Source organism: Hyla sarda, chromosome 7, assembly GCF_029499605.1.
Source record: "Hyla sarda isolate aHylSar1 chromosome 7, aHylSar1.hap1, whole genome shotgun sequence".
Taxonomy (NCBI): Eukaryota; Metazoa; Chordata; class Amphibia; order Anura; family Hylidae; genus Hyla; species Hyla sarda.
Genome location: NC_079195.1, coordinates 207,720,362 through 207,792,450, shown reverse-complemented (window position 1 = coordinate 207,792,450; position 72,089 = coordinate 207,720,362). Strand labels below are relative to the sequence as shown.

The 72,089-nt window shown below is 41.6% G+C and overlaps 1 long non-coding RNA gene across 1 annotated transcript; it reads right to left on the bottom strand.

Moving 5' to 3' along the window:
- Positions 1-21,417: 21,417 nt before the first annotated feature.
- LOC130282170 (uncharacterized) lies at positions 21,418-53,764 on the bottom strand. The gene is made up of 3 exons (XR_008846264.1): positions 53,680-53,764; positions 24,046-24,146; positions 21,418-21,452 (listed from the first exon to the last, which is right to left on the bottom strand). It is a non-coding gene; the product is annotated as an uncharacterized LOC130282170 (long non-coding RNA).
- Between the last annotated feature and the right edge of the window lie 18,325 nt (positions 53,765-72,089).

Genomic DNA, 72,089 nt, shown 5'->3' with positions numbered 1-72,089 from the left:
TTCTTTTTTCCAATTTTACAACCAAAGAAATCTACACACCGTAATTAGTAATTATTAGTGTTGAGCGGCATAGGCCATATTCGAATTTGCGAATATAAGAACGAATATTCGTCAAATATTCACGAATATTCGCATATTCGTAATATCATCGTTTTATTTCCGTATATGCGAACATTCAAGTGTGTGAAAATTCGCATATACGAAAAAATATATATATAAAAAATTCGCGTATGCGAACATTCGCATATGCTAATTTTCGTATATGTACATTTTCGCATTCCAATCTCACACAGTAGTATTAGAGCCTTCTTTATACCACACAAGCTGGAAGCAGAGAGGGGTGATCACTGTGATGTTTACTGTGGAAAAAAAAAAATGAATATTCGTAATTGCGAATATATAGCGCTATATTCGCGAAATTCGCAAATTCGCGAATATGTGATATTCGCGAATGATATTCGAATTGCGAATATTCGCGAGTAACACTAGTAATTATCACAAAGATACAAGCAATCATTAACATTATACATTGTATATTCCCAGTCCACCCTCCCACCCACTCCCCTGAGCCAAGAGGAGAGAGAAAAAAAAAACGATCTGTTTCCATGTCTTATTAAAAGATTTCAGCTTATGTCTAGAATTTCCTATCCTAGCTTTTTCATATTTTTTATTCTTTCCAACAACACTATCCGTTGTTTTATATTGGGGGCCCTCACTGCAAACCAATTACTCAAGATAAAATGTTTGCCCAGAATACATAACTTTACCAGTATTTCATTTAGAGGGCCATACTCAACAAAGTCTCCCAATATTGCTGCTCTATTTGATTTTTCCCCAGATACTCTGAGATATCCTTCCAAAATATCCTTATCTTAGGGTAATCCCATAATAAATGTTCCAAGTTAGCATCCTTTAGCATACATTTTGGACAGGAGGAATTACAATTCATCCAAGTGTTCTCCCATTTTAATACATAACCCCAGCCCGGATTTTTCCTCCCCATGTGCATTACCTTACATTTATCAGTGTTGAACCTCATCTGCCACTTCCCAGCCCAAACCTCCAACCTATCCAGCTCCATTTGTAACAGTGCACTGTCCTCTATTGTGTTTACCGCTTTACAGAGTTTAGTATCATCTGCAAAGATTGCTACTTAACTCTTCAACCCCTCTACAAGGTCATTAATGAATATAAATAAATAGGACAGGACCCAAGACTGACCCCTGTGGTACCCCACTAGTAACAGTCACCCAATCAGAATAAGTACCATTAATAACCACCCTCTGTTTCCTATCACTGAGCCACTTACTCACCCACTTACACACATTCTCACCCAGCCCCAATCCCCCTCATTTTATGCACCAATCTTTTATGTGGCACTGTATCTAATGCTTTGGAAAAATCTAGATATACGACATCCAGCGATTGCCCCTGGTCCAGTCTGGAGCTCACCTCCTCATAAATGCTGATCAGGTTAGTTTGACAGGACCGATCCCTCATAAATCCATGCTGATATGGAGTCATACATTTATTTTTATCAAGATACTCCAAAATAGCATCTCTTAGGAAACCCTCAAACAATTTACATGCAACGGAGGTTAAACTAACAGGCCTATAATTCCCGTGGTCACCTTTTGTCCCCTTCTTAAATATTGGCACCACATTTGCCATGCGCCAGTCCTGGGGAACAGTCCCTGTTACTATAGAGTCCCTGAAATTTAAAAATAGGGGTCTTTCTATTACATTACTTAATTCCTTTAGAACATGGGGGTGAATACCATCTTGACCTGGTGATTTGTCTATTTAGATTTTTTGTAGGCGGCACTGTACTTCTTCCTGGGTTAGACAGTTGACCTGCACTGGGGAGTTTACCTTATGTCACTGTATTTCACCTGGCATTTCATTTTCCTCGGTGAATACAGTGGAGAAGAATTTGTTTAATATATTTGCTTTTTCCTAATCCCCGTTGATAATTTCTTCCTCATCATTACTTTCATTTTTAACCTTTTTGCTATTTATATAGTTAAAGAACATTTCATTTTGGGGTTTGTTGTACTCTCTTTGGCAATGAGTCTTTCTGTCTCTATTTTTGCGGCTTTTATCTGTTTTTTTTTTACATATTTTACATTTTTCTCTATAGCTTTTTAATGCTTCTTCACTGCCGTCCTGTTTTAGTAGTTTAAATGCTTTATTTTTGTCATTTATTGCCCCCTTAACATTTTTATTCATCCATATTGGTTTTCTTGTATTCCTGATCCTTTTATTTCCATAAGGTATATACATCTTACAGTGAGAATTTAAGATATTTTTAAAAGTCTCCCAGTTAGTATCAGTATTCTTGTTTTTGAGGACATTATCCCATTTTATATTGTTAAAGGGGTTCTCTGGTGCTTAAACATCTTATCCCCTATCCCCCGGGATCATGCACAGGGCACCCCGTTTGTAATCAGTCCCCGGACCGTGTTCGCTTCGGGACTGATTACCGGCGACTACAGGGCGGGGGGCGTGTGACGTCACACCTGCGCCGGCGTGTGACATCATGCTCCGCCCCTCAATGCAAGCCTACGGGAGTGGGTGTGATAGTTATCGGGACTCCCGCGATCAGGCATCTTATCCCCTTTCCTTTGGATAGGGGATAAGATGTTTAAGCACCGGAGAATCCCTTTTAGGGCTTCTCTGAGTTGATCAAACTTTGCCTTCCTAAAGTTCATTGTTTTTGTGGCCCCTTGAGAGATTCCCTTATTGAAGAACAAGTTATAATGTATTATATTATGATCACTATTTCCAAGGTGTTCTTCTACTTGCACATTAGTTACTCTGTCAGGTCTGTTGGTTAATATTAAGTCTAGTAGGGTTCCCCCTCTGGTCAGGCCCTGCACCATTCAGGGGCGGATCCTGAGTCTAGTCTCGGGAGGGGCACTATTAGAGTATCATGCACTGGTCGACATGTCCCCTCCCATAGACTTGCATTGAGGAGGTGCCGTGTGATGTCACAAGGGGCGTGGCTATGACATCACAACCCCCGCAGCCTGCACCCAGGTTTGGAACAAAATGTTCAGAACGCTGGGGCACTGGAGTACCCCTTTAAGTATGCATGCAGAATAGTGCCCCCACACTAGGTAGGCAGCATAGTTCCCAGTTCCCCCACACTAGGAAGGCAGCATAGTTCCCCCACATTAGGTTGTAGTTCCCCCACATTAGGTTGGCAGTATAGTTCCCCCACATTGGGTTGTAGTTCCCCCACATTAGGTTGGCAGTATGTTCCCCCACATTAGGTTGTAGTCCCCCCACATTAGGGTGGCAGTATAGTTCCCCCAACTTAGGTTGTAGTTCCCCCACATTAGGTTGTAGTTTCCCCATATTAGGTTGGCAGTGTAGTTCCCCCACATTAAGTTGTAGTTCCCCCACATTAGGTTGGCAGTATGTTCCCCACATTAGGTTGTAGCTCCCCTCCCCCCCCATTAGGTTGACAGCATAGTTCCCCCACATTATGTTGTAGTCCTCCCCCCTCCCATTAGGTTGGCAGTATAGTTCCCCCACATTAGGTTGTAGTTCCCCCACATTAGGTTGGCAGTATAGTTGTGAGTATAGTTGTGATGCCCGCTGCAGAAAATAATTTCCAGTATAATAATCAAATATACCAATTGTCACAGAATGGGAAAGTGCTAAAGAAATTTTTACCATTTAAAACTACAGTTCCCAGTATGACCTAAGTAGTGGTAAGGTTATGCTGGGAGTTGTCGTTTCACCCATGAAAACTGCAAAACTCACAAGTGACTACAGCTCTGATGGGACATAGTGAGGAGAATGTACAATGATATCAGTGACTACAGGTAACAGCTTTGATGGTACATACCACTGTGACTTTGTCAGCTAAATCTTCTCTCTGCAGAAAGTGACACCCAGATGGCTCCTTCATTTGTCAGCGGATTCTGATCCTCTATATGGAAACAATAATTATTATAATACTGCTAAACACCGTATCCTCTGAATACCCCACATTGCACCCCCTGAATACAATACTACCACACACTGCGCTCTCTGAATATAATACTACCACACACTGTACCCTCTGAATATACTACCACACACTGCGCTCTCTGAATATAATACTACCACACACTGTACCCTCTAAATATAATACTACCACACACTGTACCCTATGCATATAATACTACCACAAACTGCACCCTCTGAATATAATACTACCACACACTGCGCTCTCTGAATATAATACTACCACACACTGCGCTCTCTGAATATAAAACTACCACACACTGTACCATTTGAATATAACCTTGCCGTGCAGTTCAGCCTCTGAATACAATACTGTAATTTATTGTGGCCCATAAAAATCGTACCAACCCTGAAATTCCTTTATAATATACACCATACCTCTAAAATGCAAAACACTCTGTGCCTTCACATTTAGTAATAATGCCCCATCCTATGCCCCCACATATACTAATTATGGCCCCTCCTGCGCCTCCCAAATGTTAATAATGTCTGAACTGTTCCCCCCACATAATAAAAATGCCCTCTGTCCTGTGCACCTAACATATAATGCCACCTATGCTGTGCCATTCACATATAATGCCCTCTGTCCTGTGCCCCTCACATATAATGCCCCCTGTGCTGTGCCCCTTACATATAATGCCCCCTGTGCTGTGCCCCTTGCATATGATGCCCCCTGTGCTGTGTCCCTTACATATAATGTCCCCCTGTCCTGTGCCCCTTACATATAATGCCCCCGTGCTGTGCCCCTTACATATAATGCCCCCTGTGCTGTGCCCCTTACATATAATGCCCCTTACATATAATGCCCCTGTGCTGTGCACCTTACATATAATGCCCCCTGTGCTGTGCCCCTTACATATAATGCCCCTTACATATAATGCCCCTGTGCTGTGCACCTTACATATAATGACCCTGTGCTGTGCCCCTTACATATAATGACCCTGTGCTGTGCCCCATACATATAATGCCCCTGTGCTATGCCCCTTACATATAATGCCCCCTGTGCTGTGTCCCTCATATAATGCCCCTTACATATAATGCCCCTGTGCTGTGCCCCTTACATATAATGACCCTGTGCTGTGCCCCTTACATATAATGACCCTGTGCTGTGCCCCATACATATAATGCCCCTGTGCTATGCCCCTTACATATAATGCCCTCTGTGCTGTGTCCCTCATATAATGCTCTCATCATGTGCCCCTCACATATACTGTCCCCTGTCCTGTGCCCCTAACATATAATGCCCCCAGTGACGTGCCCCTCACATATAATGCCCCCTGTCCTGCCCCACAGGGGGCATCATATGTGATGGACACATGACAGGAGCATTATACCTGAAGGGCACATAATGATGATGGGGGCATTATATGTGAGGGGCACAGCACGGGGGGCATTATATGTGAAGAGTACATGACAGGGGACCCCCTGTCATGTGCTCTTCACATATAATGCCCCCCTGTCAGGGCACCTCACATTAAATGTATCCTTTTTTGCGCCCCCTAAGTTTTTAAATTGCCCCCTTACCCCAGTGCCATAAAATTGTGCCAAACAGTTTACAAAAAATACATACACTTCTGTTTTGTTCCCCCGCTGAGCAGCTCTCTTCTTCCGTGCACAGACTGTGCCGACAGGTGAGTGCCGAGGCGCGGTGACGGGATCTTCAGGCGCTGGCACGATAATGTGAAGTCATCGCACCGGCCTGCCGTTGATCGCCGATTACGAGTGAATGGTGGAGCGGGAGCTGACAGCTCCCGCTCCACCATGTTAGAAATCGGGGGGCAGAAATCTTGGGGGGGGGGGGGGCAATTGCCCCGTTGCCCCCCCCCCTGGATCCGCCACTGGCACCATTTGGGACAGATAATTGTCTTTAGCTATAGTCAGAAACCCGTTTCCTTTTTTAGATTCACAAGTCTCAGTCTCCCAGTTTATATCAGGATAGTTAAAGTCCCCATTATTATCACCTCATTCTAGGTTTTTTTGCCTCAGTAATTGATCTTCTGCCTCTTCCATTATGTTTGGTGGCTTATAACAAACCCCTATCAGAATTTTTTTTTATTTGTATCTCCATATATTTCTACCCATAATGACTCCACATTATCAGTTCCCTCCAATATATCCTCCCGCAGTGCGGCCTTCAGATTCAATTTCACATAAAGACAAACTCCTCCCCCTTTCCGTTTTGTCCAATCCTTCCTGAATCGGAATATGGTTGTTTACATTTTTTTTTTAATATTCAATAGAGAAAACGGCTCCTGAAAATCCCACCACTAGGGGTCCCCATACCTACTGGGACACTAACCAGTCCTGCAGCAGCATCAGCATTGTCCATGAGTCATGGACATAAGATGACTCATGGACAAGGTTGCATGAGCAGACACATCAATCACCTGCCACCACCACAAGAAAGGGGCACGCTCCGTTCCCCTGAAAGAATTTCTAACACTGTAAGCTGAATAAAACAGGTATTATTATAATAAAAATAGGTGATGGCCAGGATTAGGTTCCGAGTTACTTATTAATTTACATTTTTTTTGTGTGGGATATGAAAGGTACATTTTAATAAATAAATAAAAAAAATGAAAAAAATAATAATTAAAAATATTTAATAAAAAATTTAAATTAAATTTAAAAAATTATATAAACAAATAAAATGTAAATAAAAAAATACAAAAATAATTATATAAATAAAAAAAATAAAACTTCAATAAATTAAATATATTATATAAATAAATATAGAAAAGAAATAAATAAATGAAATAAAATTAATGGAAATAAAATAAATGCATAAATAAAATAAATAAACTAGATATATAAATAAATATGCTTACATTCGCCCTATTCTGACCCCTATAAATTTTTTTTTTTTTTTTATGTTTTGTAATATCCTTTGAAGTTTTATCTGTACCTATATCAATAGGATGAAGTAAGTCATTCCACTTCATTGCACTTTAAAATCCAATGCCATATGTCTATGCATAAGGCAGTATTTTCCAATCAAGGTAACTCCAGCTGTTGGAAAACTACAACTCCCAGCATGCCCGGACAGCCTTCGGCTGTCCGGGCATGCTGGATGTTGTAGTTTTGCAACAGCTGAAGGCTCCCTGGTTGGGAAACACTGGTCTGAGTAGTTAATCACCCAGTAGACATAAGGTTCTGTACTGTGGGGCAGCTGTATTTGTGTGTGTGTGGGCCGATTCCTGAATACAAGCTGAAAAACGTCTCCAGTTTCGCACACGTGCTATGCATTATCATATTTACATTTTCCTGTTTTTAGAGATGGGAGGCAGCAAAAGGTGAGGCACAACCTGAAACCCTAAATCCACCCGGACTCATTGATTTTATGGTTCTACTGGGGAACGATGTTTACAACCAATGTGCAACATCTGGATTAGATAATTTGTTAAAGAGTTAGCCTGTCTCCATGTTATCGGCCCTCTGCGATTACTTGTGGAACCAGAGATTGTTGATCTATTAGGAAATCAAAGCTGAGGAATAAGGTTGTATCACCGGGGCTGGTTCGGGGCGTGGTGGCCACATCCGTTCCTTTCATAGAAGCCTATGGAAGAGAGGATTTTATTGGTGCACAACCCATCCTTCTTGATAAGGGAAGAAGAAGTTACGCCACATTAAAGATCATTCAGGTGGAACCTTCCAACTTTTTGGATTTCCATTGACCTTTCCAAAACAGCGTCACAAAGGAAATGATACATGGATGTTGATAATGGGAGGAGATGGAACATCTCGTACAATTTGTAGCGAGTTTGTAGAACGTTCATAGAAAAGGTGATAGACATGTTGATTATACAGTAAGGCAAAGATCTGATCGCTTATGAATTAGGAGTTGACATAATACATGAAGAGGGATACACACACTGGCCAATTTATTAGGTACACCTTGCTTGCTCCTGGATGAACCTCCTTTTGCCTTCATTCTTCGTAGTACAAGATGTTGGAAGAGATTTTGCTCCATACGAACATGATGACATCACACAGTTCCTCTATATGGACATGATGACATCACACAGTTCCTCCATATGGACATGATGACATCACACAGTTCCTCCATATAGACATGACATCACACAGTTCCTCCATATGGACATGATGACATCACACAGTTCCTCCATATGGACATGATGACCTCACACAGTTCATCCATATGGACATGATGACATCACACAGTTCCTCCATATGGACATGATGACATCACACAGTTCCTCCATATGGACATGATGACATCACACAGGTCCTCCATATGGACATGATGACATCACACAGTTCCTCCATATGGACATGATGACATCACACAGTTCCTCCATATGGACATGATGACATCACACAGTTCCTCCATATAGACATGATGACATCGCACAGTTCCTCCATATGGACATGATGACATCACACAGTCCCTCCATACGGACATGATCACATCACACAGTTCCTTCATATGGACATGATGACCTCACACAGTTCCTCCATATGGACATGATGACATCACACAGTTCCTCCATATGGACATGATGACATTGCGCAGTTCATCCATATGGACATGATGACATCACACAGTTCCTCCATGTGGACATGATGACATCACGCAGTTCCTTCATATGGACATGATGACATCACACAGATCCTCCATACGGACATGATGACATCACACAGTTCCTCCCTATGGACATTATGACATCACACAGTTCCTCCATACGGACATGATGACATCACACAGTTCCTCCATATAGACATGATGACATCACACATTTTCTCCATATGGACATTATGACATCACACAGTTACTGTAGATTTGTCGGCTGCACATCCATGACGAGAATCTCCGGTCCCACCATATCCCAGCAGTTATCTATATGTGGTGGCCCAGTACAGGAGTTGCACCCCTGTACCATTGCTGCCCTGTCAGGCGGACACTATTCTGGGTACCTCTTTTGTCTGTATTCCCTAAGTAATTAACTACCACCTATGTTATCTATTGTAATGTATATAACTTGTCATATACTTTTAAATACTGTTGTCATGTGTTGTAACCAAGGAAGGTACCAGTGACCATGTGACCAATAGGGTGACCTATGGGACCTCTCCTTAGTCTCCCCCATATAAACCCTGGGAGGAGCTAGTTCAGTCTCTTTGAGTCTTTGCTGAGATTTATTACAGTCAATTCCCGAGAGAGTGTCTGGTGTCCTGAGGAGGCCTAAAGCCTGCCACGCAGCCACGCTTCCACTAATCAGCTACCCCACAGATGAGCGTCAAAACCTGGTAAGCTACATATGGGGTAAAGTCAGTCTAGTCAAGTCAGTCATGATCAATCTATGTCAAGTCCGCATGGCCCTGAATCCAATTATCCAAATCCACTACAAGTCCTAGCGAGCCCAAAGGTCTCTGAAATCATTGGTCACCTCCTTGGCCTCAAGACTATTACACCTGTCTACCTCAGTAAAGATGCCATTTTCCAGTAACTTGGCGTCGTAGTCATTATTTGTTCAGGATCCAGCAATATACCTTCGGGTGGTGTAGAGGTTAAACCACACCCAGGCATCATGAATACAAGGGGTTAATGCCATCTGCCCCTAGGGTAATAACATTTGCCCTCATCACACCCTCACCACATATAGGATGAGATCTGGTGACTGTGGAGGCCATTGGAGTCCAGTGACCTCTTTGTCATGTATGAGATGATGTCATGTGACATGGGGCATTATCCTGCTGAAAGTATCATCAGAAGATGGGTCCACTGTGGTCATAAAGTGATGGACATGGTCAGTAACAATACCCAGGTAGGCTGTTGTGTTTATACCAGGCTCAATTGATACTAAGGGACCTAAAGTTTCCTAAGAAAATGTCCCTCACACCATTACACCACCAACAGCCTGAACAACTGATACAAGGCAGGATGGATCCATGCTTTCAGGTTGTTTACTCCAAATTCTGACCCTGTCATCTGAATGTTACAGCTGGAATCCAGACTCCTCAGACCGGCAACGTTGCTCCAGTCTTTCATTGTCCAATTTTGGTGCCTGCGTGCATTGTAGCCTCAGTTTCCTGTTCGGTATCTCTTTTCCCTGTGCATGCTGGGCAATGTGCCCAGGGAAAAGTCAGACAAACCAGGTCAAACCTGAACATGTAAGTAATAGACAAAATCAGAGAGCAAATGGGCATACCAGAAAACAAGCCAAGGACAACCAGTGGGACACCGCAGTTCAAGATCAGAACCAGAAACAAGAATGATAACAGGCAGGAGTCAAACCAGGAGAGAAAAGTCAGGTCTAAATCAGAAGACAGAGTCGAAGTAAAGAAACAGGCAAATTATCAGGATCCAGGGAAAACTCAGAACCCAGCATACAGGTGAAGGTTTGCAAGAAGGCCAATCATGGGAAATTCAGCTGCCTATTGAAATGTCACATCTTAGGGGGTGTGACCACCAATGCAGCTGGTTGGCTTGGTGCTTCCATCCCCTGAGGGGTCGGACCAGTAACCAGTAACATTGTGATGTACGACCTGGTGCTGCCCACCCAGGGGTGGTCGTCAAGGTGACACAGGAGACTCCCGATGGCACTCTGCCAGGAGATATAGAAACACATTTTAATATTTTTTTAAATTAAAAAATATTCACTGATCTATTTCTCAAAAGTGAATCAGTTATTATTAATACAGTCCTTCACCTGTCATCTATATGAGGACAAATAGGTGAAGGGACTCCAGAGGACCCCACTCTTCACGTTGGGAGCACTTTGTTATGGATTAATTTAAGACTTTTCACTGCATCTACATGAATTGCACAATTAAAATTTTGCTCTTAAGCCGATATTGTTCTTTTTCATTCAAGTAGATAAAAGTAAATACACTCGTCTCAGAACAATAGGGATTGTTTTGTTCCCAGCCACTGTTTGGTCTACAGCCCAAAGCTCCTACTACAATTTTTTACAATGCAGAATTTTTTTCAGCATCTGTTCAGCATGGTAGCAAAAGTTGTAGTCTCACCAAGGCTCGAGAACTGATTAACGGAACCCTAATGACTGGTTAAATGGGCACTGTCAGAATAAAAAAGATATTATATCTTGTACATCTTGGCAAAAAATGTACCATTCTTATATAAATTACCTGCTTTTTATAGAAATAATGGCTTATAAAAAAGGCCACTAGGAGTCCCCATACCATCCAGAATATAATCCTGTTCGGCTGCAGCATCATCTTTGTCCTAGTTGAAGCACAGACAGGGACAAAGTCCAAGAAGTGAGGGCGGGACTAGAAATCCTCTGTGCTCACTCCTGTCCTGTTTACCATCCAAGCTATGTAGAAACTGTATTGTGGAAAAACAAGACAGATTGCAAGGGACTTGGGACTTGGGTCTGAGTCTGTCCTTTTTTTTTCTTGTGGGGAAAGATAGTATACTGTGAAGCCCATTGTTACCTAACCAGTGCGCCTCCAGCTATTGCAAAGCTAAATTTTCTATCATGCCCGGACAGCCTTTGGCTGCATCGCGCGGTTGCCTATGAAAGTGCTGGAAGTACATAAGTACAGTGCTACCCCCATAGACAATGCATGGAGCATGTGCTGACCCTACTGTTCTATGCAGCGGGGAGAGTTGGAGCCTTGATTTGGAGATCAAAGGAGAGGAGAGGGGTCCCAGACAATGTGAACCCCCTCCCCTCCCAAATAAGACACTTATCCTCTATCTTCAGGATAGCTGATACTTTTTAAGTGCTGGATAACCTGACAACACAAAGTGTAGACAAATCCACAAATCCATACATGGTGAGCGGGAAACCCAGGAATAGTAAATGAAGTAAAAAAAAACAATTATGTAAATTTACAGAAGCGGAGTGGCCTACTGGAAATCTGCCCAGCATGGCACATCGCCAGTCTGGGCCTGATACAGAAGATCTCCCTTAGACTGGAGGAACCAACTTGTTAGTGCATCACTAGTACAGGCCAGTGGTTTTAATTTAAAGGGGTATTCTGGGCAAAAACATCTTATCCCCTATCGAAAGGATAGGGGATAAGATGTCTGATGACGGGGTGCCCGCCACTGGGACCCACGCGCAATCTCCCTGCAGCAGCCCGCATTCTATGCGTAGCTGCGTCTGCAGTTTCGGAAACCACCGGGCTTCCGAGAAGAGGACGTGACGTCACGCCACGCCCCCTCCATTCATGTCTATGGGAGGGAGCGTTGCGGCCATTACGCCCCCTCCCACAAAAATGAATGGAGAGGGTGTGGCATGACATAACATCCCCATCTCTTAGCCCCTATCCTTTCGATAGGGGATAAGATGTTTTTGCTCGGAATACCCCTTTAATGTGCACTGTCTAATGCTGTACATCTCCTGTGGTGGTGCTATAGAGAAAGTAACCACATACGCTGGACACTGGACACTCTGTAATCAGCTCATCAATGGTTTATCCTTCTTACCAAAACAAATTGCCCAAAGTGGACCATTCCTTTAAATTATATTGGACCGTGGACAATCTAATTTAAAAATAGATAAATAAATATAGTTTGAACAGTACAACAGGCTGACCATAGATTTAGAGCATCAAGCTAAAGCACGGCCCAATCCTATTTTGTTCACACAGGCTCATGTATAGAAATAAGAAATGTACAGTAAAAAAGACCCTTCAGAAAGCCAAACAATTGACCCTTTAGATTCTTCTTAGATACAAGTGCAAACCTCCATAAAAGGAAAAAATAAAGATTGTAATGCATTGTAACTGAAGAAACAGTGTACTCAAGGAGGAGCGTCAAACTCATAGTAACAAGACCCCGCTGTGTGCCACTACTTCAGAAAATACTGGGGGAATAAAGGGTTAACGGATGAGAGGTCAACAAGACCCGACTTGAGAGAAGAACAATGTGCGCAATGACACAACTCAATCACAGGCAGAGACGAAAGAGAGATTTTTTTTTTCATTTACTGCTCAGAGATACTTATTGTGAAGAGAGCGACGCTGGAATCTCTGCTGCTTCTTCATGTGCGCGGCCTTAAATGAAATATCAAATGCCCATTGATCTGTTAAAGCAGCAATCCATACACCGCGCCACTGTCTCCATGGATGAGATGATCGCTCTCTGCCTACACACCATACGGGTGATACAGTGTTTACATTGAGTCATGGAAGAAATATCATTAGATTTCAGGAAATCGGAGAAAATTTGCTGGCAACATTTCCAAATATGGATCTGCATATCCCTCCAATGGTTGAATTTGGGATTTTCATTAAAGGGGTAGGGATAGGGGGTAAGATCTCTGATAGGGCTGGGGGGGGGGGGGGGGTCCCGCAGCCGCCATGCCCACTATCATATACTTGCATTGGAGGGTGTGGTGTTATGTCACGAGGGGCGTGGCCGTGACATCACGACCCCCACCGCCCACTCCAATCGTTCAGAAAAAATGTCTTCTTTATTTCTTCTTCATTTCATTATTGAATAATAAAAAAAACATATTATATGTTTGTATGAACATTATAATGAACTAAGCAAAATAAATAAAAAGGCCTTTAGTTTTTAATTGTCTCAATGTTTAAAAAGATTTTTATATTATCATTTTTTTAACTTATATAAATTGACAAAATCAGACAAAAAAACAAGCCCCCCCCCCCCCAAAATAATGCACAAATTGTGTTTACAAATAAACAAATTTCCTCCCCCTGCCTAAGAGTCCTGGGTTTAGGTCCCCCAGGTGTCGGTCCATGGTGGGGCTGAAAGATTTAACCAATCAGAATGAAGATTTCACTAGTAAAACTCCTGTATTACTGAAGTGCATGCACTGACTGGCTGTCTGGTAGCGCCCCCTACAGTACAGGGAGGTATTACATGTTCTGTACTACTCTTTACCGCTATTGCTGAAGTGCATGCACTGACTGGTGTCTGGTAGCGCCCCCTACAGTACAGAGAGGTATTACATGTTCTGTACTACTCATTACCTGTACCAGGGTTAGCTGTTCCTTTGGTCACCAGGTAAGGGCGGCTCCATTTTACTTTTTTAGGACATTGTGTGTACTGTACAGGACCCTGAAGAAGCTCCTGTCCTCTACATACATAGTGATTACAGCTTCCGGCAGATCTTTCTTACTTTTATATGTAAGGACTTGCTTTATCTCTATTTGTTATCTACTTATATTTTTTTGATCCTCACTTTTTCCTATTTTTGGATGACATTTTGGGGGCTTCAGAACCAATTACCAGGTCCCTATAAAGTTATGGTCTCAACATACAATGGTCGTCCTGGAACCGAATAATATTGTAACTTGAGGGACCATTGTACTTTCCTATAAAAGACATATAGAACTAAAATAAATTATTGAAATAAATGCTATTAGAATATCTATATACAGGTTATCTAGAGGAACAGTTCCAACCTGGTTTGCTCTATAGTAAGTTTATATATTGTGTAGGACACAGTAACACCATCGTCCTACAATGATCTGCAGCGCACGCTAAAACCTCTACCTTACAAGAAATAGTTTTTGCAAAAAAAGGCACCAGGGACGCAGCGCCCCCTTGTGTTAGATCGTAGCATTAACTTATTATTAATCCCTCTCAAGCCTCACAGGTTCTGTCAGATCTGTAACACTGAGAAAACAAACTCTGACCGGAGTGAGAATGTGCGTGTTTATGTACACTGGCACATATTAAACCGAAAAGAAGGGTTTTTAAGTTACGTGTCAGCCGAAGCCTGGTTGGGAGTTTTCATTTTGCATTTACTGCTATGTCAAGTTTAAGTGGAGATGCAGAAATATTTTCTGAAATAAAATCCCTGATGCACAACCGCATTACAGCGCCGTACCGGTTGCAAGTAGTACTGAGCAGAAACATGGCAGGAATTGTAGATTGTAAGCCCTTGTGGGCAGGGCCCTTTCTATATCAGTCATTTACTCTGTGTCAAGTTCATGCTCTGTGTTATTATTATATTTATATATTAACCTTTATCATATGCACAGCACCCTGAAACCAATGGCACAATTGAAATAAATAAAAAAATAATAATAAAAATAAATAATAACAACAACAATAATAATTATTATTATTATTATTATTAATATTATATTATTATTGTTATTGGTATATTATTATTATGAATAATAATAATATATACATATATATATATATATATATATATATATATATTTTTTTTTTTACAATAATATCTTATTTTTACCTACCATCAAGTGACCCCACGTGTTCTATCTGATGCCTAACAGGTGCTGGTTCCCCCAGTTCATGTCAATATATAAGGATTCAAGCGAAAATCTATGTAAAACCTAATCTACAAACCACCAGCACAACTGCAGTGTTTCCCAACCAGTGTGCCTCCAGCTGTTGCAAAAGGACAACGAGTTGTCATTTTGCAACAGTTGGATGCACACTGGTTGGGAAACACTGGTCACTAGCTGTAAATCACTAGTCTTCTAGCTTTTGCTGCCTTAGACACTCGGACTGAATACATCCCATTAGAGTGATTCTACAAGCTCTATATGCACATTTTGTTCAACAACCAAATAATGGGCAAGCAATATATCAGATTGCTCATGTGTAATGCCGCTCCCTGATGAAGCGTGAGTGAGATATCCGTTGGGACTAGTTTGGTTGATATTTTTTTTGCTGTCCCATAACTGTGGTATAACCTATATTTCCTTGCATTTGAGCATTATACGACCACTACTCCAAGACTGTAAGCTCCGGCGAGCAGGGTCCTCACTTCTCTTTCTTAATTTTTTTTATTTTTTATTATGTGAGTAATATTGAAAAGCGCTGTGTAATTTGTTGGCACTATATAAATTATTTTTTCTTTACTTCTTACAGTAGGTATTACTCGTGAACAGGATCCTTACTTCTCTCTAATTTTTTGTTATATATATTTAGTGTGTAATATTGTAAAGTGATGTGTAATTTGTTGGCACTATATAAATGAATATGATTTTTTTTTTGTTTTTTAGTATTATTTTCATGTTTACTCACCATTTAGGTGTTACTTGTTAACATGGTCCTTACTTCTCATTTATTTGTTTATTTTTAATATTTAGTGTGCAATATTGTAAAGTGATGTGCAATTTGTTGGCACTACATACATTATTAATATTATTATCAACATTTTATTTTCTTACTATCTAGGTGTTTCTTGCGAGCAGGGTCCCTACTTCTCTCTTTTTTAAAAATATTTAGTGTGTAAAATTGTAAAGTCATATGTAATTTGTTGATACTATATACAAGTACTTTCTTTTTTAAATATGGTTTTATTATGATATATGTAATACATTTTCTGATATCAATTAGGTAATGTGTCTCCAGTGCTATTTTTGCAGGGTTGCAGATTTTGTAGAAGATTTACCCCCATACACAGAATTAAATTTTTTCTTTCTCCAGGCCACAGCATGGAAGCAGCAGCTACATCAAAAGTATTTATCAATTTTTCTTTGAATTACTGTAGTGCTGCCCCTCTCAACACAGACCCATGGGTGCTTAAAGGGGTACTCTGGTGGAAATGTTTATTTTTTTTAAATCAACTGGTGCCAGAAAGTTAAACAGATTTGTAAATTACTTCTATTCTAAAATCTTAATCCTTCCAGTAGTTATCAGCTGCTGTATTCTCCAGAGGAAGTTCTTTTCTTTTTGTATTTCTTTTCTGTCTGACCACAGTGCTCTCTGCTGACACCTCTGTCCATGTCAGGAACTGTCCAGAGAAGGAGCAAATCCCCATAGCAAACATCTCCTGCTCTGGACAGTTCTTGACATGGACAGAGGTGTCAGCAGAGAGCACTGTGGTCAGACTGAAAAGAAATTAAAAAAGAAAAGAACTCTGGAGCATACAGCAGCTGGTAATTACTGGAAGGATTAGGATTTTTAAATAGAAGTAATTTACAAATCTGTTTTACTTTCCAGCACCTGTTGATTTAGAAATAGAAAGAAAAAATGTTTTCCACCGGAGTACCCCTTATAGCACTAGTATGGATGGGCAAAGAAATGATTGGAAAAGTTATAAAACATTGTATTGTGTCTTCAATTATGAGGTACCATATGGAAATTCACCAGGGTATTCACCCTATAAGTGCACCTATATGCAGATTTATGCAGGGCTGCCATCAGAAATTTTAGGGTCCCTTACCCAGCTTGTAGTCTGAGCCCCCCCCCCCCCCCCTCACCACCACTCCCCTCCCCTCACTGTGGCACACTCTAGATTTTATCTTAGTATCGTTCTTAGAAACATAAAATGATATCACCACTCCATATTAATTCTGCAGTGACTAAATAATACCACCATACTGTAAGGAAATAAAAGCCATTATACATAGACCAGTATCACTAATAACACCACAATACAAGGGACATATAATTCCGCCACACCATGACCACTACCATTACCACTGACTAACACTGCTATAATGTTATTGAATAAAAAACACTATACAAAAGATCAATAACCCCTATATAGGAGTAGATTTGAGCTGTACACAGGTGCTGCAGACCATATAAGTCATTATAGTTACATACTCACGGGGGCGTCTTTTCTTATCACAGTTGGTCACTTTTCTCTTTCTTCTCTATCTGTCCTGGGTTTCTCCCGATCACAACTGGTCTCCATCGATTCTGCCAGACAAACATTTTAGGCTTCTCGCTACAGCAAAGTCCTCACCTCTATTCAAACCCCCTATATGTATTACACTGCCCCATATAGTAGTCCCTTCAGTGCCCCTGCATAGTATTAAGCCCCAACATTGTCCTCATACATTATAATGCCCCATACATTGCCCCCATATATAGTAATGTCCCTCACATGGCCCCCATATATAGTAATGTCCCTCACATGGCCCCCATAAATAATAATGCCCCTCACATTTCCCACATATAGTATATAGTAATGTCCCCTCACATTGCCCCATATATAGTTATGTCCCCTCACATTGCCCCCATATATAGTTATGTCCCCTCACATTGTCCCATCTATAGTTATGTCCCCTCACATTGCCCCCATATATAGTAATGCCCCTAACACATCTCCATGGGGCAAAAAAAAACAACAACAAAAAAACACCACTCATCTCTGCCTCGTTTCCCCGCAGCTCCTGTCACTCCTCTTCCCTCTCTGCTTCCTGTGCTGACATTCTCCGCAGAGCCGCTGCCGCACAGGAAGCCCGGGCTGGAATGACAGGACGGAGCCGCAGGCTCCTTCCTGTCATGTCAGCCGCCGCAGCCGAGCGTACGCTCAACACTGTGTGCGTCTTAAAGGCGCACTCACTGTTCAAAGCTGCGGTCACTCGGGGATTCGGGACAGGTGTCCCGGATCCGCGAGTGCCCCCTCCGCCCTTCACCTGCAGGCCAAGTTTCAGGGGGTACGATGGGGCCCGCAAATGAAGCGTCCGGTTATGCACATGCAGGGACCGTGCCAGCACCAGTCCCAGCATGTTGCAGCCCCAGGCCCCTCTGGGTGCCCAGGCCCCTGACTGGGATACCGGCTGTACCCCCCTGATGGCGGCCCTACATATATGGGCCAGGGTGATGACTACTGGGAAGGCCTTATTTGCACCAGATGGTAAAATGTATTATATTATGTTTATATTGTGTTTTTGCTTCTTTGTTTCCATATGTAAAGTTATCCAGCATGCAGCATCATATGCATTCACCATATGCAGTATGTATGGATGAAAACTGTTATACATGAAGGTAAATGGAGGCTGAAAATGGTATTGGTGTATATGGATACAATATAAACCTGCAGACAGGTACTATTTTTTAGCTGCTATTTTCTCTGGTTTTATGCAGTACCTATTAAAGAACTTCAAAGAAACAAATAAGGAAACATTGTGCATAAACATATATAATCATGTGGGCATAAGAACTTTGCTTGTTTAATCCGGTGGCAGACAAACAAGTGATCAGGATGAGCGTGGACTATTCACAAAAGATATGACAATACACTAAGTAACTGTTTCCCCAACCAGTGTGCCTCCAGCTGTTGCAAAACTACAACTCCCAGCATGCCCGGACAGCCGTTGGCTGTCCGGGCATGCTGGGAGTTGTAGTTTTGCAACAGCTGGAGGAACACTAGTTGGGAAACACTGCACCAAATAAATAAAAAGAAATTAAAGCGGGTGTTCTTCTTTTTCTTCCAGAAACAGTGCCATTCTTGCCCACAGGCTACAGCTGGTATTGCAGCTAATCCCCATTCAAGCGGACGCTGTAATGCCAAACACAACCCGCCCAACCTGCTGCGGGTTAATGACCATGGATTTTTACCACCCTAGTTCAAGTGACAGAAAATAAAACCAATGTTTGCACTTAGGATATGAACTTATCGAACAAGATCTTGACCCTCATAACTATTCAAGTCAATGAAGGTAATAGCTTGGGGGGGTGGGGAAGGAATCCCTCTAATTGTCTCTTGTGTCACACGAGTGATGAGGGTTCTAAGCTATCAAATTCTATTTAGAATTTCATAGTAAATCAGAATAGAAAAAAAAATCTGAAATGAAAATACAGATGTAGCAGATCTGAGTTTGTCCAATCACGATAGACAAAAAAATAAATAAATAAATTAAAAAATTAAAAAAATTATATATATATATGTATATATATAGCTCAAAAAATAAAGGGAACACTAAGATAACACACCCTAGATCTGAATGAATGAAGTAATCGTATGAAATACTTTCGTCTTTACATAGTTGAATGCGCTGACAACAAAATCACACAAAAATTATCAATGGAAATCAAATTTATCAACCCACGAAGGACTGGATATGGAGTCACACTCAAAATCAAAGTGGAAAACCTCACTACAGGCTGATCCAACTTTGATGTAATGTCCTGAAAACAAGTCAAAATGAGGTTCAGTAGTGTGTGTGGCCTCCACGTGCCCGTATGACCTCCTTACAACACCTGGGCATGCTCCTGAGGAGGTGGCGGATGGTCTCCTGAGAGATGTCCTCCCAGACCTGGACTAAAGTATCCGCCAACTCCTCGACAGTCTGTGGTGCAACGTGATGTCAGTGGATGGAGCGAGACATGATGTCCCAGATGTGCTCAATCGGATTCAGGTCATGTTGGAGGATGTTGCAGGCAGCAGAACGTTCTCCACAGCGTCTCCAGAATCTGTCACACCTGTCACATGTGCTCAGTGTGAACCTGCTTTCATCTGTGAAGAGCACAGGGCACCAGTGGCGTATTTGCCAGTCTTGGTGTTCTCTGGCAAATGCCAAATGTCCAATGTTGGGCTGTAAGCACAACCACATCCTGTGGATGTCGGGCCCTCATACCACCCTCATGGAGTCTGTTTCTGACCGTTTGAGTTGACACATGCACATTTGTGGCCTGCTGGAGGTCATTTTGAAGGGCTCTGGCAGTGCTCCTCCTTGCACAAAGGTCGGAGGTAGCGGTCCTGCTGCTGGGTTGTTGCCCTTTTATGGCCTTCTCCATGTCTCTTGATGTACTGGCCTGTCTCCTGGTAGTGCCTCCATGCTCTGGACAATACGTTGACAGACACAGCAAACCTTCTTGCCACAGCTCGCATTGATGTGCCGTCCTGGATGAGCTGCACTACCTGAGCCACTTGTGTGGGTTTTAGACTCTGTCTCATGCTACCACTAGAGTGAAAGCACCGCCAGCATTCAAGAGTGACCAAAACATCAGCCAGGAAGCATAGGAACTGAGAATTGGTCTGTGGTCACCACCTGCAGAACCACTCCTTTATTGGGGGTGTCTTGCTAATTGCCTATAATTTCCACCTGTTGTCTGTTCCATTTTCACAACAGCATGTGAAATTAATTGTCAATCAGTGTTGCTTCCTGAGTGGACAGTGCGATTTCACAGAAGTGTCATTGACTTGGAGTTATTTTGTGTTGTTGAAATGTTCCCTTTATTTTATTGAGCAATGTGTATATATATATATATATATATATATATATATATATATATATATCTCAAAACTGACACAAACTATCAGTTGGTTAAAATAAAATAAAAACTGGAATCTTATCTTTCCCCTTGCACAAGTTTTGATACATGGTTTAATGCAGCTTTTAGGTTTGGTTCACTCACAATATTTTGCGCTGTATTTTTAACCAGAAGTGAAACCGATGAAGAAAAAACTGCAAATGTTTCGATAAAAAATACTGAGCAAATACTATGTGTGAGCCCAGCCCTACACAGTCCGCCCTGGGAACACTCATTTGTTTTTCAGAAGAAATGTGGAAATTTGATACTTCACATTATGTGTCGATAAATTACTCAAGTTTTGTTGAGTTTAAGAATGGGTCTATCATACAGTAGTTTATATAAAAAAAATAAAAAAAAATATATATATATATATATATATAAAAAATAATATATAAATATCTAAAAAGTAAATATATACTATATAAATATATAACAAATGCAAAAAACAAAGGAACCTTTAAAAACTCGATTTTATTAATTCTTCTTAAAATTCTTCACCCTAGGTGTAATATAAAAGTCAATATTTTACATATATAAATATATATAAAAACATAAAAAAATATATATATAATATAAATAAATTCAAATGTAATCTAATATATATACACACAAATAAATATTTTATATAAATACATCTATATCTATCTATATACAGAACAAAGTCAGTGGACCTAATAGCTTCTTAAACTTAACAAAAACATATATATATATATATATATATACATATATATATATATATATATATATATATATACACACACACACACACATGTGTGTGTCGGTTTATTTGATTTTTAAACCTTGGAAATCCTTTATCTGCATAAGAGAGAAATCCTCATAAATAGCTGCATTGCTGGCATATTTGAAGTTTTATTATTCCATATTTTATTTCCCATCTATCCATACAGTAAAGCAATATTTAGTATGTACACAGTCATTAAGTCATTTAAACATTTCCATTTTAATCAATACATTTCACTTGGACATGTTCAATTTAATTTTAGCATCAGATTTTTTTTTCTTGGGTGGGGGGGGGGGGGGCATGGTAAAAAAAAACAAAAAACAAACAGCATATATAATGTAATCCTTCTTGATAGTGTTAGTATTAGTATTGTAATTATTAATTTACCAGCAGTTAATAAGTGGATAATAGTAGTTAGTAGTTAATCAATTTCCCCCCCAAAAAAATATTTAACATTTTTCCAATGAATGTTTTAAAATGGTATAACTTGATGGTGATGCATTTGGATTCACTATATAAATACATATAACACAAACATATATTATATAGTGAATCCAGAAGGTTTCATGGATATTTATCTATCTATCTATCTATCTATCTATCTCATATCTATCTATCTATCTATCTATATATCTCTCTCATATCTATCTATCTCTCTCATATCTATCTATCTCATATCTATCTATTTATCTATCTCATATCTATCTATCTATCTCATATCTATCTATCTATCTATCTATCTCATATCTATCTATCTATCTCATATCAATCTATCTATCTCATATCAATCTATCTATCTATCTCATATCTATCTATCTCATATCTATCTATCTCATATCTATCTATCTCATATCTATCTGTCTCATATCTATCTGTCTCATATCTATCTATCTCATATCTATCTATCTCATATCTATCTATCTATCTATCTATCTCATATCTATCTATCTATCTATCTCATATCTATCTATCTATCTATCTCAAATCTATCTATCTCATATCTATCTATCCATCTATCTCATATCTATCTATCCATTTATCTATCTGTCTCATATCTATCTGTCTCATATCTATCTGTCTCATATCTATCTATCTCATATCTATCTATCTCATATCTATCTATCTCATATCTATCTATCCATCTATCTCATATCTATCTATCTATTTATCTATCTGTCTCATATCTATCTGTCTCATATCTATCTGTCTCATATCTATCTGTCTCATATCTATCTGTCTCATATCTATCTGTCTCATATCTATCTATCTCATATCTATCTATCTATCTCATATCTATCTATCTATCTCATATCTATCTATCTATCTCATATCTATCTATCTATCTATCTATCTATCTATCTCATATCTATCTATCTATCTATCTCATATCTATCTAGCTCATAACTATCTATCTATCTCATATCTATCTATCTATCCATCTATCTATCTATTTCTATTCTCATTCTTCATTATTGTCATTATAATAATAATAATATAACAATAACAACAATAATAATAATAATGTTACTGTCATTATTATTATTCTTTAATTATAAGGCAAATGAATAGATTTGCACATTTGTCTGTGTAGGATCCTCACAGAAAAAAAAAATGTTATGCGAACCCAGTTTAAAGCCCATGTGCATTTATTTACAATCAATAATAATAATAATAATAATATTATCATTATGATCATGATAATTATGATATTATTATTATTAGTGTTATTATTGTTGTTGATGATAATAATAATAACAACAACAACAACAACAACATTAATTTTATAATACTCATCATGATTCATGATGAGTATTATGATATTAATATTATTATTGTTATTAATATTATTATCAACAACAACAACAATAACACTAATAATAATAATATCATAATAATCATCATGAATCATGATGAGTATTATAAAATTAATATTATTATTGTTGTTGTTATTATTATCGACAACAACAATAATAATATCATAATAATCTTCATCATCATAATGATAATAATAATATCCATAAGAATTTGTTAAAAATAATAACAATTTTTATTTTATTTATTTATTTAAATTTTTAAATTTTTTTAGTTTTATTTGTGACCATCTTAGTATTTGTATAAGCATAAAAATAAAAAATAAAGCACACGATCGATATAAACATATTCTTTTAAGGCAGTGTTTTCCTAAACGGCGTGCCTCCGGCTGTTGCAAAACTACAGCTCCCAGCATGCCCGGACAGCCAACGGCTGTCCGGGCACGCTGGGAGCTGTAGTTTTGCAACAGCAGGAGGCACGCCGTTTAGGAAAACACTGCAATTAGGAAATCAATTCCTTGTCTCATGACATCACTTACCATTATCATTTGTACCAATATTATTATGATTAGGAGGCTATAGCGATTTATATCCTTCTCGTTGCCTGCGCGTTATCCTTACTTGTTTTATCTGGGTTAATCTAAGTAAGAAAAAAAAAAAAAAAAAAACGCTTTACAAGAGTAAATGTTTGGTCCCTGGTCCCCAAAGGGACAGCTTTCTAAAATGTGCCCGCATGAAAAACTCTGGTGGTGGTTAGTGCCCCGGCGGTTTTCATTCCAACGTGCACCCTTGTAATTATACAACCTCTCGTGACCCTTCCTTTATGTGTCTTTTATCTTGGCCCCTGCGTCTATTTCCATTCACAGACAAGGCTGAGCCTGTAGAAGGTGCAGAGGGTCCCTCCATCTGCCACTTTCTCTGTGCTCCCACTCAGTGCATGAAATAAGGGTCAGCTTGCTGGATCACACACCACGGCCCAGCATAAATGGGAGCCAGAGGCTTTGATGCCTATGTTTGGACATAAGCAATTATCTTTAATTATTGTTTGTCTTTTCAGTTTGCCCAACTTAGAGGGTCTTAAAAAGTAAAGAGGGCTCCGTGGAGTGAATAACACTCGTCTGCGAGAGACTACCCCCCCCCCCCCCCCCCCCAATCCCGTAATCAGTTTTTTTTTTTCTCTCTCCCATATTGAGGGGGGGGGGGGGCGGTAGTCTTAACAAATGTTTAAGGCACAATATGGAGTTTTTTTTTTTTTTCTCGAAGACAATTTCTATAGATGTAAGAACATTTGTACGAATAAAGCGCAGAAGGGGATACAATGCTGGAAAGGAGGAGAAAAAAATAAAAAAAAGGAAGACGCCGAAACTTAATGTCTAATAGGAAGGTAAAATTATTTTCATCTGGGAAGGAAGTGGGAAGCCTCGTTTCGTCCTCTCCCAAGATCTCATAAATAAAACATTAGCTAGCACTTCAAGGTTGTTCTGCAAAAAAAAGAAAAAAATCTGTCATGTAGCTGCCTGAGATGGAGAAAACTGATGAATTTAAAGAGATTTTTTTTAATAGCTCCCAATCGTATTCCTAAAAGCTCTTACAGTAAAAGGGTCTCTGTTATGCAAAACAAATGTATTTTTCTTTTAAAATATTTTTTTGTAATTTTTATTACTTTTTTTAAGGCTTCTTATATGATAAAAAAAAAGTATTTATAATAAATACATAAGTGTATATATATATATATATATATATATATATATATATATACATACACACACACACAATATATAATATAATATAAAATATAATAAACATAAAAAACATATATATATATATATATATATATATATATATATATATATATATAATATACAACACTACCATATATAACATATAACACTGACTCACACACACACGTATAATTTTCATAACAATATAAATAAAAAAAACAACTGGGCATTTAATTTTATATTCAGTTAATTGTTTTATTTATTTATTTGTTTATTTCTTTATTTACTTTACTTTCATTTTAGAGGATTGCTCTATTATGTTGTCTACATTACACTTAGTTTACACGTTGGCTATTTTAACAGAACGTAATTGTAACAGGCTATGCATGCTATGGTGTTTTCTTATTGCAACCTTTTTTTTAGTATGAATAAGGGTCACAACACCCGAAACGTGCAACAGCCGAAACTATGTTCACATCACCTATGTGTTGGAATTTTCAACAATAAATCTCGACGTTTTACTGCACTACCTTCTGTTCTGGAAAATTATCCTTTCTAATTTTTGTTTATTACTATTGTTCTTGCTATTATTATTATTTTTGCTTTTATTTCTTTAACAATTGAGGCAAACTGAACAGACAACTGTTGCAAAACATTTTTGACAAGGCGTGTAAAGACTAACACAAGAGTGCAGCCAGTGTAGCGGATACATTTTTATATGTATTATAATCAACTTTATGATGTCTATATGGGTTTTGATGTAATTTTTGGTAATATCTACGGTTCTCACTCTATGTCTAAATGGGACCTAGCAAATTATTGCCATTCAGGGCATTATTTCTCCTGTATGATCTTGTAGTCCTCATGGAGTGGTAAGCGCCACAAGAACTTTATGGCAGCTGCTTATCTATTCTGCTTTATTGAAATAACACACATTTTTAGCCTACAAGGACTATTGATGTCAGCCAAATGATCATTCAGCTGTCAGCCATTTTTGGGCTCTACAAATTCCAGAAAATTTGACCATGGGCAAATATAAGCTCTTATACCAACCAGAAATGATCAAAGGGAGCTTGGCACAGAAAAATAATACAGACTCTGGCAAACAACCATTACACTTAGTGGATAGTAACACAGGCTTTTTACTTCATCATAAATGCACAAGTCACAGATATGACCTAAAACAATATTTAATAGCTGAACATTCTGGCTTCATGTAACCGGCCTATAACAAGTAAAAAAGGTTTAGTTAGTGCTATATATTGTTTAAGATAAAAGAAAGGAATAAAAGTAGAATCACTCAATGCAAAAATTATGGAATCATCATGTAATTTGCGTTTCTTAAACAAATGAAGTCTAAAAATAAAAATAGTTCTGTCGTTAAAATGGAAAGTGCTCATAGATCTTACTAATCTGTGGGACTTGGATAATAATAAAAAATGCCACTACTAAGAGAGCTATCAAGGGAAAGGATTATAAAGCTCACTTCAAATGGAAATCTAATAGGGAGTGTGGCAAAAGATGTTGGTTGTTCCCAGTCAGCTGTGTGCAAAATAAAGAACATACTAGTCGACCAAGGAAGATGTTGAAGCATTATGATAGAAAGTTAAAAGCAATATAACTGGAAGATAGAAAGTGTTTGGATAAAAGAGGCAATGTTTGTGACTAGAGATGAGCAAACTTTTGAAAAATTCGATACTGCCGATTCAAATTTATTTGCGGTGTATCTGTATTAAAAACGGCTATTTCTGGCCTACAGAAAGCCTTAATAGGGGTGTAGAACAGTTTGCATTGTTTTAACACACATAGGGATTGTGCTGTGTTAGTGAAATAATACTGTTATTCAGTATGACATGAAGATTACAGGCATTGCTATTAGAATCGCTGCTGCAGAGCATCGATGTGGCAGCAGGGAGACCATATGGTATCAAAATTGAAAAGCATAAAGAGATTTTTCATGTCATTTTTATTTTATTTAATTAGAATGCATTTAAAGTTTTTGAGTACCCATTCTGGTGAGCATCGAGCTGGCAGTCCTCCGCCAGACTAGATACCACCTGTTCCAGCCCCTGCCTCTCAGCGCCCTCCTGACTATGAGAGTGCGAAAGTTTCATTTAATCAGTTATGGTTCATTATTATCGCTCCAAGCTGTTTAATTGGATTCTTGTGATAATTCCACAAATAATATGACGTCAACGACCATAGGGCCTCAGCCTTGACAAGATTACATTGATTTTTTTTTATTTCAATTTAAGATTTATATTAGATTCCAAAATTTAATGTCCCTGTGTTTATTTTGAACTAATACTGTATGACTACAAAACCCAATCTAACAAGTAGTCACGTGGTGGCACAATGACAGAGCCTAAAGGTGGCAGTAGCATGAGGAGACCATAATCTGGCAGAATGACACAGCCTGCAATTGGAATTAAAGGTAATGTTCCAGAAGCATCACTAAAGCATATAGTTGCTGAATGACACAGCCTGGAGCAGGCGGCAGCATGAGTAGATGTGGTGACCCATGGTGATGGCGGGACCACGGGGTATAGTGGTGTAGGTGGAGGGGGGCAAGATGGTATTAACCCCAGGGGCAAGGTGTTGTTACCAGAGGGTTTTTGGGTACCAGAACCACACGAACAGTATCTCCGCTATTCCAATGGCTAGGCAGTGAAAGGAGAGTCCACACCCAAGTTATGGTTTAACGGAGGCTTTACTGAGTTAACACAGATGTTATTATCTTCACAGCAAGGCCACAGCTAGCTTTGTAACTGGGGAGCAGCGCCTTAAATCTGTTTGGCACTATCCATATTTGTGAAGTGTTGGTGTGGCACAATGGTCAATCTACTCTGATGCATCAGGCATTGGTGGGTGGAAATTCTGGCTGATCCATGCCTGATTCATGTTAACAAAGGTCAGTCTCAACATTTTTCATGGACAGATGAGTTCTCCTTGGGGTTACTATGGCCCCTGCCGCACTAAACACCCGCTCTTATGGCACACTACTGAAAGGGAAGGACAGCTTTTCCAGGGCAAACTCTGCTAGTTGCGGCCAGAAATCAAACTTGGCTGCCCAGAAGTTCAGCGGATCTTCAATGTGTGTTGGCATGGGCATGTCAAGGTATGGCACCACCTGCTGGTTCAGGTCCTGCTCCAGGTCTACCTGCTGCTGATGAGTTGCTTCACTATGCGGGTGAAGAAAGGTTCTCATCAGCGACTGTAGACTCAGGCTGCTGCTGATGGAGCTGGTACTTCTCCTGCCACCCCACCCCACCCCTCCCCAGCAGCCATGGCAGTGGAAGGTAAGCGCAGGGGTCCCCCCGATTCAGACCTGCGAGAGGATTAACAATGGCGCTGATAGGCATCAACCAACTGACTACATAGGATGCCCCTGTAGTAGGTCAGTTTGTCCTTCCTCTCAGTGGGTGTAAAAAAGGCCCCTATTTTGTGGCGGTAGAGAGGGTCCAATAACGTGGAGACCCAAAAGTCATCCCGCTGCCGAATGGTGACAATTCAGCTGTCACTATGCATGCAAGTGAGCATGCATTATGCCATTTGTGCAAGTGACTCGGAGGGACTCCCTGCCTCCATCTCCACTGCATACTGTCATGGTGTGTCTGGGTCCTCTGCCTCACCTTCCTCATAACCCTCTAGCTTTCTGGCTGCTCCTGCTCCACCTCTCCTGTCAGATTACTAGAAAAAACGCCCATTTGGCGAAACCTAAACTGTGCTCCACTGTGCCCCTCCCCCTTCTCCTCCTTCTCCAGTTCAGCCTTCACAGGGCTCATGTTGCCGTGAGATGTAGGCGCCACGTCTCCAGTGCCCTGACCAGCCATCGTTTCCAACACATGTTGCAAGAAATGAAGCAGTGGAATGGCTTCGTTCATCCAGTAATCCTGGCGACTAATAATGTGGCTTCCTCAAAGGGCCTGAGCAAAGGCAGGTGTCACGTATGAGCTGCCACTGGTTCACATTGAAGATATACAGGGGAGTACCCCTATCTGCTTGGATCATCAAGAAATCGGTGATGGCTTTTCTCTGTTCATACAGTTGGTCCAACATATGAAGGATGGAATTCCAATGTGTGGCAAAGTCACAAATCAGACTATGTTGGGGGATACTGTTCTGACACTGCAGCTCATAGAGGGTGTGCTTTGCGGTGTACCAGTGGCTGAACTGCATGCAAAGTTTCCTTACCATTGTTAGGATGTCTTGCAAAGGGGGGAACACTTCAGGAACTGCTTCACAACCAGATTGAACATGTGTGCCATGCAGGGTGTGTGACTCAGCCTTCCCAGTCGCGGTGCATGCAAGATGTTCTTCCCATTGTCAGTCACCATAGTTCCCATTTTTCGTTTCCATTGAGTTAGCCATACTCCGATTTCTTTACGAATGACTTTTAGCAGTTCCTCCTCTGTGTGCCAAGGCAAACCATGTGATGAACAGCGTGACACCGCTGCGCCCTGCACCGGACCAACAGGCTGGCCTGTCCAAGTTGGTGTTGTGGCTGTGCAAGAACCACATTCACCCAGTGAGCCGTAAAGGACATGTAATTGTCCCTGACCATAGTTACAGCTCCAGATGTCGGCGCTGCCATGCACTTTGGTACACACTGACCGGCTCAAGGACTGGCCTACCCTCTCTTCCACAAAATTGTGCAGGGCTGGTATTGCATTCTTCGCAAAGAAATGACAGCTTGGCACTCTCCACAAGCCATAAGTTCTCTGAAAGGTGCAGAGTCCACCACTTGATAAGGGAGGGACTGCAGCACCAGCAACTTAGACAGGAGGTGGGTGCATACTGTTGTCTCTTGGACATGGCTTCGCCGATGGATTGTTGGCGGAATGACTGACTAAAAGTAGGAGGAGCAGGAGCATCTGGATCGACAGAAGGAGGGTATGACACACAGCTCCCTTCGGCTGAGGTGGTGGAGCCTTGGCTGGCTGAAAGTAGGAGTGGCGTGCCACTGGGTGGACCACTACATCGGAGCCATGGTTCTCCCAGGCCGCTTTAGCTTTATGGTGGCGCAGAATACATTGACGCAGGACCGTGGTGCCAACATTGGGACCCTGGCCAGGCTTCACCTTCTGCCGACATATCTTGCATGTGGCTATGTTAACCTCCTCCAGATGCTTGATGAAAAACTGTCACACCGCCGAGTAGCTGATTTTCCCACCAACAGTTCGCACTAATTGACTGCTACTGCCGCTGTCTCCAGGAACCTCTGTTCCACCACCTCACGGGAAGGTAGGCTGCTGCGAAGCAGGTGGTCTCCCCCGGGCACGTTTGGCTCCAGAATTTCCACTTCTGCCACCATGCTGACTGCCTACCATGCTACCACTTTGCTGGCTCAGCTGCTGCCGCACAGGCAACCTGCAACTCTCTTCTCCTGATGATGATAAAGCCCCTTCTGCACCCAGCTCCCAATTGCGATCGGTTTTATCACCATCAACAAGTGTCTGCTTGTTACTGATGTCCTACTCATGTTCCTCAACAGTGTCTGCTTCAGGACCCTGAACCCTGGCAACACCACCTCCCAAGTCACTGGTCGAGACATGACCGCTAGCTCATACCGGTAGCAAAGGCTTCTCACTGCGACTCCTACTGCCACTTGCCCCTAGTCTGCTGTGACCTCTGCCACTCCTTTGTGCACGTCCTGGAACTTCTCTGCCGGACATACTTAGTGCGTATATGAGGGGAGTACAATACGCTTCACTACGCTTAAAACAGTATTTGTCTAGAACAGCTTCAGGTGTGTACTTTTGGCTGTCTTCTCACAGTATCTAGGCCCTTGACAGATTAACAGCTACAGTACACTACTTAGATGTAAGGATGTGGTATGCATTTATGAGGGCAGAAAAATGCTCTAAACTATGCTTAAAAGCACTGGGGTAAAACACCAGCAGGTGATAACTTTTTCCTGGACTTTCACAGTATGTAGACCCTAGACAGATTGACAGGTACGAAATAGTACACTACTTAGATGTAGGTATGTGGTATGCACTTTTGAGAGAAGAAAAATGCGCTACAGTACACTTGAAAAAGTATCTGAGTACAATACCAGCCGGTGAGTACTTTTGCCTGGACTTTCACAGTATCTAGGCCCTTGACAGATTAACAGGTACAAAATAGTACACTACATAGATGTAGATATGTGGTATGCACTTATGAGAGCAGAAAAATGCTCTATAGTAAGCTTAAAAAAGCACTGGTGTAAAAAAACAGCCAGTGATTACTTTGCCTGGACTTTCACAGTATGTAGGCCCTTGACAGATTAACAGGTAAAAAATTAGTACACTACTTAGATGTAGGTATGTGATATGCACTTATGAGAGAAGAAAAATGCGCTATAGTACACTTGAAAAAGTATCTGAGTACAACACCAGCCGGTGAGTACTTTTGCCTGGACTTTCACAGTATCTAGGCCCTTGACAGATTAACAGGTACAAAATAGTACACTACTTAGATGTAGATATGTGGTATGCACTTATGAGAGCAGAAAAATGCTCTACAGTAAGCTTAAAAAAGCACTGGGGTAAAACACCAGCCAGTGATTACTTTGCCTGGACTTTCACAGTATGTAGGCCCTTGACAGATTAACAGGTAAAAAATTAGTACACTAATTAGATGTAGGTATGTGGTATGCACTTATGAGTAGTGTTGCTCGCGAATATTCGCAAAGCGAATTTTATTCGCGATTTATCGCATATTCGCGAATTCGCAAATATTCACGAATATAGCGCTATATATTCGTAATTACGAATATTTGTTTTTTTTTCACAGTACACATCCCAGTGATCACCCCTCTCTGCTTCCAGCTTGTGTGATGTAAAGAAGGCGCTAATACTACTGTTTGAGACTGGCGTGCAAATTTCGCTTATGCGAATTTTTGCTTATGTTAATTTTTGCATATGCTAATTTTCGCATATGCTAATTTTCGTATGCACGAATATTCGCATATGCGAAAATAAAACGCGAATATTACGAATATGCGAATTTAGCGAATATATGACGAATATTCGTCCATATATTCGCGAAATATCACGAATTCGAATATGGCCTATGCCGCTCAACACTACTTATGAGTGAAGAAAAATGTGCTACTGCACATTTAAAAAGGTATATGAGTACAACACCAGCCGGTGAGTACTTTTGTCTGGACTTTCACAGTATCTATGCCTTTGACAGATTAACAGGTACAAAATAGTACACCACTTAGATGTAGGCATGTGGTATCCACTTATGAGGGCAGAAAAATTCGCTAAAGTATGCTTAAAAAGCGTATGTGAGTAAAACACCAGCCGGTGATTGCTTTTGGCTGTCCTTTAAAAGTATGTAGGCCCTTGACAGATTAACAGGTACAAAATAGTACACTACTTAGATGTAGGTATGTGGTAAGGTAATGCGCTACGGTACGCTTAAAAATACATATTTTTGCACAACACCAGCAGTACACAGTTGCTGTGTGCTAAACCCAAAATTGCAGTCTCTCACAGACTATTAGGAATGGACTGCTGGGTGTGCATTATACCGTCTACAGACTGGTATAACCAGCAGATTTGTTGTGGAACAAAGACACAGAATTGTGCTGAAAAATTATTCCTGCCTCCTCTGCTAAAGTTTATGAAGTTGAGGCAGCTTGTTGAAATGTATGAGGCAACACACAGCTCTCTGCCCCTCTCTGTAATACAATGCTTTAGAAAGTGACTGTGAGGTTAATGGCTGCAGTAAAAAAAAAAAAAAAATCAGTATCTCTCAGCAGTGCAATGAATGAAGTGACGACTCGCAATATGGCTGCCGATTATATAGGGCTGTGACATCACAGGGATGACTTGCTGCTGATAGGCTGCATCCTGCATGTGATTCAGGGTCATCCCACCTACCTGCCTTCCCAGTGTTCCTTGTCCCATGTACTGACATGTGGTTCTGCCATTTTAGATGCCCTGGAGCCTGGACGGCACTAAATGGAGTTTAATGAAGCGCAATAGAATCGCAGCGATATTTGCATTCCTTGTGAATCAAATTTTTCATGAAATTCGTAACGAATTCGGGTTCGTCATCTTCGATTCTCTCATCTCTATTTGTGACAGAACTTTAACCTCTTAAGGACACAGGGTGTACCTGTATGCCCTGCGCCTGGTCCCGGTATAAAACGCAGGGTCACGGCGTCTAATGACAGCCGGGACTCTGGGCTGATAGCGTGCAGCACCAATTGTTGTGCCGCGCGCTATTAACCCTTTAGACGTGGTGTTCAAAGTTGATCGCTGCATCTAAAATGAAAATAAAAGCTTCCCGGAAGTATCATTTTAACCCTATGGATCAACAGAATAAAGATAAGATGTTGTTTTTACCGAAAAATGCACTGCGTTGAAACGGGAGCCCCCAAAAGTTACAAAATGGCATTTTTTTCTTCAGTTTTGTCGCACAATGAATTTTTTTTCTGCTTCGCTGTGGAAATTTTGGTAAAATGACTAATGTCACTGCAAAGTAGAATTGGTGGCACAAAAAATAAGCCATAATATGGAATTTTAGGTGCATAATTGGAAGCGTTATGATTTTTAGAAGGTCATGAGGAAAAAATAAAAATGCAAAAAACGAAAAACCCTGAGTCCTTAAGGGGTTAAAATAAGAATTGGTGGAGTAAAATAGAAATGACAGACATAAAACCAGCCCTAACACCTAAACTGAAGAAAAGAATGCCACGGGGCTAACGAGAAGAATTATGGAATCTGTAAAGACATGCATGGGGAGTCCAGTCCAGAGGAAAAGTTGCTGAGTTGCCCAACTTTTACTCTGGACAGGTTTTGAGAAATCTCCCCCATGGAGGCTTTCTTTATGTCACCACAGTGAAACCTCTCCAAAAGACATCTCTTAGAGAAGACCAATGCCTTACCTAGACCAAATTTCATGTGACGGATTTTCAGTCCACCATAATGCTGGAAAAGACCACTCCCATAGAAGACTACTTGTCAAACTGTGGTGGTGGGGTGTGAGGTGCAGGGCAGATGTTTTTACCATAGGGGCCAATAGCATTAACCCTTGTATTCCTGACACCAGGGCGTGGTTCAGCCTATAACCACCCGAAGGTATACCGCTGTATCCTAGGCTAGGCACCAGGGCTCAAGGAGGTGACCAGTGATGCAGAGACCTTAAAGGGGTTATCCAGAAAAAAACTTTTTTTTATATATATCAACTTGCTCCAGAAAGTTAAACAGATTTGTAAATTACTTCTATTAAAAAAATCTTAATCCTTTCAGTACTTATGAGCTTCTGAAGTTAAGGTTGTTTTTTTCTGTCTAAGTGCTCTCTGATGACACGTGTCTCGGGAACCGCCCAGTTTAGAAGAGGTTTGCTATGGAGATTTGCTTCTAAACTGGGCGGTTCCCGTGACATGTGTCATCAGAGAGCACTTAGACAGAAAAGAACAACCTTAACTTCAGAAGCTCATAAGTACTGAAAGGATTAAGATTTTTTAATAGAAGTAATTTACAAATCTGTTTAACTTTATGAAGCCAGTTGATATATATAAAACATTTTTTTTTTCTTGGATAACCCCTTTAAGGGCTTGCTGGGACGTGTAGTACAACTGGAAAATTGAATGCAGACCGGGCTGCCTTGACAGATGAGGGACTGACATGACTCATAAAGCTGTGACTTTAGCTTACTTGACTTGATGGTGGCTGCAGGACTTGACTTTGAGGCCTCCAACACTCTGGACACACACACTAGGCGACTGCACTGGACCTCAGCTTAGCAGAAGAGCAGAGCTCAAAGAGAGCAAGGCTAGCTTCACCCAGACCTTACATGGGGTAAACTAGCAGGGAGCCCATAGGTCACCTTTGGGGTCCGTTGGTCACTAGTACCTCCTGGGTAACAATCACATGGTACATTTATTTAAGGTACAATACATAGGATAATACATAACCTATTTAGATGGGGGAAACAACTGCAGGGGGCCCTGGGGACACTGCCTGAGAGGCAGAGAAGGTACGGGGAAACCCCATCCCGTACTGGGCCACCACAAACTCCCCCTCTTAATTAAAGTCACCCTCAATGCCCATTGCTGGATTGCGGAGGACCGAAGTGACCACGGAGGCCAATGACAATTCCTGGAACATTTTAACCCAATGTCTTTTCCAGGGCTGATGAGGAACAGCAATGAGTCCATGTGGCATGGTTAATGTCCATACATGCTCTAAACAGGTGTGGAGATTTTTGACCTTGTAATTCTCTCCTCGACACTTCTCCATCAATAATATACATTTCATTACAACTTTACAAGGCATGCCAGATTGGGCTGCCGGAGGCTATCTACCCAATGCCTTGGCTACTGGGGTTCCTTGGTTTGACACACTTCCCCCCAGAACTCTATACGTAGATGTTAAACATAATGTTACATTTACATTTGGTTACCGCTGTCACTGCCCATGGGTTGTGGAGCTATCAGGAATACCTTCTGGCCAGCAAGGTGTCCTGCACACTGGGACAGTACACATCCTCACTATAGACATGGGTGGACTGGAAAATATACAAGGCTACAGTCCTAATCTAAACATGGACATTGGACTAGACTAATTTAGTAATAGTGTACTGACTATACTGGACTATGTGTGGTACATAACTTTTATTTATTTTAATAAGAGTTAATCTTTTTACCTCTCTGGGAGTTGTCCTTGGGTTGACCTGAATAAGGACACTGTACACTTTAGCCATTTCTGTACAAACATATTAGACACATTTTATTACAGTCAGGGCCGCCATCAGGGGGGGTACAACCCAAACACCTGTATGGGGCCCGGAGCTCCAGGAGGCCCGGACGTCCCAGAACCTTTTTTTAAATTATTTTTTTTTAATGGCTTGTCACCCCCCTGATGGTGTCCCTGCTTGTCAGTGAGTGACTGCGACTATCACTCATTGACTGCTGGGTGCCCGCAAGGACTATGACCGGGCCTCATAGTCCTTGCGGGCCCGCACATTTATTTCTAGGGCGCAGGCCCCTTAAGAAAGAATGATGGCAGAGCCGGACAGGCCAAGGGCTGATTGGAGTAGAGAGGTCACGTGCCCCACGCAGGCACGCACGTCTACTCCAATCACCTGACCTGTCCCTGCGCAACCTCCTTCATCCTCCCTGTCCAGCACCAGGAGCAGCAGAAGCCTCACGTGGATTCTCCAATCCCAGCAGGGTAAGTGAACTTGCGCGGGGGCTATGGGAGTGATAAGAGGTGATGAGTGGTGCAGGGGGGGTGATGAGTGGTGCAGGGGGTGGTGGTGCAGGGGGGGTGATGAGCGGTGCAGGGGGGGTGATGAGCGGTGCAGGGGGGTGATGAGTGGTGCAGGGGGGGTGATGAGTGGTGCAGGGGGTTGATGATGAGTGGTGCAGGCGGGGTGATGAGTGGTGCAGGGGAGGGGATGAGTGGCGCAGGGGGGGGTGATGAGTGGCACAGGGGGGGGGGGGGTGATGAGTGGTGCAGGGGGGGCAGGGGGTTGGTGATGAGTGGTGCAGGGAGGGGTGATGAGTGGTGGTGGTGGGGGGTGATGAGAGATGCAGAGGGTTATGGGGGTGATAAGGGGTGCAGGGGGGGTTATGGGGGTGATAAGAGGTGCAGGGGGGTTATGGGGGTGATAAGGGGTGCAGGGGGGGTTATGGGGGTGATAAGAGGTGCAGGGGGTATGAGAGGTGCAGAGGGTTATGGGAGTGATAAGAGGTGCAGGGGGGTTATGGGGGTGATAAGAGGTGCAGGCGGGGTGATGAGAGGTACAGGGGGTTATGGGGGTGATAAGAGGTGCAGGGGGTTATGGGGGTGATGAGAGGTGCATGGGGGTTATGGGGGTGATAAGAGGTGCAGGGGGGGCTATGGGGGTGATAAGAGGTGCAGGGGGGTTATGGGGGGGATGAGAGGTGCAGGGGGGTTATGGGGGTGATAAGAGGTGCAGAGGAGGTTATTGGTAGTGTTGAGCGGCATTGACCATATTCGAATTCGCGAATATTCGCGAATATATGGGCGAATATTCGTCATATATTCGCGTATATTCGCATATTCGTAATATTCGCGTTTTATTTTCGCATAAGCAAAAATTTGCAAATGCGAAAAATTAACAGACGAAAAATTATCATAAAAAATTTGCATATGCGAATATCCGCATATGCGAACATTAGCATATGCAAATATTCGCATATGCGAAAATGCGCGCAGTAGTATTAGAGCCTTCTTTACACCACACAAGCTGGAAGCAGAGAGGGATGATCACTGTGATGTGTACTGTGAAAAAAAAAATAAAAAAAAAACAATATTGGTAATTACGCATATATATTGCTATATTCGCGAATATTCGGGAATTCGCGAATATGCGATATTCGCGAATAAAATTCGCATTGCGAATATTCGCAAGCAACACTAGTTATTGGGAGGATGAGAAGTGCAAAGGGGGTTATGGGGGTGATGAGGAGAGGTTTGGCAGGGGGTTTATGGGGGTGATGAGGAGTGATGAGGACACAGAGGATAAGAGGGGGTGTATATGTATATATGATGTGTATGCATGTATGACAGTATTATATTCAAGGTACAATGTGTGGCAGTATTATATTTAGTGGGTACAGTGTATAGCAGAATTATATTCAGGGTACAGTGTGTTGCATTATTATATTCAGAGGGTACAGTGTATGGCAGTATTACATTCAGGGTACAGTGTGGGGCAGTATTATATTCAGAGGGTACAGTGTGTGGCAGTATTATATTCAGGGTGCAGTGTTTGTCAGGATTATATTTAGTGGGTACAGTGTGTGGCAGTATTATATTCAGGGTACAGTGTGAGGTAGTATTATATTCAGTGGATACAGTGTGTGGCAGTAATATACTCAGGTTACAGTGTGTGGCAGTATTATATTTAGTGGGTACAGTGTATAGCAGTATTATATTCAGTGGATACAGTGTGGGGCAGTATTCTATTCAGAGGGTACAGTGTGTGGCAGGATTATATTCAGGGTACAGTGTGGGGCAGTATTTTATTTAGTGAGTACAGTGTATAGCAGTATTATATTAAGGTACAGTGTGGGGGCAGTAGTCAGGGTACAGTGAGGGGCAGTATTATATTCAAGGTACAATGTGTGGCAGTATTTTATTTAGTGGGTACAGTGTATAGCAGTATTATATTCAGGGTACAGTGTGTGGCAGTATTATATTCAGGGTACAGTGTATGGCAGGATTATATTCAGGGTACAGTGTGGGGCACCCTCTTTAGCCGTGCACCCCACCCCTCTCAGACTGGAGGTGGTTTAGTCAATGGCTGATCCAACATGTCACACAGTCAGAGGCTATATGCACAGCAGAGGTGAGTTATCATGTTAGGGTCCCATCCGATATGAGGCCACCTCCGCATGGTGGATGGGGGGACACATTTTGATCAAAAAGTGCGCTGAGAGCCTCCATTTTTTGACCTAGAGTGCTGTTGCAACTTTCTTGTTTGTACATTTTGTATTTGCCACAGCAGCGGGCACCTGTGTATTAGGTTGTTGTGCTGGCTATTTTTCTTTTTGTTTTTACTTTGTAAATTGGGGGGTGTGGCACCCTCTTTAGCCGTGCACCCCACCCCTCTCAGACTGGAGGTGGTTTAGTCAATGGCTGATCCAACATGTCACACAGTCAGAGGCTATATGCACAGCAGAGGTGAGTTATCATGTTAGGGTCCCATCCGATATGAGGCCACCTCAGCGTGGTGGATGGGGGGGACACATTTTGATTAAAAAGTGCACTCAGAGCCTCCATTTTTTGACCTAGAGTGCTGTTGCAACTTTCTTGTTTGTACAGTGTGGGGCAGTATTATATTTAGTGGGTACAGTGTATAGCAGTATTATATTTAGTGGGTGTAGTGCATAGCAGTATTATATTCAGGGTACAGTGTGGGGCAGGATTATATTTAGTGGGCACTAGACATGTGCAATTCGGTTCGGCACGAATGTCTAAATTAACGAATTTTACCGTTTTCGTGCATTCGGACCGATCCGAATGCACGAAAACATATTTTGAACATTCCCGAATAGCCACGATAATACGAATAGTAAAGTAACGAATACATTCGTTATTTCCCGTCCATAATGCTGTAAATAACGAATGCATTCGTTATCTGTAAACGAACGTGAAGAATTCGTTCTGATAACAAATATAATAAAAAGGATATAGATAGTTTGATTTTTCGGATACATTCGGTATTCGGGTACATTCGGTAAATCTTTTTATTCTTTTTTTGGACTTTAGCGATCCTAAGAAATTATGGAGATACCTTTTTTATAAAAATTTCGTGGGGTATCATAAAAAAATCATAATAAAAAAGATACAGTGATGATGGAAAAAATTGTATCTAATGAAATGTATCTTTTTTATTATGAAATGTTTATTCATTTTTAAACAGGGATCAATTTATGTGAGCGGGTAAAGCACTAAAAATGTAGCCGACAATAATGAAAATGTAGTGTGTGCTTGTTTTTCACTTTTTTTTAAAACATTTTTTAGGTAGTACTACTACTCCCAGCATGGAACACACTCTTCCATGATGGGAGTAGTAGTTACCTGTACTAATTGACAGATCGCAGGGGTCCCTTGCGATCATCTTGTATAATGTATAGATGCACCGGCTGCTCTTCTATGGTCCCCTGCACTCACGTATATATACACATATTCATATTTCCCGCAGAGCTGTGATTGGCCAGATGGTTCCAGCCAATCACAGCTCTCTGTGAGAAATAGGAATATGTGTATATATACGGCCGTGCAGGGGACCATAGGAGAGCGGCCACCGCATTCATACATTATACTGGAGGATCGCAGCGGGCGTCAGGAGTGATACCTGCAGTGATCTTTCCTTTACTACAAGTACTAATACTCCCAACATGGAGCACACTCTGCTCCATGCTGGGAACTGTAGTACCTGTATTAATAGACAGATCGCAGCGGTTACACTCGCTGCCATATGTCTATTAATGCAGGTACTACAGCTCCCAGCATGGAGCAGAGTGTGCTCCATGTTGGGAGTATTAGTACCTGCAGTAAGGGACAGATCCCAGGGATGTCACTCCTCCTGACACCCGCTGCGATCCTCCTGATGTGAATGTCGGGATCAGCTGTTCTCAGGGCTACAGAGCCAGGAGAACAGCTGACGCTGAGCCGTAGGTATACATCGTATATCTACTGCCCAGCAAGAACTTACAGTGAGCCTGCAATGTGTATATACAGTATACACATTGCTGGCTCACTTAACCCCTTGCTGAGCTGTGCGCTATGCGCAAGCCCAGCAAGGGAAGAGTTAACTTACACTGCTGGACAGTGTAGTTTAACCCTTTGGGCGGTATACACTTTATACAGGTATCTATAGATAGCTGTATACAGTGTATACAGAAGACAAAGTCCAGCTTACTTCCCTCGAGTCCCGGGCGGGGTTCATGTAGCTCCGCCCCCTAGTGATGACGTCATTAGGGGGCGGAGCTACAGAAGGGAACAAGGCTAATTAATCTGAAGCTCTGTTCACATTGTACGTTTTGTATAATGTGAACAGACCCTTCTGGCAGTGTCTTCCCAGACAGGGAGACTCCAGCTGTTGCTAAACTACAACTCCCAGCATGCCCAGACAGCCAAAGGCTGTATGGGCATGCTGGGAGTTATAGTTTTGCACCAATTGGTGGCTCCCTGTTTGGGTAGACATTGCATCATGGGTGCTCTCCCCAGCGGACAGCGCCAAAAATGTCATAACCAATTTTTTGTGTTTTTTTCTTCTCGTTTCAGATCCGTGTATGCAGAGGATTACTACGGATTTGATGGATTACGGCGGATTATTTATTTTTTCCTTTAATAAAATGGTTAACGAGGGCTGTGGGGGAGTGTTTTTTTAAATAAAATAATTTTTCCAATGTGTTGTGTTTTTTTTTTTTATTGAATTTTCAAGGTTAGTAGTGGACGCTGTCTTATTGACGGAATCCATTACTAGGCTAGGGCTTAGTGCTAGCCCCAAAAACAGCTAGCGCTAACCCCCAATTATTACCCCGGTACCCACCGCCACAGGGGTGCCGGGAAGAGCCGGTACCAACAGGCCCGGAGCGTCAAAATGGCGCTCCTGGGCCTAGGCGGTAACAGGCTGGCGTTATTTAGGCTGGGGAAGGCCAGTAACAATGGTCCTCGCCCACCCTGGTAACGTCAGACTGTTGCTGTTTGGTTGGTATCTGGCTGAGAATGAAAATACGGGGAACCCTATGCGTTTTTTTTAAGTTTTTTATTTAAATTTAAAAAAAAAACGCATAGGGTTCCCCATATTTTCATTCTCAGCACAATACCAACCAAACAGCAACAGCCTGACGTTACCAGGGTGGGTGAGGACCATTGTTACTGGCCCTCCCCAGCCTAAATAACGCCAGCCTGTTACCGCCTAGGTCCAGGAGCGCCATTTTTGACGCTCCGGGCCTGTTGGTACCGGCTCTTCCCGGCACCCCTGTGGCGGTGGGTACCGGGGTAATAATTGGGGGTTAGCGCTAGCTGTTTTTGGGGCTAGCACTAAGCCCTGGCCTAGTAATGGATTCCGTCAATAAGACCGGCTTCCGCTACTAACCCTGAAAATTCAATAAAAATAAAAAAAAACACAACACATTGGAAAAATTATTTTATTTAAAAAAACACTCCCCCACAGCCCTCGTTAACCATTTTATTAAAGGGAAAAAAAATAATCCGCCGTAATCCATCGAATCCGCAGTAATCCTCTGCATACACGGATCTGAAACGAGAAGAAGAAAAAACACAAAAAATTGGTTATGACATTTTTGGCGCTGTCCGCTGGGGAGAGCACCCATGATGCAATGTCTACCCAAACAGGGAGCCACCAATTGGTGCAAAACTACAACTCCCAGCATGCCCAGACAGCCTTTGGCTGTCTGGGCATGCTGGGAGTTGTAGTTTAGCAACAGCTGGAGTCTCCCTGTCTGGGTGGACACTGCCAGAAGGGTCTGTTCACATTATACAAAACGTACAATGTGAACAGAGCTTCAGATAAACTAGCCTTGTTCCCTTATGTAGCTCCGCCCCCCTAATGACGTCATCACTAGGGGGCGGAGCTACACGAACCCGGCCCGGGACTCGAGGGAAGTAAGCTGGACTTCGTCTTCTGTATACACTGTATACAGCTATCTATAGATAGCTGTATAAAGTGTATACTGCCCAAAGGGTTAACATACACTGTCCAGCAGTGTAAGTTAACTCTTCCCTTGCTGGGCTTGCGCATAGCGCACAGCTCAGCAAGGGGTTAAGTGAGCCAGCAATGTGTATACTGTATACACATTGCAGGCTCACTGTAAGTTCTTGCTGGGCAGTAGATATACGATGTATACCTACGGCTCAGCGTCAGCTGTTCTCCCGGCTCTGTAGCCCTGAGAACAGCTGATCCCGACATTCACATAAGGACGATCGCAGCGGTGTCAGGAGGAGTGACATCCCTGGGATCTGTCCCTTACTGCAGGTACTAATACTCCCAACATGGAGCACACTCTGCTCCATGCTGGGAGCTGTAGTACCTGCATTAATAGACATATCGCAGCGAGTGTAACTTCTGACACCCGCTGCGATCTGTCTATTAATACAGGTACTACAGATCCCAGCATGGAGCAGAGTGTACTCCATGTTGGGAGTGGTAGTACTTGTAGTAAAGCGAAGATCACTACAGGTATCACTCCTGACACCCGCTGCGATCCTCCAGGATAATGTATGAATGCGGCGGCCGCTCTCCTATGGTCCCCTGCACGGCCGTATATATACACATATTCCTATTTCTCACAGAGAGCTGTGATTGGCTGGAACCATCTGGCCAATCACAGCTCTGCGGGAAATATGAATATGTGTATATATACGTGAGTGCAGGGGACCATAGAAGAGCAGCCGCCGCATCTATACATTATACAAGATGATCGCAAGGGACCCCTGCGATCTGTCAATTAGTACAGGTAACTACTACTCCCATCATGGGGAAGAGTGTGTTCCATGCTGGGAGTAGTAGTACTACCTAAAAAATGTTTAAAAAAAAAGTGAAAAACACGCACACACTACATTTTCATTATTGTCGGCTACATTTTTAGTGCTTTACCCGCTCACATAAATTGATCCCTGTTTAAAAATGAATAAACATTTCATAATAAAAAAGATACATTTCGTTAGATACAATTTTTTTCATCACCACTGTATCTTTTTTATTATGATTTTTTTATGATACCCTACGAAATTTTAATAAAAAAGGTATCTCCATAATTTATTAGGATCGCTAAAGTCCAAAAAAAGAATAAAAAGATTTACCGAATGTACCCGAATACCGAATGTATCCGAAAAAAAACAACACGAATACCCGAATACCGAATGTATCCGAAAAATCTAAACCGAAAATATTGCCGAACCGAAATTTTTTTCCAAAACGAAAAAACGAAACGAAATTAAACGGAAATTTTTCTAGTGCACAAGTCTAGTGGGCACAGTGTATGGCAGTATTATATTCAGGGTACAGTGTGGGGCAGTATTATATTTAGTGGGTATAGTGTATAGCAGTATTATATTCAGGGTACACTGTGTGGCAGGAATATATTTAGTGGGTACAGTGTGGGCCAGTATTATATTCAGGGTACAGTGTGTTGCAGGATTATATTTAGTGGGAACAGTGTATAGCAGTATTATATTCAGGGTACAGTGTGTGTTCAGGGTATTTTTAGGGTACACTTTCTGGCAAGGTTATAATGATTACTGTCTTCATGCAGAGGATGAGGATCTGCTCACAAAGTGAGGAACCAATGATGTCTGGATGTCAGACTCTGCAGAGAAGATGGAGCTGGAGGAAGACCTGGTCTCTAGAAGAGATGAAGAAGAAAAGATAACAGAGAAAATATCACTAAAGTCAGAAGACGTCACTCAGGTCACTGACATCATTGTGTATTCTCCTGACTGTCCCATCAGAGCTGTAGTCACTTGTAAGTTCTGCAGTGATGATGGGTAAAACTGTGTCCAATCTGTGTCTCTCCAGCTGTTACAAAACTACAACTCCCATTGCCAGAGGCACTTCAGACATGATGGGAGTTTTAGCTTTACAACAGCTGGAGAACCACTTCAACCGAGGTGATTGGTGTGGGTCTCAGCAGTCGGACCCCCACCCAAAAAATTGGCTGCTTATTATTGGGGGGCAGTGGGGTAATTTTTTTTGCATTGGGGCCCTGTGGTTTGTAGCTACACCCCTGCGCACGACTGCTGCACATTGATACAGCATTGGGGGCAACGTGATCTCCTGCACAGGCCCCGGCGGTTTGGTGGAAGCTGACGTCTGTACCCCGCAGGAAGCCGCAGCCGGCACACCTCATCCATGTATCTCTACATGGAACGGGGGGAGGGGGGCCTTGAGCTGTGTGAGGGGCCCCGAAATTTCTGATGGCAGCCCTGATTACAGTATACCAACATTTACTTGTGCAAACATTATAGACAAAATATATTACTTTCTATTATATACAGACTTTCATTGCACAGCTCTACAGTTCTGGTACATTTTGGAGTTTTCAGTAAAAGGTCACGGCTAAAAGCCAGGCAGGAACACTTACGCAGGTAGTTACAAGTAAACTTGTAAACAAGTCCATCAGTCACTTTTTCTTAAACGTTGCAAAACCTAAAACAGCAATGATTTCTGAACACAGTTAGTCTCACGACTCAACAGTAGTAATCTTCAAATACTGTGGCATGGCAACTTTCCATCTCAACCTCGATGGTCACCTTGCTTCCTAGGCTGGAACATGTACCTAGGACCACTAGACTGTGCCCCCTCCATGGGGCTGACATGAGTATCCCAAGACACATGGGACAAACTGGATTCAGTGATGGTCGGGCTCACAATGACCACCACTTGAACAGCAGCAGCATGTGCCACTGGAGGGTCACGTGTAGGTGCCTGTTGGGCCGGCCAAACCTCCTCCTCAGCAGGAGTAGGCTGAGGCACTTTAGTTGTAGTGTTGAGCGGCATAGGCCATATTCAAATTCGCGAATATATGGACGAATATTCGTCATATTTGCGAATATTCGCATATTCGTAATATTCTCAATTTATTTTCGTATATGCGAACATTCGCGCATGCGAAAATTAACATATGCGAAAATAAGCATATACATTAATTAACATAAGAAAATATTCGCATATGCGAAAATCCGCACACCGGTCTCACACAGTAGTATTAGAGCCTTCTTTACACCACACAAGCTGGAAGCAGAAAGGGATGATCACTGTGATGTGTACTGTGAAAAAAAAAAAAGGAAAAAGAAAAAAAAAAGAGCACATTTCCCCCCCATCCAGAGCACATTTCCCCCCCATCTCTTGCACAGACTTTGGACTCCTGCTGGCCTGACAGAAGTCCAAAATCAGGAAATGCAGTCTGGGGTGTTGAAGGTGGTGTGTGCAGCCTTAGCCAATCATAACTCATCTCACACTGAACTGCTCTGGGCTGTGTGTAGCAGAGTGAGGGAGGAAGTTCTCCCCTGTATGGCTTCAGATCATGTCACGCCTCCTGGGGAACACCCCTTTCCAGTCTGTGAATCTCACTGAATCTGAACCTGTGAGACTGGGCAGAAAATACAGAGCAATAGCAAGGTAGAAAACTAACAAATAATAAAAATAAAGGCAGGGGGTGGTTTATCGTGATGGTGGGCAGAGAACTGGGAGGATTATAAAATTTAACAAGATCATGACAGGTACTCCTAAAATATACTAGAGTTGGGCGCGAATATTCGCTATATATTCGAAATTACGAATATTCACTTTTGAATATGCGCATATTCCTTCTTTTAACTTGTGGGCCAATTAGAATGATGCAAATACACTTGTCAGAGGTTATCAACAACATCCCTAGCAACCAATAGTAAAGTTGCCCACCCCCTCACTGTTTTCTTCCTCGAATATGCGAATATAACGAAATCGCGAAATTCTCGAATATAGGGGGGAGGGGGGGCGGTTTATAAAAAATCTTGGGTGAGTTCCCACACTTTTTTTTTCCAAAACTTGACCCCTGGTCACCACCATTGCTTTGACCATGAGACTGAAGCTTCATCGGTGAGAGGTCCAGAGAGAAGAGCTGCAACTCAGACATAGACTTCAGATGATGAGTAGTGTTGAGCGGCATAGGCCATATTCAAATTCGCAATATTTCGCGAATATATGGACGGATATTCGTCATATATTTGCTAAATTCACATATTCGTAATATTCGCGTTTTATTTTCGTATATGCAAAAATTCGCAAATTCGTGTATATACAAATTCGCAAATGCGAAAAGAAAATCGACATAAACTAATATTCACATATGCGAAAAATGTACAAATGCGAAAATGACGTAAATAAAATTCGCAAATGTGCGAAGGTTAAAATTCGCATATACGAAAATTTCATACACAAAAAAGTCGTTTAAGCGAAAATTGGCATATGTGCATATACAAAAATTTGCATACACCAAAATTACCATATGCGAAAATTAGCATACAAAAAGATTCACATATACGAAAATTCGCATATACGAATTTTCCGTGTATACGAATTTTCGCATATGTGATTTTTTTTTTTTTTGCTAATTTTCGTGTATGAGAATTTTTATGTATGCAAATTTTTGTATATGCACATATGCCAATTTTCGCTTAAACGACTTTTTGTGTATGAAATCTTTCGCATTTGCGAATTTTAACCTACGTACATTTGCGAATTTTTATTTACATTTGCACATTTTTCGCATATGTGAATATTAGTTTATGTTGATTTTTCGCATTTGCGAATTTGTATAAATGCGATTTTTTTTTTTTGTTTATGCTAATTGTTATGCTAATTTTCGTATATGCGAATTGTTGCATATACGAAAATAAAACGCGAATTTTACGAATATGCAAATTTAGCGAATATATGATGAAAATTCGTCCATATATTCGCGAAATATCGCGAATTCGAATATGGCCTATGCCGCTCAACACTAGAGTGCTGAGTGCACAGTACCTGTAACCTCTGGAGCCCTAGGGGGCAGGCAACAGTTCAGTTAAAGACCCTTTGTCTTCTGGTCCATAGAAATACATGTACATCTATATTTATCTATTAAATTGCCAGAGGGAGCTAAATGTCGGAAATCTAGGAGCTAGGTCTCTAAACTGATGACCTTTGGCTGTTGCAAAACTAGGTTCACAGTTTGGAGACCACTGGCCTAGAAGCCTGTCCATAGGTTTATATGGCATTGCCCAGAAGTTTACAAAAATGCATTAATATGAAATTTATCATCCGACAGCTCACAGCTTTGCTTAAAGGGGTACTCCGGTGCTCCAGCATTCTGAACATTTTGTTCAGAACGCTTAGAGCTGGAGGCCGTGATTGTGACGTCATGGCAATGCCCCCTCGTAACGTAATGCCACGGCCGGGTTCCGGCTGCAGTGGTTGTAGGGTCATGGCCACGCCCCCTCCATTCATGTCTACGCCCCTTACCATAGACATGAATAGAGGGGGTGTAGACATAAATGGAGGGGGCGCGGCCGTGAAGTCACGACCACTGCCGCCAGAACCCGACATTTGTTTAGAACACCGGGTGCTGCAGGAGATCGCAGGGGGTCAGAGCAGCGGGACCCCCGCGATCAGACAACTTGTCCCCTAGACTTAAATGGGCACTGCCAGAATCATAAACTTTTTATATGTTGTACATGTTGGCAAAACATTAACCAGTTTAATATACTTCATAAAAAAAATGTCATGGCATATGAAACTAGGGGTACCCATACCATCCAGAACATAGTCCTGAACGGCTGCAGCATCATCGGTGACCAAACTTAAAGGGGTACTCCCGTGGAAAACTTCTTTTTTTTTTAATCAACTGGTGCCAGAAGGTGAAACAGATTTGTAAATTACTTCTATTAAAAAATCTTAATCTTTCCAGTACTTTTTAGGGTCTGTATACTACATAGGAAATGGTTTTCTTTTTGGAACACAGAGACATCATGACCACAGTGCTCTCTGCTGACATCTCTGTCCATTTTAGGAACTGTTCAGAGCAGCATATGTTTGCTATGGGGATTTTCTTCTACTCTGGACAGTTCTTAAAATGGACAGAGATGTCAGCAGAGAGCACTGTGTTCCAAAAAGAAAACCATTTCCTCTGTAGTATTCAGCAGCTAATAAGTACTGGAAGGATTAAGATTTTTTTTTAATGGAAGTAATTTATAAATCTGTTTAACTTTCTGGCACCAGTTGATTTAAAAAAAAAAGTCTTCCACAGGAGTACCCCTTTAAGCACAGGCCCCGACAAAGTGAGGGCAGGACTAGCAGTCCTCTGTGCTCACTCCTGTCCTCAGATTCCAGTCTGAAAACAGAGAGGAAGGGGTTACAGAGCATCCCGCAATGATTGGATAAAGAGCACAGCACAGCAGACTCAGGGAGGAATTGAATACATGGTGAGTGAGACACGTCCTTTCTGAGCAGTGGGTGAGTGAGCAGCAGAACAAAGGGTTTTGTGAGACAAATACAGAAGCTAGATACCTAAAAAAAGACATGTAAAGAATCTGCATGAACTAGTAAGTAATATAAGCATGATTTTTTTATTTGATATGACAGGTACGCTTTAAGAACAGCTAATGAAATTATAGTCGTATAGGGGTTATCCTTGTCTTCAGGCTGTGTGTGGTATTGCAGCTCAGCTGCATTGAACATAATGGACCAGAGTTGTAATACTACACACAACCTGAAGACAGTTGTGGCTTTTTTTCCTGGAAGAAAGCAGCTATGGTTTCTAGTCCTGGATAACCCCTTTAAGGGTACGTTCCCACGAGCGGATCCCCAGCGCGTATTAAACTGTGGATCCGCCGCTGAACTACCACTGTATGCTGCCTTTACAGATGCCTGCTCGGATCGGCAATACGCCACTACGAGCAGACACACTGCGATGTGCGAGTTGCCGTGCGCATTGGGCAGTACACTCGCACATCGCGGCAGCTCTCGGCCTATCTCATAGAGCAGGGGGAGCGGCCGCGATGTGTGCGAGTACAACGCGCATCGCACATCGTAGCGGTGTATTGCCGCTCCGAGCAGGCACATGTAAAGGCAGCATACAGAGGTCCTTCAGCGGCGGATCCACAGCGTAATACGTGCTGGGGATCTGCTTGTGTGAACGGACCCTAAAGGGGTAATCTGAGTTGAAAGTACTTATCCCCTTAGTGAACTTATGCGTGCGCGCCGCCTCATTGTCTATGGAAGTGCCTGAGATAGCTGAGCACTGTCCTCGGCTATCTTCAGTGCTCCCTCAGACAATGAAGCGGCGGTGTGCATGATGTGTTGAAGCACAATTCCAAGTTGGGGCCCCATCCATGGGATCCCTGCAGTCTGACCATCAGCTACTTTACACTTATTCTCTACTTTTAACTTGGAACACCCCTTCAACCCCTCGTGACTGCCCATACATGTTTTTTTACGGCAGTTAATAAGGGCCGGATGGCAAGGCTGACACCTTTTTAAAGCAAATAATTAAAAAAAAATATTATTTCAAAAACCTATATATGTTTAGCATTACCACGCACATAACCAAAAACTATAAAAAAAATAACAAAACAACAAAAAACAACAAATTTTTTTTAATTTTTGCACTTTCGTTATTTCCTCCTAACCTTCTAAAAATCAGAACACTTTCAATTTTGCACCTACAGACGCATATGAGGGTTTTTTTTTTTGCGCCACCAATTTTACTTTGTAATGACATCAATCATTTCACCACAAAATCTTCGACGAAACCAGAAAAAAAATATTTGAGGGGGAAAATGTAAAAAAAAAAAGGCCATTTTGTAATTTTTGGGTCTTTTGATTCTATGCAGTGCACTTTTTGGTAAAAATGACACCTTATCTTTATTTTGTAGGTCCATACAGTTACAGGGATACACAGTTTATATAGCTTTTATTTAGTTTTACTACCTAAAATGTTTTTATAACTACATGCACCAAAATTGGTATGTTGAAAATTGTCATCTTCTGACCTCTATAACTTTTTTTATTTTTCCATATACGGGGATGTATGAGGGCTCATTTTTTGTGCCATCGTCTGAAGTTTTTATTGGTACTCATTGTTTTGATGGGACTTTTTGATCGCCTTTGATACATTTTTTTAAGGGTATAAAAAGTGACCAAAAAATATGCAATTTTGGACTTAACATTATATTTTATATTTTGGACATTTGCGCATGTGGAGATACCACATATGTTTATTTTTATTATGTGTACATATTTTTTATATGAAATTTGGGAAAAGGGGGGGGAGATTATAACTTTTAATATGGAAGGGGTTAATGGGTGTTGTGATCACTCTTCGGGGGTGGAGGGGGGGGGGGGGATTCACCCCACTGGATCAACCCTCAGGGACTGGTTAAAGGTCCCTTTAATTTTGCCAGCAGTGATCTGTTAATAGCTGGCCCTGGTGATTGCCACATGTCTGCTGTTAACGGCGGCCCCCAGCTACAAGAATCAGCTACTAGTCAGGAGCCTGCAACATGCACTATTAACGGCACAAGGACATGTATACATGTCCTTGGTTGTTAACAGGTTAACCACAGTGAAAGCGGTTAAAAAATATAAATTTTTTTACTGCATGGTAAACAATATTAAAAAAAAAAAACACAAAAAAAACAACCATACCCTTTTTCCCAGTATCAAGCCCCTCCCCCCAAAAAAAAACAACAACAAAAAAAAAACAATGTAACCAATAGGACATATGAACCCCAAAAGAGTGCCATCCATTGAAATGTATAACTTGTCCAACAAAAGACAAAATGTAACTATATCTGTTACTCACTTGGTCATGCAGATGCTTTACATGTCTTTTTGTGTGTCTTCTTTCTGTATTTGGTTCACAAATCCCTCTGTTCTGCTACTCACTCATTCTGACATCCACTGCTCAGGAAGGGCCGTGTCTGAGGCAAGCACTTGGCCCACCCTCACTCACCATGCATTCACTTCCTCCCTGAGTCTTTTGTACTGTGCTTGGTCTCTTCATCCAATCACTGCAGGCTGATCTGTAACCCCTTCCTTTCTGTTTTCATGCTGCAGTCTGATAGACAGAACGGGCGTGAGCACAGAGGAGAGTTAGTGCCGCCCTCACTTTCTGGACTTTGTCCCTGCCTGTGCTTCAGCTGGGACAAAGATGATGCTGCAGCCGGACAGGATTATGTTTTGAATGGCATGGGGACCCCTAGTGTTTTTATTTATTTATTTATTTTTTTAATAAACCATGATTTTTATAAAAAGGAGATAAATATGTTTCCTTTTTGAAAGGAAAATTTTTGCCAAAATGTACAACATATTAAAAGTTTTTGATTCTGACCGTGCCCACTTGAGGCCCAAATAGTCTTGGTCAGTAAAGGGTCAAAGAAGTCCTCCCATTAGAGCAGTGCATTTTTAGGGATCTTAAAGCAGAACTGTACTGCAATATAACTTATCCCCTATCCGTAGGATAGAGGATAAGTTATAGATCCCGGGGGTCTGACTGCTGGGACTCCCCCCCATCTTCTGTACGGGGCCACTTCAGTATGCTAGAGGGGAGCATTCCATCCCCACATGATGAGGCGACTGACACACCACCTGTATCCAACAGAGATACATGGAGGAGACGTGTCTGCTGCAGTTATCTGCTGGGGACGACACAGCACTTCCTATAGACTTCCGTGGCCCCATACAGGAGATCGCGGGGGGCCCCAGTGGTCAGACCCCAGTAATCTATAATTTCTTCCCTATCCTTCGGATAAGGTATAATTTATATTGCACTACAGTTCTCCTTTAATTCTTCCATCAGAAGGGAACTGGCAAAGTAGAGCACTTGGCTATCTAAAACAGCCCAAGCGACAATGCATGATGTATTCCCTTATGACCATGACGGGACCCTCACGACCAACATTCTTGTATCCTCAGTGATGCTCTGTTTATCCCCTGGCATATAAAGAAAAATAAAAGTGCTGTTATTCCCTAGGTCATTGTTTCCCAAATAGGCTGCCAACAGCTGTTGCAAAACTACAACTCCCAGCATGTCTGGACAGACAAAGACAATGGTTGGAAATCACTGGTCTAGTTACCAGACCAGTATAAGTATATAATAAAGATCTTATAATTACCAACGCGTTTTGAGAGGTTTTCCTCTCTTCATCTGGACCTGATGAAGAGAGCAGAAACTCTTGAAATGAGTCGTCCACATAAAAATCCATTGTTATATTCTAATACCAATTTTACCGGTTTAACTTTACATTTTAGCTCCATCTCATCCATCTTTGTTTTAAAACCATATCGCTCTTCTTCACTACTTGTATCTCCTGTATAGGGGATAAATGTTTTTGGTAGGACAACCCCTGTATAAAAAAAAGTTAACCAACTTTCTAATATACTTTGTGGATCAACTCCTTTCTTTTTCTATTAATTTATGTAGTAAACAGGATCATGCAGTCTCTAAGGCTGCAATCTATGTCGCATCTCTTCATACATGAAAACAGAAGCATCTTGTCTCTATACAGCGTACGTGGACCTTCCTGAGAATTCTCTTTCTGACAAATCTCCCTGCTGCACATTTTACTAGTCGAAAGGTAAAGAACGCATTGTAATCCGGCATGTAGAAAATCATTCCATATGTGTTTAAACGATTCCAAATGATCCCTTATAAGCTTACGTGAAGCATATGTTCACCAGCGACGTAGCAGAGAGGGGGCGCCGCACAATTTTATCCGTAGGTTTTTTCTTCCTGAGTGTTGTACATTGACACAGTCTAGGATGACCTAATGCCCGGGGGTTGGAGCACTCTCCATAGGGAAGGTGGTAAGGAAAACGTCTTAATCACGACAAACGTGTGGGGTCCTGGAGACGTAACTACTAATTGAACTTCACAGCCGCTGGATTAATGCAGATAGCTAAAAATCAACTGTTCCTATAGAAAACCCCACTTCTCATGTACTCCTTGAGACCACACAGAAACAGCCAGGAGAAAAGGCTTTTGTGCCGCACAAAGGGGCAGCACAAAGTAATGGGTGAGAATAAAAATCTTTAGTAAACACATAGGCCCGGCACTTATAGAAACAGCGATTCAAACAGTTCTCAAGCGGAGATCAAAAGTTGTTCTCATTGGAAACAACTGAGCCTTGGGTTTGTTTTCTTTAAACGGTTACTCAAAGAAGAATACAAAATATAGCCGCTACCCACACACACAAGACAAGAGGCGAGAGCCCGAACCGTACCCTGAATGGACTGCATCACGTCATCGGCCTTTCAGCGTCTGTGTTGTGTTCTTCTTTTTTCTATGGTCTTAACAATTTGTATGTGTGTGTATATATATATATATATATATATATATATATATATTTATATGTATATTAATTTATTTTAAAAAAAAACCTGTAAAGGATTGTATTAGCTCATTATTCCTCTCTTGCCTACATGCCATTGCTGTCCTTCGAGGATACCGTCAAGGTGGCTGATGATAAAGGATATAGGATTACTATTGTTGTTGTTTCTGTTACTCTATTTATAAAAAAAAATTGTTACAATGAATTTTTTTTTTTTCATCATGGTGAATATAGCAGCTATTGATAAGGGGTAGGAGTGTAAGGGTCGGACCCCAACTATGTTGGGAGCAGAGAAGAGTGAGCAAAAGATAAGCAAATGTCTCACCATTAGTTTGTGTCAGTGAGACATCTGTCCACCTCCAACAGAAACCTCCATCAGTCGGGATCCTTTAACCCACTAGTATAGTCTACGGTATCTATCCATTATCTATCTATCTATCATCTATCTCTTATATTTATCTATATATCTCTTAATCTATCTATCTATCTCTCTCTCTTATATTCATCTATCTATCTATCTACCAACCAAAAGGATATCCAAAAGTAAAAAAGGGAATTTATTCCATGATGTTTCGGTGTTCTCACAAGTGCTTGAGAATGGTGTTATGAGAACACTGAAATGTCGCACTTGCCTGTTCATGGAATAAAGTCACTTTTTTACTTTTGGATATCCTTGAGTGCTGCGGTCATACTTTTGGTACCGGGGTCCCAGAGACTTGCTTAGACCATATTTCACTATTTTTTGGGGAGGTTCTGCTCTACATCTGTTTTTGTATCTATCTATCTATCTATCTATCTATCTATCTTTCTGTCTGTCAGTCTACCTACCTATCACATTATCTATGAATCTATCTATCTCATATCTATCTATCTATCTTTCTGTCTGTCTATCAGTCTACCTACCTATCACATTATCTATGAATCTATCTATCTCATATCTATCTATCTATCTATTTATCTCATATCTATCTATCTATCTATATATCTATTAATCTCATATCTATCTATCTATTTATCTCATATCTAGCTACCTGTCTATCTTCCCATTTTCTATCTATCCATCTATTCATCTTATATCTATTTATCTATTTGTTTATCTGTCTATTCATCCATTATCTCCTATGCATCTATCTATCTATCTATCTATCTATCTATCATCTTTGCAGTGTTTTGTCAAAACCAGAATCGATGAAGCAGAAAGGAGAAGTATAAGTTCTTCCTTCCCATTTCTCATTCTTACTCCATTGTGGCCCTGGCCCTCGTGTTCTTTATTCCTTTGTTTCCTGCTATAGTTTATGGTCCTAGATATACAATCATCTTTATATGATCTACATGAGAAGAACACAAGCCTCTATTATTGTGTTGTCTCTCTGGGTTTGACAAGTCCTTGTTTTATGAAGGACTTGTTATGGATTGTGCTGTTGTGTTTTTAATGTATCAGAATATTGATAGAGTCCCCTCTTCTTAATATGCCATCCAGCCGCCCCCACAGATACAATGTAAGCCTTTACAGTCAGATGTGTTATTTATGACAAGGATATAACCCGCACAATGTACATTGAGAATCCAATGCTGCGGCTTTGACCTTTCTCACCTGACAATTAGAATGGGAGGTGTTTGAGTTCTGCACTTTAGTCTTCTGAAGTGTATTATCCCGCTTTATACTTTTGTCCCTCGCCTTAACATATGAGAGCTGTGTTTGTATTATGACTGAATGAGGAAAAATAATAATAGCTTATTCTATTGAATCACTTATCAAAAACCATAGCAGGTTAGTTGACAATGTCATTGAGAACAGGTAGATTTGATCTAATTTCCCTCTGGAAAATGAAAAAAATAAAATAAAAATTGTTTATACTACATAAGAATACCTGTGTACATTATCCGCAGAGTGGCGTCTCTATAGGATGAATAGCGCAGCTTAATAGTATACACTAATAAAACTGCTCACAAAAGATAAGTGCCACCGTGGTGTCGAAACGCTCCCCTTAGCAATGAATTCAAAGGATTTTTTAATAAAGAAACTTTTATATATGAAGAAGAATTTTCCAGTTATGTGCATCTTAAAGGGGTACTCTGCCCCTAGACATCTTATCCCCTATCCAAAGGAGAAGGGATAAGATGTCTGATTGCGGGGGTTCTGCCGCTGAGTACCCCCCGCGATCTCGGCTGCAGCACCCCAGACATCAAGTGCACGGAGCGAACTTTGCTCCGTGCTGGATGACTGGCGATGCAAAGCAGAGGCTTCTGACATCATGACCACGCCCCCTCAATGCATATCTATGGGAGGGGGCATGACGGCCGTCACCCCCCCCCCTCCCTTAGACTTGCATTGAGGGGACGTGGTCGTGATGTCGGATGCAGGGCATGGCACAAGCCTCCGGTGCTGCACCCGACGCTCTAAATGAACGCTGGGTGCAGCAGGGAGATCGTAGGGGTCCCCAACAGCCAGACCCCCTCGATCAGACATCTTATCCCCTTTCCTTTGGATAGGGGATAAGATGTCAAGGGGCGGAGTATCTCTTTAAACTGGGACTGGATACACAACTGAGACATATAAAGAGATAGCTCTGGGGGTCTGTGAGGACTGGGACCCTATAGCTTACCCCACAGATCTCTACATTACCTAAATTGTACTGTACCGGCTGATGTCAATAGCACTGTAATAGTCATGTATAGCACTATAATGTGCATGAGGATTATAGAAACCATTAAAGACATTAAAACGACAAGCATACAACCTTGTATTAGGTTATGTTCACACTGAGGAATGTCCACACAGAAATTCTCTGTACAGATATTCCCCTTAATGGGGAACACTAGCAGAATATGTCGGCGCTAGGACTGCTGGGGAATACGCCGTCTCATAGAAGGAAATGCGTTCTGTGCGGAGTCCGCAGAAAGAATGGACATGTCTGTTATTTCTGTGGATACTGGAATCTGAATTTTTACATATCTGCTATATGAACAGAGCAGCAGAATCCCATTAAAATCAATCGGACTCTGCTGCTGTGGAAACTCTGCTGTGGAAATTCCACACAGAAATTCTGGCGTGTGAACATAACCTAATTATCATGGAATTAGCAATTATAGTATCTATCTATCTCGTATCTATTTATCTATCTATCTTATATCTATCTACCTATCTCATATCTATCGATCTAATACAGACAAAGAATAAGTCAGCCAGCACTTTTGTTGATACCAAACTATTATATGGACCTGGCCTACAGGTGCACGCTGTTAGGCTAGATATACAGCAACAGGATAATACAGCAGCACACTGTTAGCACAAAGATATAGGAAAAACATGAACATGTAGATAAAACATGGAAAGCTAAACAGCTATGGTGTAATAGATGCAAATATAAAACTATGAAATAGTGAGGCACTTAGCTCGCAAATTTGGCGCCAAATAGCTTGGACCATCCCACCACGATAAGGTGACCTCCTTGGGACGGACCCTACACTGTGAATATGCCTCTGTGTGAACAGTTCAGTAAGCACTGCAAGGCCTTGAACATCCAGCACCTTTGTGCTAACAGTGTGCTGCTGTATTCTTCTGTTGCTATCTATCTATCTAGAAAAGCAAATACTGTAGATGCAGCACACCACGAACTTCCAATCATAGTGGGTAGTTTATTCCATGATGTATCAAAGACAACGTTTCACCAGTCTCAGCATGAGAAAGCCAGGGTGAGACTGGTGAAATTTTGTCTTTGATACTCATAGAATAAACTACCCACTATGACTGTAAGTTCGTGGTGTGCTGCATCTATTTGCTTTTCTAGATTTTGGAATCGATGTTCTGGGCACCCGATCACTACAATCCTTTTACTGGATGTGCTGTTTTTGTTTGCACTCTATCTATCTATTCTCTGGAGAAGGAGCAGCACAGCCAATACAAATATGAAGGGTGCTCGCAGATTTCGAAATTTATTCGCGAATATCGCATATTCGCGAATTCGTGAATATTCGCGAATATAGCACTATATATTCTAAATTACAAATTTTTGCTTTTTTTTTTTCACAGTACACATCACAGTGATCACCCCTCTCTGCTTCCAGCTTGTGTGGTATAAAGAAGGCTCTAATACTACTGTGTGAGTCCGCCAGGCGAATATTCACGAATATTGATCCCTCCCTTCTGCTGCATCTATCAAGTTACACTGGTATACTTGCTATAAAGTTCATAAATTTTCACATATGCAAATTTTCGCATATGCAAATTTTCGCATATGCGAAAAAGCGAATATTCAGAATATGCAAATTTGGCGAATATATCATGAAGATTCGTCAATATATTTGCAAAATATCGCGAATTCGAATATGGCCTATGCCGCTCCACACTAGTTAGTTCGAAGAATGCATGAAAAAGGTTGCAAGGACAATCAAAACGTTGTATCCTGTTCACCTGATGGAATAAAGTGACTCTATCACTATATGGAGTGCTGCATGTGATCTTCCTCCATCTATCTATCTATCTATCTATCTATCTAATCTAAATCTAATCTAATCTAATCTAATCTAATCTAATCTAATCTAATCTAATCTAATCTAATCTAATCTAATCTATCTATCTATCTATCTATCTATCTATCTATCTCTATCTTTCTAAGCTTCATTGTTGATTTTTTCTGTTACATGTTGCTTTACTCAGTAAGTAGCCTATAATAGTATGTAAAATGTAAATCAAGTAATTCTTGCTGAATAACACTTGTTTGCATTATTCCCATTCTGTCCCTTTTAACAACCCAAGATTAGTATCCTATGTACCATGATGAATGTGGCAGCCTGAGCCCGGTCTGAATGGGCCATCTCCAGGGTTCCCAGTGCAGTATTTCAGAGTCACTGGTTCGTGTGATCAGATGTGCGGAGTTTTCTCTATCTCCCAGTAATGGGATTGTAATGAGCTAAACGCTCAGGTAATTAGCACAGAAATCGGAGGCGGTGGAGGCGGAGGACACCAGCACCAGAGCTCATTCTTCTCCCAGGAGGATTTACAAATGACGCTTAATTTGTTCCTGTCCTCATTAACATCAGAAAGGAGGATCAATATATTGGAGGGGCCACTATCACATGTATATTGCTATGTACTACAGCAGCATCCACATGTACACTCACTGACCACTGTATTAGGTACAGCCTGCTAGTACCGGGTTGGACCCCTTTGGCCTTCTTCTTGGTGGCATATTTTCTACAAGGTGCTGGAAACAGTCCTTGCTCCATATGGACATGATGACATCACACATTTCCTCCATATGGACATGATGACATCACACAGCTCCTCCATATGGACATGATGACATCACACAGTTCTTCCATATGGACATGATGACATCACACAGTTCCTCCATATAGACATGATGAAATCACACAGCTCCTCCATATGGACATGATGACATCACACAGTTCCTCCATATAGACATGATGACATCACACAGCTCCTCCATATGGACATGATGACATCACACAGTTCCTCCATATAAACATGATGACATCACATAGTTCTTCCATATGGACATGATGACATCACACAGTTCCTTCATATGGACATGATGACATCACACAGTTCCTTCATGTGGACATGATGACATCACACAGTTCCTCCATAAAGACATGATGACATCACACAGTTCCTTCATGTGGACATGATGACATCACACAGTTCCTCCATATGGACATGATGACATCACACAGTTCCTCCATATAGACATGATGATATCACACAGTTCCTTCATATGGACATGATGACATCACACAGTTCCTCCATATGGACATGATGACATCACACAGTTCCTCCATATGAACATGATGACATCACACAGTTCCTCCATATGGACATGATGACATTACACAGTCCCTCCATATAGACATGATGACATCACACAGTTCCTCCATATGGACATGATGACATCACACAGTCCCTCCATATAGACATGATGACATCACACAGTTCCTTCATATGGACATGATGACATCACACAGTTCCTTCATGTGGACATGATGACATCACACAGTTCCTTCATATGGACATGATGACATCACACAGTTCCTTCATATGGACATGATGACATCACACAGTTCCTCCATATGGACAGGATGACATCACACAGTCCCTTCATATGGACAGGATGACATCACACAGGTTCTTCATATGGACATGCTGACATCACACAGTTCCTTCATGTGGACAGGATGACATCACACAGTTCTTCCATATGGACATGATGACATCACACAGTTCTTCCATATGGACATGATGACATCACACAGTTCATATGGAAGAACTATGTGATGTCATCATGTCCATATGGAAGAACTGTGTGATGTCATCATGTCCATATGGAAGAACTGTTTGATGTCATCATGTCCATATGGAGGAACTGTGTGATGTCATCATGTCCATATGAAGGAACTGTGTGATGTCATCATGTCTATATGGAGGGACTGTGTGATGTCATCATGTCCATATGGAGGGACATGATGACATCACACAGTCCCTCCATATAGACATGATGACATCACACAGTTCCTCCATATGGACATGATGACATCACACAGTTCCTACCGTTCCATCACATCCCAAAGCAGATCTATTGGATTGAGAGTTAGCATATGGAGACTTATATAGGTCATGTAATGGTCATTGGCAGGGATGTAACTTAAGGGCTTGTGAGTCCTGGAGCAAAAGTTCACCCCTCCCCCCAATGCCCCTAATGATCTGTGCCACTATACCCCCAAATCCATGACTCTCCATATGTTGAAAAACTACAACTCCTTTTATGCCCTGGAAAGCAACAGACTGGGAAATACTGAGCCTGAATGGAGTGTCCAGTGGTAATACTCACCTGTCCCGGCTTCCATGCTGCTCTGGACTCTGCTGGTCAGGTCTGACTATTATTGATGCAGACAGTGCTATTTGCTCCTGTAACATACAGCAAGCACTGTGGGTCCCCCTAGCTGTGGGGCCTCTATTGCTATGCCACAGCTTATTGGGGAAAAATATGCAAAATACCTGTACTCCAGAAGGAAATATACTTTATTGGCATTGATTGGAGGTACCATCCCTTCAAAGCATGCTTGACCTTAAAGAAGCCTAGAAAAGTGACTGGGGAATATTAGTCAAGACAGTAACCCTTGAACATCATTGAACATGAATTGAAAGGATGTTACCACCAATAGGTGGCAGCGGAGAGCAAACTTTTTTCCTTCTCAAGAAGAGTTACTCATCTGAGGACCTATGGCTACATTCAGTGTATTTCCCTGGAACTTTTCTTGTGCATACTCCAAATTTGCTAAAGGAGATCTTGGTCTAAAATTAACTTATCCCCTATCCATGGGATGGGGGATAAGTCGCTGATCGTGGGGGCCCCCCACAATTACTAAGACAGGACCCGGCGCTCAGTGAGGAGTGCATGCTGTAGCCGGCATGCACTCCATTCACTTCTATGGGAGCGCCGAAGAGACCTGAGTACAGCTCGTGGGCATCATCGGCGATCCCATAGAAATTAATCGAGCGAGTGCCGTCTACTGGTAGACGACAGGCCCTCCTCACTGAGAGCGATAGGGTCCCTGTGAATAAGAATAAGTACAGTTTTGCTGTAATACTCCTTTAACTTAGCAAAGCCAAGTGTATGAATACGAAGCAAAGAGGAGAGCACTATCTAGAAGGCATTGAACATGGTTAGATTCATCATTAAAATCTCGTTTTAGTCTGATGGGTCTGGGGATAATGGGGGACATGTATCAATAATGGTGTAGCAATGAGTGATTTTATGTATGTTTTTTGCATCAAATGGAGCATATTTGCGCCAAAATTATCAATTGTCGTACGTAAGTTTGTAATTTTGGCACAAATGTAGCACTACAAAAGGCGCAGACCCCAGAATTCCAGGCAGTAAATCTGACTTTGGGACGTTCTATTGTTGTAGCTATTTTCTCTGTCACTTTATTATTTACTTGCGCCAAATCGAAAAGTCGCAATTAATGAATTCCAGACCAAAGAATGATTGTAACTGAAATCACGACTAACAAAAGTGAAATCAGTGATTTTGTTCTAAACCATTTGGTGCAATTGTTTGTCGCAAAAAATGACATAAAAGGAAAAATTGCGACAAATCACAGACAAAAAAACAGGGTAAAAAGCTTCATACATGACCAAGATTTTAGGACTTGGTGAAACTTGTGGTAATGATTAACAAAGCAACAACATAAGTAATATATATAGTCTGTCGGCCCAAGCGCTTACGATAGGGGCAGAGTCATAATGTTTGGGTTCTTAGAATTATCTCACAATTTACGAGGTGTCAAGTTTAACCTAATCTGTGAATCAATATAATCAGGATGAAGCCTTCCAGGCCCAGCCATAAAGCATTGGAGGTTTCACATAGAGAGCTTAAGGTTGAAAGGTCAGGATTGGCGATTGGCGGTAAATAATGGCGATCGTTGGGCTTGTCAAATATTTGTATCTTTTATGCTTAAAATTTCAGGCCTGGTCCGCAGAAATATTTCTTTATATGAGTGGTCTCAAACTGTGGCCCTCCAGATGTTGCACAACTTCAACTCCCAGCATGCCCGGACAGCCAACGGAAGGCAAGAATGGAGTTGCAACACTTGAACGATGGCAAATAGACATGTTTCTAAGACAAATAGTTCGGCTTTTGTTCCTGTCCCTCGTGGTCACTCAGCTACGCCAGTGTTCTTTATCCACAATCACTTTGGTAGGCTAATGTACTTTATGCTCAGTGGGCCTTTTTTGGTGTAGAAAAGTTGCAGAAAGGTCTCTGTTGCACAAAATCTGTGCTCTAAAGTGATCACTGATTTTGACAAAAATGACTTTGGTACACACTTTTGCTTCCTCACTTTACAGTGGTAGCTGATTTATGATGTGCTTAAAAAAATAAAAATAAAAGTTGCAGATCTGTCACAATGCCCTCTATGACACTACAAACAAACACCAGGCCTGGCTAAGGTTAAAGGGGTTATCCAGGAAAAAACTTTTTTTTTTTTTTTTATATATATATCAACTGGCTCCAGAAACTTAAACAGATTTGTAAATTACTGCTATTAAAAAATCTTAACCCTTTCAGTACTTATGAGCTGCTGAAGTTGAGTTGTTCTTTTCTGTCTAAGTGCTCTCTGATGACACCTGTCTCGGGACCTGTCCAGAGTAGAAGCTCATCCCCATAGTAAACCTCTTCTACTCTGTGCAGTTCCCGAGATAAGCAGAGATGTCAGCAGAGAGCACTATTGCCAGACAGAAAACAACAACTCAACTTCAGCATCTGATAATTATTGAAAGGATTAAGATTTTTTAATAGAAGTAATTTAAAAATCTGTTCAACTTTCTGGAGCCAGTTGATATAACATTTTTTTTTTCCCTGGAATACCCCTTTAAGTTTCCACTTGTTTATTTTTATTTTTTTAAATTTTTTTTTGTTCACCAGAAATAAACACGAGAAAAACTGCCGCAACTTTTTCCTGCATTTTTGCAGGTTTTCTGGTGTTTTTTGTGTTCTTGTGTTTATTGTTTTACAAAAAAATTAAAATCATGGTTGAAACAGCCTTACAAAACTGCTTGTAGACAGCAATTTTTGCTGATTTTTTGGTGATCCTGACGCCCCAATGGGAGCCCCCCAACATTGGCGTTTATGTAGTGTAGGGGGGGGGGAGGAGCTGTTCAGTCTGAGCCTAGTCTAGTTAAGAGAAGGAGAGAGTGAGGAGAAGTCTGAGGAGGCCTAAGGAGAAAGAAACTAAAAACCTGCAGCCACGCAAATCTCAGGAGGCCCCATCGCTTGGGTGAAAGTCAAAGCCTGGCGCTAAGCAAGAGAACTCTGTCTAAAATCTTCAAGTCAGCATGGGCCTGCTATTTAATCTTAAAGGGGTACTCCGGCGCTAAGACATCTTATCCCCTTATCCCCTGGGGACCCCCGTGATCTTCCACGCCGCACCCCGTTAGAATCAGCCCCCGGAGCGTGCTCGCTCCGGGTCTGATTACTGGCGATCACGGGGACAGCTGTCACGCCCCCTTCCATAGGCTTGCATTGAGGGGGCGGAGCGTGATGTCACACGGGGGCGGAGCCATGACATCACTATGCTCCGTCCCCGTGATCGCCAGTAATCAGACCCGGAGCAAGCACACTCCGGGGGCTGATTCTAACGGGGTGCGGCGTGGAAGATCACGGGGGTCCCCAGCGGCGGGACCCCCGCGATCAGGCATCTTATCCCCTATCCCCTTTAAGTCTGCAGCAACAGCATCTACAAATCCCAGCAAGGCTACAGGCAATCCTAGGTCACTCTTCACTTCCCTCTGCACCAAAGTCTGCACTGTGACCGATTTGACGATTCCTGCCTCAGTAAAGATAGTTATCCATAAACTTGCATCGGTATCATCACTGTCTCTGCGCTTGGCCCAGGAGAAGCTATCTCATCCTCGGAACGCGTAGGTTAACATTGCCCTGGAGTCGCGAACTGTACAATCTCAACCGCATACTACCCGTGGCACCACTCCTCACCGTGATCAACGTTCATCATGAAATCTAAAGGGCTAATGCCAGGCATTAACATTGTCACCTAATCCCGGCATTAGCGGTGAGTCCTGGCTGCTTATAGCTTCTGATCTTGCCTCAAAATCCTGTAGCTGGCGCAGGGCGTACATGTATATAAACATGTCCGCCTATAAGTCCTAATGGGCCTCTAAGGCTCCTTGGCCCAGGTGCAACCACACCTTCTGCACCCCCTATAGCAGTGTTTCCCAAATTGAACGCCGCCAAGGGTTGCAAAACTACAACTCCCAGCATGCCCGGACAGCCTTTGGCTGTCCGGGCATGCTGGGAGTTGTAGTTTTGCAACCACTGTAGGCAACCTGGTTGGGAAACACTGCCCTATAGTTATGCCTTTGCTCTGACACAGCTGAAGAAGTTCTACTTGCACCCTAAATCCCTCTGTATGTTTTTCTTCCCTTTTTCCGATCCTCACGATATTCACCTACGGCCATTAAGCAATTATATCTGCAAACAGAGTTTACTGTTTACAGTGTGAGAGTATAATTTCCTTAACTTTGGCATTTTAACAACACATTGACCTTGGCGTAACTAGGATACGTCTTTACCAAGTAATAAAACCGGAGACATAATAGATATAACATTCTACCAGGCCCCATAAATGGCTCACTGTTGATTCTAAGTCAAAGGCAATGGAATAAGAACCATGCGGTAAAGAAGAAAAAAAAGCAATTTAAAGACTCTGTTGACAAATTTTGTTTTAATTGCCCTTCTGTTTTTAACCCCCTATATACTGGCCAGCCATATCATTAAAACCACTGATAGGTGAAGTGGATAACATTTATTTAAAGGGGTACTCTGCCCCTAGACATCTTATCCACTATCCAATGGATAGGGGATGAGATGTCTGATCGCGGGGATCCCGCCACTGGATCTCCCTGCTGCACCCGACATTCATTTAGAGCGTCGGATGCTCCCGACATCAAGGCCACACCCCCTCAATGCAAGTCTATTGGAGGGGGCGTGACGGCCGTCACACCCCCTCACATAGACTTGCATTGAGGGGGGGCATGACCGTGACATTGCGAGCCTCTGCCCCACCTCGCCAGTCATCCGGCACGGAGCGAAGTTTGCTCCGTGCACCGGATGTCTGGGGTGCTGCAGCCGAGATCAGATAAGATGTCTTGGTGTGGATTACCCCTTTAAACAGTGAGAGACAGAATGGCAAAGAAAAGAAATCCAGAAAAACGTATTTCAAATAAGTTGAATGAATTGATTTAAAGGGGTTATCCAGAAAAAAAAAACTTTTTTATATATATCAACTGGCTCCAGAAAGTTAAACAGATTTGTAAATTACTTCTATTAAAAAATCTTAATCCTTTCAGTACTTATGAGCTGCTGAAGTTAAGGTTGTTCTTTTCTGTCTAAGTGCTCTCTGATGACACGTGTCTGGGGAACCGCCCAGTGTAGAAGAGGTTTGCTATGGGGATTTTCTTCTAAACTGGGCGGTTCCCGAGACACGTGTCATCAGGGAGCACTTAGACAGAAAAGAACAACTCAACTTCAGAAGCTCATAAGTACTGAAAGGATTAAGATTTTTTAATAGAAGTAATTTGCAAATCTGTTTAACTTTCTGGAGCCAGTTGATATATAAAAAAAAAGTTTTTTCCTGGATAACCCCTTTAAGTAACAAGTATTTAGTCCCCTATCGATCAGCAAGGTTGGTAGGCTCACCCTGGTCCGAGACATCATTTGGATACTGGCGGTACCTTGCTCTTCCCTATACCCCTTGTGGCTGTGGGTATCAGGATAATAATCAGGGGGTTAGTGTTGTCCATTTTATGGCTAGCACTTAGCCTCCGCTTAGTTATGAATGGATCTATTAGATGGCTCCAATTAGAAATAAAAAAAAAAAACAATACACCAGGGTAAAAAAAATAAATATTGAAATAAAAACACCCCCTAACCTCTTGTTGACCATTTTATTATGCAAAGACAAATCAGCTGGTTCGATTAATCCAAACGTCCCATGAATCTGTGAAAAACCATGGACCCGGCATCTTCTTCTGCATTAAAGGAGTAGTGCAGTGAAAAATAACTTATCCCCTATCCAAAGGATAGGGGATAAATCATAGATAGCAGAGGGTCCGACCACTGGGACCCCCCGCGATCTCCTGAATGGAGCTCCGTCAGTCTGCCAAAAGCGGCCGTCCTGACTCCCGCAAGAAGCTGTTGTTTACCCATCATGAATGTTGTGATGTGTAAAACCAACATAGACACAATATTTGTACCGTATTTTTCGCCCTATAGGACGCTCCGGCATATAAGACGCACCCAATTTTAAATGAGGAAAATCTAGAATACAATGTAAAGTATAGGTCACAGTGATCTTCAACCAGCGGACCTCCAGATGTTGCAAAACTACAACTCCCAGCATGCCCGGACAGCCAACGGCTGTCCGGGCACGCTGGGAGTTGTAGTTTTGCAGCATCTGGAGGTCCGCTGGTTGAAGACCACTGGTATAGGAGGTAATACTCACATGTCCCCGCCTCTCCGGACCCGTCACAGCTCGTCACCGCTGCCTTGGATGTAGCCCTCTATCACTGTCGCCGCGTCCCCGGGGTGTCCCCGTCGCTCCGAAACGTCTCGGTATCCTCGCTCTCCGTCGCCGCCATCACAGCAGCTACGCACGCTGCTCCTATTGGATGACGTGATGACGATGAAGGAGAGCGCCGGCCATGCAGGGATCCTCCACGGAGCAGACACCGAGGAGGCAGGTAAGGTCCCTCCCGGTGCAGCCGGGTTAGTGTCACTTTCACTTCAGACGTGGTGGTCAGCTTTGATCACCGCGTCTGAAGGGTTAATACAGGGCATCACCGCGATCAGGGATGTCCTGTATTAGCCGCGGGTCCCGGCCGTTGATGGCCGCAGGGACCGCTGCGATAGGTGTGTGTATTCGCCGTATAAGACGCACCGACTTTTCCCCCCCAAAAGAAGTTTTGGGGAAGAAAAAGTGTGTCTTAAATATGGTAATTACCAAGGCCCATCAACACCAAGGACACTAGATGTGAATGAGCAGAGGCGACACAGCGTGTCATGAGATGTTGATACATTGTTTATATAGAGATGCGCTTTGTTACACCTTTACAATATACAGGCCACAAAGGGTAAAGGTTATGCTCTGAGCTTATATGGCAGGTTTTGTTACAGTAAAGAATCATCATTACCCCCATACTATAAAATCTGTTATTGTTTCAATCTCTTGGTTATAGTTTAAAAAATGAAGCCCCAGTTCGCACCAGTTCCTGCAGGCGCACGCAACAGTCATCTATATATATATATATATATATATATATATATATATATATATATATATATATATATCTTTGCTTGAAATATGTAAAATTGTTGAAGAAGTTCAGTATTTGAATCATCTTCATAATAGTTATATGAACCTTTCTGGGGCCAAGGTGTTTGTATTTACCCTATAAACTTTCCAAAGTGTTTATCCACTAGGACCATTTAACGCCCAATTCTTTGTACAGTGATCCCTCAACTTACAATGGCCTCAACCTACAATAGTTTCAACATACAATGGTCTTTTCTGGACCTTTGTAACTTGAAACCAGACTCAACACACAATGCTACGGACAGTCCAGATCTGGGATACCTGTCACAACTGGAGGAACTGACCAATCAGAATGGGCATTTTACTGGTAAATCACCTCTATTGCTGAAGTACAAGCACTGAATGGCTGTCTGGTAGCGCCCCCTACAGTACAGGGAAGAACTACAAGTTCTGTACTACTCCTTACCTGTGCCAGGGTTAGTGTTGCTCGCAAATGTTCGCAATTCGAATATTATTCGCGAATATCGCATATTCACGAATTCGCGAATTTCGCGAATATAGCGCTATATATTCGTAATTACGGATATTGTTTTTTTTTTTTGTTTTTTTTTTTCCCCACAGTACACATCACAGTGATCACCCCTCTCTGCTTCCAGCTTGTGTGGTGTAAAGAAGGCTGTAATACTACTGTGTGAGACTGGTGCGCGAAAATTCGCATATGCGAAAATTAGCATACGCAAATATTCGTATATGCGAAAATAAAACGATTATAACGAATATGCGAATATTCGCGAATATATGACGAAAATTCGTCCATATATTTCGCGAATATTCGCGAATTCGAATATGGCCTATGCCGCTCAACACTAGCCAGGGTTAGCTAATCCTATGGACACCAAGGGCGGCTCCATTTGGGACATTGTGTGTACTGTATAGGACCCTGAAGAAGCTCCTCTACATAAACCATGAGAACTGTTAACTTATGTAACCGTCTACCTCAGGAACTGGTCACAGCAGGAAAAATTAACAGCTTTAAAACAGGATTAGATACATTCCTGGAACAAAATAACATTAATGCTTATGAAGAAATATAAAATCCCATCCCTTCCCCAATATCGCGCCGCGCCACACCCCTACCCTTCAATTCCCTGGTTGAACGGCTGTCCGGGCATGCTGGGAGTTGTAGTTTTGCAACAGCTGGAGGCACCCTGGTTGGGAAACCCTGACATAGACAGCGATTTACAGCTTCCAGCAGCTATTTCTTACTTTTATATGTAAGGATTTGCTTTATCTATATTAGTTATCTACTTATTTTTCTTTAATCCTCACTTTTTCCTATTTTTGGATGATATTTTGGGGGCTTCAGAATCAATTTCCAGGTTTCCATAGAGTTATGGTCTCAACATACAATGGTTTCAACATACAATGGTCATCCTGGAACCAATTAATATTGTAACTTGAGGGACCACTGTATAGTGAAAAGGCAGGGATTATCTTCATGAGGTGCCCCCATTTATGGGTGATGTGATTCATTTTCCAAATATGTGATCTTCTTCTTTCACCAGGGGGATCAGCTCATCTTCAAGGACAAATGTAGCAAAACCCTTGTCAATCAACCAATGTTGGCGCTGCCTCAGGAAAGGGGGCGATTATTACTGGTATATTCTAAATGGTCACTGTACTTTCGAATAACTTTCCTTCATGTTATAAGTTATGTCATTTTTTTATATATATTTATAAATCACTTTATTTAGCAAAAATTATTCCTTACCCCAGAAATTTGCTTAAAGGGGTACTCCGGTGGGAAACTTTTTTTCTTTAAATCAACTGGTGCCAGAAAGTTGAACAGATTTGTAAATTACTTCTATTAAAAAAATCTTAATTCTTCCAGTACTTATTAGCTGCTGAATACTACAGAGGAAATTATTTTCTTTTTGGAACACAGTGCTCTCTGCTGAATCACGAGCACAGTGCTCTCTGCTGACATCTCTGTCCATTTTAAGAACTGTCCAGAGCAGCATATGTTTGCTCTGGGGATTTTCTCCTACTCTGGACAGTTCTTAAAATGGACAGAGATGTCAGCAGAGAGCACTGTGCTCGTGATGTCAGCAGAGAGCTCTGTGTTCCAAAAAGAAAAGAATTTCCTCTGTAGTAGAAGATGTTTGCTATAGGGATTTGTTCCAGCTCTGGACAGTTCCTGACATGGACAGAGGTGTCAGCAGAGAGCACTGCGGTCAGACAAAAAATAAATTCAAAAAGAAAAGAACTTCCTCTGTAGTATACAGCAGCTAATAAGTACTGGGAGGATTAAGATTTTTAAATAGAAGAAATTTACAAATCTGTTTAACTTTGTGGCACCAGTTGATTTAAAAAAAATTTAATTGTTTTCCACCAGATTACCTCTATAATAGCAGCGGCAGCAGCTCTTCACTGCTCAAAACGGGGCTGCTTTTGCAACGTAACTCCTTCCTAGCAAACACAGTGGGGTTTATTTACTAACATGATCCCGACTCTTATTTGTCGGGTTTTGCACCCAAATAGTGTCGCTCGTTCCATGCGACACAATTTGCGACCAAAACTGTGTCCCCGGCAGTTTTGAAAAATCCCTAAATATTTACTAAGGTTTCCACAGAAAATGTAGTGGATTTGAGCTGAGGAAAACCAGACAGATCAGAACATGTGTAAAAAAAAGCAAAACGCAGGGAAACCTTAGTAAATACCTTGGTAAAATTTGTGTCGGAAATCAAAACCCACAAAAAAACCTACACAACACTCTTAGTAAATAAACCCCAGTGTATCCATAGCCCCTTTCCCCCCATACCATCTATAGTATTGTATTGTAAATCATCACCCAGCACATTGCACTTTCTCAAAAACTAAGTCATGATATAGTAGAGCAAAGTAGATGCTGTCCTTGTATTTACCGTATTTATCGGGGTATACCACGCACCCTCATTTTACCAAGGATATTTGGGTAAAAAAAGTTTTTTACCCAAATATCCATGGTAAAATGAGGGTGCATGTGTGTGTGCATGTGTATACCCCGATACACCCCCAGGAAAGGCAGGGGGAGAGAGGCCGTCGCTGCCCGCTTCTCTCCCCCTGCCTTTCCTGGGGTCTAGAGCCCTGCTGCGCCGTGCATAGCAACGACGCAGGGGACGCACACCGGAGGCCTGAAGCAGCGCGGACCCGACCCCAGCAACAGGTAATTATGCAACCGGGGATGGGGGAGGCAACAGGGCAGCGGCGCCAGCAATGGGTGCCGCTGCCCCTTCTCTCCCCCTGTCTGTCGGCGTTGCCTCTCTCCCCCTGGCTATCGGCGCCGGCACCGATAGTCAAGAGGAGAGAACGGGCAGCGGCACTGATAGCCAGGGGGAGAGAAGGGCCGGCAGCAGGGCTCTAGACCCCAGGACAGGCAGGGGCAGAGAAGCCGGCAGCGCTGGCGGTCTCTACACCTGAAAGCCGCTGCAGTTCATTGATTTAAAGCGCCCGCTTGAAATCATTGAACTGCAGCGGCTTATCGGCGTATAACATGCAGATAGACTTTAGGCTAAAAATTTTAGCCTAAAAAGTGCGTGTTATATGTCGATAAATACGGTAACTAATTTACATATACATATATATATATATATATATATATATATATATATTTTTTTTTTTTTTTTATTATAATTTTATTTTTTTATTTTTTTTGGTTTGTTATGTTTTATGTTAACAAATTAAAGCCTTTGACACTATCATTTATGCACTATGGCTGGAACTAATATATATGCACTAGAGAAAAAAAAAATGGATTTACACACAGTATTTTTGTTAGTATGTTTATCCAAAACTTGGAATGGAACCACTACATAAAAAAAAAAAAAAAAAAAAATATATATATATATATATATATATATATATATATATATATATATATATATATATATATATATATAATATAAAGACTTGCACCTTTCTTTTGTGTTCTGGACCCACTCAAAGTTTTGGCTAAAATACTATTTGTGAACCCAGCTTAAAGGGGTATTCCAGGAAAAAAACTTTTTTTTATATATATCAACTGGCTCCAGAAAGTTAAACAGATTTGTAAATTACTCCTATAAAAAAAATCTTAATCCTTTCAGTACTTATGAGCTTCTGAAGTTAAGGTTGTTCTTTTCTGTCTATGTGCTCTCTGATGACACCTGTCTCGGGAAACGCCCAGTTTAGAAGAGGTTTGCATGGGGATTTGCTTCTAAACTGGGCGTTTCCCGAGACAGGTGTCATCAGAGAGCACTTAGACAGAAAAGAACAACCTTAACTTCAGAAGCTCATAAGTACTGAAAGGATTAAGATTTTTTTTATAGAAGTAATTTACAAATCTGTTTAACTTTCTGGAGTCAGTTGATATATATAAAAAAAAGTTTTTTTTCTGGAATACCCCTTTAAATAACAAAGTACTTTAGATTGTCTACTTTACAGATTTTAGTAATGGTCATTGCACCAGCTCTATACACCGTAATTCCAACAAACAAGGTACAAGGAATCAGATCCGTGCATTACGACTCGTGTCTCTGCGATTGCAGACGTGACACTATTCATATGTGCAATTTATTGAAATCTTTGGAAATTAAATATTTTGTGTGGTAGACAGAGCCCGGGTATTAC